Raw genomic sequence first — 69,677 nt, forward strand, 5'->3', positions numbered from 1 at the left:
GAAATGAAGTTTTGTGCTGATAAGACTGAAGGAAAAGCTCGCTGTTTTTGGAATAAAAAAAGCTGCAACTGACAGCTACTCTAACAAAAAAAAATCTTCAATTTCCTTAGGCTCCTATGTATACGTAAGTGTTTTACGTGCGAGCATTCAGAAAAATTAAGAAATCTATCCTTAAACTGCTCAAAATTTTGAATCTATATTTCCATCCCCAATTTACTTTTTCCCAAGGTTGAGTGAGTCAACAGAGCATCTAACGCAAAATATTATTTTGTTGCAACAACGCAGTATATCACATGTGAAGAATCACGTTCGCGCTCGCTCTAATTCTAAAATGAATTTTTTGAAGAGCAATCTGCTATGTACCAGCTTTTTGCCCATTTTCTAACATGGCAGAATTTGTAGAAATTATTACATCGATATATATAGCTTGTTAAATATAAATTATGTTCACGTAATGAAAACTGCCTTTTAGCAAAGTCTTTCTAAAAGCCATTTCCGTCACGCAAGAGAATGCAAGTTTTAGCTATACTTCAGCTTGTGTACAAGAGTTTCGATAGGAACAAATTGGAAACATGCAAAAGTTTTGAAAAAAAGTCTGCTTAAGACATTTCTGGAGCTTTTGCAATGACTTGTCGATTAACACGAGGAATTGCATGAGGACAACCACGCTTTTGGAGATTTCACAAGTTCACGTGCGGTAGTCTAAGGCCCTTTAACCGTCATGTGGGTAGTCCCGTGATATGCAACTGCTCGAAGTTCGGGGGCCCCTAGAAAATCACCTGAGGCTCCAAACTCCGAAGTAAATCACCTTCAGTGCCAAGTAGACTTTATTAAAAAATAAACCGAATTTTTATGAGATTTCGGTGACATCAGTGGAAATGAGTTTCGTCATAGTATTCCTTTGGAATCTAGTAAGTGTCATCGGGGAGATACCCTCTTTCACTGAAAGCGGATATTACTGACCAGGGTCAACTAGCAAAGAAAATGGCGAAATTTCCTAGAAACTGACTCAAGGTTAATACCATCTTTATCACAATAGCAAATGATTCCTCAAAATGTCTTCCCCTTTATTGAGATTCTTATTTATTTACTTCCTTAGCGGTGTTCCACCTAAGAGGACCTCTCGTGGGTGCCTTGGCTTTTATTATTTGCTTGGACACTTTGCGTTCAATATTCCCAAACCAAATTTTCCCGAGGTGATGTAATATTACTTATTACCAAAAATAGGAATTTCTATAGTGTAGATGCAACGCTGTACACAAATTACAAGCTGTAATCCTGGTGTAAATAAATCATGCTTTCATCATTGAAATTATCAACTGTTCAAAACACGAAAAGATGCCTTTCTGTGCGACTGACTTTTGAAAAAACTGTAAAAATTTGGGGATTAAATCAATTTGAAGAACGTAGTGTTCGAGGAAGTTGAATAAGTGATGAGCTGTGGGAAGGTACTAGGGAACTTTGGCCACTAAATCAGGCGGAGGAAATTTGTCGCTTTTTACCGATCTAATTATAGTTTAAAGAACGAAGCCAGTGGTATGCTTAATCTACATAAAACAAGTTTCTTTCGGAAGAAGAACTGATCGCATCGCCGACATCTAAAACACGTTCTTCAATTCGCGTGGCAGATTTTGGCATCCCTTGTGAGTTCCTCTTTATTGTGTCACGTTCGATACCGGATATTTCTAGAAGCCTTTTTGATTGGCCTCAAAAACAATGAGATGGTATTTGAACCAATCAGAACACCGTTTTATGTTATGGTTTTTGTTATGGCGCGCCACAGATTGAACTTGTGATTAGGATGTTGCACTTAAACGATTACCTCACTTTTTTGTAGTCATATGCGTGTCACAAGCGAAGCCGTTCTTTGCTGGTCCGGGGAAAAGTACAACTGTCATTAAGTGAAGTCCTTCATTCGTTTGAGCAAGCAAGAAGGGAAGCATGTTAGACACATGCAGAGAAGGAAATTTTGAAGAAGTACGCCTCAGTGGAAAGCCATTTCAATGTAATCGTCGCGGTTGCGTCGCTTCAACGAACTTTTCGTGCAAAACTAACAAGTTCGAACTCCGCAGAAACACGAACGAAAGTGCAAGGTGGATGCACGTTCCAGAAAATATCGGTAAGGAAATGATTCCAAACACTGGCCGTCTCGTAGGATCGGGAGGTTTTGGAACTGTGTACGAGGCGTTTTTGGATGGTAAAAAACTGGCCGTTAAGAAAATGCATCGAAACATGAAAAACCCGCACGCACTGTATGAGAGTGTTCAAGCAGAGAAATTGGCTCTCCCCTTGAAACATCCTAACATTGTACGGACTCTGGCTGTTTTTGAGCTAGAAAATATGCAAGATGTGTGGATTCTCATGGAATTTGCTGGTAACAGGACATTACAGGCGATTATTGACGATGATCGAGAAGTTCTGGGTAGTTCTCGCCGATGGAATTATGTGCGTGACATTGCCTGCGCGCTAAAATTCGTCCACGAGAATAGTCTCGTACATTTGGACTTAAAACCTGCAAATGTTATCGTCGATCACCAAGATCTCTGCAAACTGGGTGATTTTGGATGTTGTCAGAGTATTGGATTAACTGCTAAGGACGAAACATTGCTTCCTCCGAGTCCCGCACCAAGCCCGAGAAGTTTACTGACTGGAACATTCGCGTACCGGGCACCGGAGTTGTTAAAAGGCGAACTTCCCAGCGAAAAAGCAGACATGTACTCACTTGGCATTTGCCTATGGCAGATGCTTTTCCGGGAACATCCCTATGGACTAGAAAGCCACTTTGTCGTTATTTTTGGAGTAGTTGCGCATCACTTAAGACCGTCGCTTGTTAATTTGCCGGCGTTGGCATCAACCGATTCAGACACGCCGGCTTATATTGAACTCATGAAGTTGATGTGGCATGCGAGCCCACTCTCCAGACCTACTGCCGAGGACGTTTTAAAAATTGTGGACGAAATGAAAACCATGTGACAATCTGGTTCAACACATGTCGAATTGTACGCTAGTGCACGTAGGACCTTGTTAGTTTGCACGTAGGCAAGCAACGAAGGTTGTAGAATTGTCACTTTGCATTTGCCACGACAGAATTAATTTTTTACGATTTTATTTCTTCAAAATTTCTCGGAATTGTTTCATTTCAACTAAAACGAAATTTTCACTTTTTTCTACCGGATGTTTTAAGAGAATCTAAAGGTCAAATTGTTGACCGGTTTCGTGTTGAAATTCCGTGTATGTATGTTGTTGTATTTTGTGGCTGCTGTCACGACGACGTATTTGCATAAATCTCATTTACGCTTCAATACAAAAGATCTACGCAGTTTCCATTCGTAGACGAAATTTGTGATTTTGTAGTCAATTCTCAAAGGAATCTAGGTTTTCTAAAGAAAGCTTACACAGATAAAAATGATAATTTATTACTGTATGTTTTAGTACTTTTGAGGCAAATTTCGACTTCCGTGACATGTAGCTGGAATTGGAAAATGGATCATTATTCGTAAAAGTGCTTTCTCATCCTGTAGAGTGAACTTTTTATAGATTGCACGTAAATTTAAGATAAATGTGTATTAGTTTCCAAGGAGATCCTATTTGTGAGATTTTGTAGTGAGCCGTAAAATTCATAACTATTATTTTCCCCTAGACATCATAATCCTTAGTAATTGTAAGGTTTTCCTGAATCTGAAAGTAATGTTTTTTTTAGGTTGCATAAGGTATTGTTGTCGTTTTTTTTCATGGTTTTGAACTTTCATAGTGCTTTTTCAAAAATTTCTATTCTTTGTATTAATCTTAACTTTATTTACAATTTTGGTACATTTTGTGAGCCAGACTGGTGCAAAAAATGTTTTTTAATTTTTTTATTTACATTTAGTGGAAACCAGTACTATAATCTTAATGCTTTAAAATAAAAATTGCACCGTGAAAAAAAATTTGAGCAATTTAGTGTCTACAATGTATCATGCAAGATGTAAATAGTATTGCAAATTCATGATTTGAAACCTAGATTGTTGAATAATTGTATATTGATACCAAACATGTATTATAAAATTTACAGATTTAGGAAAGTTTATTTATTAGTTAAAGGAAAAATTATTAATCAGATTATTATTCTAATAGAATCATCCACAATTTTCACAGCTTGATGAAAGCTAGTAGATAACTACAAAAAAGTCTGAGACTGAAATCAAAATATTGTTTGTACAGAGATCTGCATATTGTTGTAACTTAAGGTTGAACTGTACAAAATAAAACATATGCTAAAAGGAAACTTGAGATTTTGTGTACATATTACTGAACTTTACAGGTTTTACAATTCTGTTGTTCAGGGTTGTTTTGAAAAACAAGGTTGCTGGAAAATGCACCCTATATGAAGACCATTAATATCTTAAGATCTTGTCACTCTTGAAAGATGCAGAAAAATTGAATAATTTTGTGATGATTTCCAGACATGACCTGACAGACCTTTTGAAGGAAATGCTCTGTTGTCAGAAAAAAAAATAGAGCATTTATCAATTCCTTATCCATTCATCAATGAATAAATAGGTGAGTTGTAAGTAAAATATTTCCCTGAAAACATTCTCCTATTTTTCAATGTGTGTGATTTTATGCACAGTTTTGCTAATTTTTTTACTTGGGTTATAACCTACTTTCACGGTCCTATTTGAACAAAAATTTGGGGCTTTGAGGTCATGTTTATTGAAAATAAAAATAGTTGAACCTAAATCAGGGCAACACACTTTCTTCTGAAATATCATTGCTCTGGCTTATCCTTTCACAGACACGATTTTCACCAGAAAACGAACATGAACCAGTTGAGAGAATCAAACTGATTTGATAGAGTTTTGGTCATTTTCTTCTGTAATAGCTTTCATTGTTGCATGATGTGATCAGGATTAATTCTTTGCGATAAACTAATCGCAATATCAGCCTTGTCAATGATGTTCATTTTCTACATTAGCCCACATAGCATCAGGAAGTCTTTAGTATTCTGACCAAAAGCTGGAAAACTAGCAAAGAAGAAAAACCATTAAGCCAACACACAAGCTGAAAGTGGGAAGAATCAAGTGAGCAATTAGCTTTTGAAATTGGTACCGTAGAGTTTTCAAAAGGAAAGGGGTATTGTTTTGAATAAATTTGACTACATCCCTAACTTAAGAAAGCTGTCAATACCAGTCAACTTTTAGAAAATTTGTGACTGTTTTCCTTGTTTCTCAGATAACTGAACTCGTAAGTGCTTGATATGAATAGGAACTACATAAACATGTAAACGACCCTACGTGACCGCGAGTTCAGTTTTTAAATCAGGAAGAGAAAAATTAAAATAAGCCTAAACGAGTAGGGAATTACACGAAAGATCGGGAAAGTTACCCGTAGTTTCGGGCGAATACTCGCTCGTGCTCATTTGAAACTGGGACCTAACCTTACACTCAACAAACAAAATGGCGGAGGTAGAGGACGTCTCGGATGAGCAGCAACAAATCTCAGGTTCGCCTTGCGACGAAATCGATCCAGCAGAAATTTTTGAAAACCAGGGATGTTTGGGGGTTGAAATATTTCCTGCGGATGACAGAGGATCTGGCTCAGAGTTTGACTCTGAGCGCGAAGAGATTGTTGATTTGTCATCTGAGAATGAGCTTTCCGACAGTTTTCCATACGGGGTAACTCCGCCGAGAAATATAAGAAGGCGCAAAGAGAAGTCAAGAAGAGAAAAAGATAAAGTGATCTCTCTCCTTAAAAGTCCTGTAACTCGTCCATATGGATCTAATCCTTCGGAAAGAACAGAGCTGGACAGACGGAAAAAGCGGGGTTCTACTCAGCTGACAACTGAACGAGCCTTCCAGAGACAACTCAAGCGAGGCAGTGTTGATGTTGGGTTTGTCAGTGTTGAAAGTGGTGTCCATTCGTCAGACACTTCAAAGTCTTTAGATGTGCCCAGCATCAAGATCGAAACCTCAAGTCCATTCATGTCCTTGGACTGCGTTTGCGAAGATTCTTCCGATACTTCAGGCATATATATGCGTGCCAGCACTGTCACGGAATCTGGTGCCATTACTCGAAGAAACGCCGGAGGACACAAGAAAGCATCTCGCTCAGAATCTGATCCTCATAGTTCTTCTACATCTAAAAATTTTCTCAATCCCTATTGTCCAGAGGCGAGAATGGAGTTCTATAGAACATTTTCTCTTTTGATCAAACTATCATTGGCTCATAAACAGCAAGAAAGACAGTATGGAGTTGATAACAGTGCCCTTGAGAGGCAAAGTTCAGAAGAAAATAAAAAATGGCAAGTGGCATTGTCACAAGCACTTTGGCTTGAACTGCAGGCTTGGCATGCAAACCGAACCATGGCAGAACAAGATCAGTATTTAGTTCAAGCTCGTGCTAATGTGGAAGAGGTGCTAGATGAGATTATAAATTTTAAAGTTAAGAAACAAGATGGGGACAGTCTGACTTTGAATGAAGAAACTGAGAAAAACAATTGTGAAAAAAATCAAGATGCAAAAGAAGATTCTGGTGTTCTTGATACTGATGGAACTGCCTGTAGTACCAACGATGATTTGCCTACTTCAACACAGTCATCACATTCAGTTGATCCTTCAGTGCACAATTCTTATACAGCAGATCAAGAAAATTTTTTTCAGACTTTGGAGACATCTGACACAGAACATTGTGTAAATGAAAACAGTGAGCTTTCTTCTACTGAGACAGATAGCTTTAAAAATGACCTTGACAGAGATGCGCCAGATTACAAAGCTTTACGAAGCAGACTTTCACTAGATTTTAATCATAGAAACCAGAAACAGTGTCTCAGTGAAGCAAGAGAGGATTGTTTCTCAGATAAAACATACTGTCAGCTAAAAGCCGCCATAGATCAAGTTACAGAACTCTTTGACAAATTGGAAATGATTGAGCATCTTTATCCCACTCGTAAGAACCTTGGAGAGCAAAATGAAAAGTACACAAGCAAAGATTTCACAAGGAACTTTGAAACATTGTGCTTGTGGTTGAATGTAACCAGAGAATTATATCACAAGCTACATTCGATTGCTAAGTTTGTTGGTGTGAATCCAGAAGAGACAAAAGTTTGGCAAGATTGGTTAGATGTTGGTCTTGGAAGATTGGGTATGTATATATGTATGGTAGCTAAATTTTGTGCATGGGTTTCAGCTTTATTTTCCTTTGTTTTGGGTGTGTTAACCTCTTAACCTCCCAGTAGTGATTAACATATAATTTCTAAGTATAATATCCATACATTGTCAAGCAAGCACATAAAAAGAATAGCAGGTAATTTAGTGTAAACAACTGGGTTGAAAACGTAAATTAGCCACTGTAAAGGGTAAAAAAGCTGACGTTTTGAGCGTTAGCCCTTCGTCAGAGCGATTAGAGGAATTGTGGGTTGTGTGTGGATTTATATGTAGGAAGTGGAGCTACGCCATTGGTGGGAATGTGGTGACGAGAAAACAGGAATAAATTAGTTGAATGAAAAGCGCTCGTTGATTCCGTGGAGATTAAGGGTGCCGATTTGGAATATAAATTTTTGTTCTAGTGTTTTACGGCTTTCCGAACTGCCTAGATGTAAGGAAAGGTCTTCCATCAGTATCAAGAACACCAGAATCTCCTTTTGCATCTTGATTGTTTTCACAATTGTTTTTCTCAGTTTCTTCATTCAAAGTCTGACTGTCCCCATCTTGTTTCTTAACTTTAAAATTTATAACCTCATCTAGCACCTCTTCCACATTAGCACGAGCTTGAACTAAATACTGATCTTGTTCAAGCTTATCAGGTAGAAGCTGTTATCTTGATCTAACACAAATTTCTTTTACTAATTCAAGGCATTATGTAGAGGCTAGAAGGGAGAATTAACAATCAGATCTTGGGAGTTAAAGGGTTAATGGGAAATTTTGGGTTTGAAACACAAGAAATTACAATTTAGTCCAAAGTTAAAAAATTCAGCCACAACATGAATGTGTGTAATCCTTATTATCATAATTGCTCCAGTGCTTACAGAGATGCTCAAACTCTGATTGGTTGAGGATTGCATTTCATCTTACCATCATCACCTTGCACGAGGTGTTTATAGTACTGAGGCGCTAAATTTTAAAAAGGCTACCTTGCATTTTTTTTCATTGTTACAGAGGAAGTGATGTACACAATAGAGAAAATTCAATTCTTAAGAATGCAAAAGATGCTATAAGGTTTGGAGTAATACTTTTCAAAAGAAAGACATCATGGACTTTTTTATCAATTGAATCAAACAAACCTTTCAAATTCTAGTAGAAACTGGCTCTTTATCTTGCTCTGAGAAATCAAAACAATTAATGCCAAATGGTTTTAACATCAAAAAGAATTCACAACAGAATTTGAAAGCACCAATTAAGTAAATGTACTAACTTTTGTTTGGGGATTATTCAGCAATATCCACTTTGCCTTTAGCAAATAATTATTAAATGATGGCAAAACAAGTTAACCTTCCATTCACTAACATCAGTATCCTTATTCTCCCTACTCTTCTCTATACATTTCTCTGTAATTAGAAGGAGAATTTGTTTAAAAATCAAAGCTTCTAAGGTTGGCAATCATTTCCTTGATTCTCGTAACCACAAGAATGATTCAGTTAGTAGTATTACATTGCCTGCTGAGGTGTGAATAGTATTAGCTTACATGTATTAGTTTGTTAGTTTTTTAAATTCAGTGGAGTTTACTTTTGTATTTTTATTTATTTATTTATCTGGAAGTAATTTTTTGCAGATGATATGTGCCCAGCCTCTGACTTGCATCTTGATGACAATGAAACTTATTTTTCATTATCTGACGATGATAATGATGATGAGGAAGAGGAGGTTGAGAGCAATGAAGATGATGATGATGATGCTGATGATACTGAACAGAAAAATGGTACTGTTCCTTCGTCTCCAATGAGAACAATGTCATATGAGAGTCAGACAAGCACACCTTCACGGCCATCAAGAGCAAGTAGCAACTTGTCCAACTTCAAGTGGAGTTCAACATCAAGGTACAGACCATTTGTTGACCACAGTATCAAGAAGATGGGGTTGATAAAACTTGGGAAGAGATTAGGAGACATTCTGGACACTAGTATGATGAAGGCTAGACAAGCCCTGGTGCTTCCAAGCAACAAATGCCAGGACAATGAATGCCAGTGTTGTAACCCTGTTAAATTGGAGCACAGGAAGTGGTCTGTAAATCATTTGGATGCACTCATGAATGGAAAAGAAGAACCAATTCAACTGTTCAGCTGTAGCTGTCATCCTCATAGAAGAGCAATGCGCTGTGGGAATGAGAATTTTGATCATGGGATTTGGGTGGAGGAGTTCATTAAAGAAACTGGTCTGCCCTCCTTTCGATTATTGTACTTGTTTCTGGCACGAGTTCCATTAGACATCATCCATGAATGTTTGCGTCTGAGGCTGCAGCATCGGCCCAAGGGGGAGCCATCATCATTGAGTGTGAGACAGGTCAGACACAAGATTAGATATTTGGTTAAGTCATATTCTCTAAACATTAATCTATACACTGTTCTCTACATATTTCTTATGATAATGACAAGGAGAGTATGGGTAGCAATCAAGAACTTCTTTAGCTGGTGGTCATTTCCTTTTGTCTCATTTCTTTAATGTGTGATTCAGTGGGGATACTATAAAGAGAAATTAGATGAAAGTCATGTAAAAATAATTAATAATCGCTGATTTTTTCTTATAACTAGCTAAAATACAAAGGATAGGGATAGGAAAGCTGTGTATGTACTCATTTTTATATTTAAGGAGGGGTGGGGTTCTTGGTACTGGTTAGATTTTAACAAAATTTAATTTTGGTCTGACGTGTATTTGCTTGAAGGAACCAATACTTCTACAAACTTTGATTTGGTTTCTCGCCATAAAATTTTTTTTTAGCATGAAAAGATTCTGAATAATGCAACTTTTTTCATCCTTACCTCTTGTTTGTTTTTTGGTTGCTTTCACTGCATTTCCTCCTCCAGAATATTAACCATTCAGGGAAAAATATGATTTATGGAAAAAATTATTCTCAGCCACAGCACTCGGTGACTTTGTTATACACTCAGTCACTTTTTTTAAAAATTTTTTTTTGATACACAGCTTCTGCGAGAGTGTAAAGATGTGCTGTTAGGTGGTGTTCTTGTGAAAGACTATTACCTTGATCTTGTGGGTGGAATTTCAAACTCAGAAGACTTAAACAAGGAAAACACAGAAAGTGACATTGAAGGCTTTGAGCAGGATCTTCAGAGTTTGCTGCTGGTAATTTTTGGTTACTACCTTATCTCAACATGAAATTGAATCTGGGTTCATTATGAAACATGTATTATTATGTAAAGTCCATGGTTGTCTGCAGGCTAAGGGAATATAATTGACATAATTGGATCTTCTGTCCTATAAAAAATAAGGACAGGAAATTTTTCTAAACAAACATTTTGTATCACTTATCAGAATAAAGCGTGGAAGATTACACCTTGTTTTTCTCCATCACTGAGCTGAACACTGAAATTTCCATAAGTAATATTGACTGAGCTGAAATTTGAACAAGAGGTGGACATTTTTTTTTTCTTGGTAGCCTAGCAAGTCCAGTTACCAGGCTCACATAAAGAGTCTATTGATAAAGTCTACCAAATAGTTAACCATTTCCTCCTGAAAAACATCTATAAAATTGTTTACTGAGGGGTAAACACTGAGAGTCAGCACAAGCCCAGAAAATGCACAGCCTCTGCTTCATGTATAAACAAGGACATACTAATGAGTATCCACTTTATTGTGGGTGCAACCATCTTAATTTTAATAACATATGATCACTAAGTATGATAGATAAAATGTCAGTGAGAAAGAGAGGTATGCCACAGATGTTTTTCCACTTTTGTTAAGCTGTTCTTTATATCTTTTTCAATTAGGTTTATTTTGAGTATTTGCACAATGTCATCCACTTGGTCCAGAGGCTTCCTCAGGCATCCAAAGGACTAAAAAACATTCTTGAAGAAGAGTGGAGCTTTGTGAAGAAACATTGCCGCCATATTAGAGGAGGGGAAGTGGAAGGAGGAACAAGATTTTGGTATTGAAATAATTGCTGTGACAAGTCGACATAGCACCATAATTAATAATTGCACTGCAACACTAAAATTAAAAAAACTGTTTATATACATGTTGGAGAAAGATGCAAAAACCTATCAAGAGTGTGGGTGGGCCAAAGGAAATAATATATCTTCATGATGATTTGAGCCCTAGTCAGTTAAGTTGTTGAGTTTTTCTACTCTACCATTGTGGTCATGTAATTGGTTTACAGTGTTCTCCATTGCAGGTGATCAGAGGTTAAACTTACCACCTAAACTTGCTTGAAATTCTTGAAAATTCAACAAGTAAAAGGGTTGTTCTATTGGCTTGAAAATTTCTCTTACCTGGCATGCTTGAAATAACAGAATACAATGGGTTTAAGATCCTGAATATGGCAAGGATCGGTAATGTTGAAAGCATCAGCAGAGATACAGAATGAGTGCAACCAGCATTTTATGAACACTATTACACAGTATAAGTGCTCTTTGAGAAATCATTGTGATTTTGGGAATTATGAATGATCATTACTTTTAATTCTGTTGATTATTTTTTCCTCTTTTCAGTGTCATGGCTTCAGGACTGCTTGAGTCAACTGGTGACTTTCTAGAGTCTGAGTTGGATCAGAGTTGCTCAGATCTTCACAACAACACTGATCATGGTGAAGATCTCAGGTACAGTTTATAGTGTTGGATTACAGATGGCTTAAAATCAATGATGAAATTTAACAAAACAACTGGAATTGTGCCAACCACTGCAATTGTAAATATTACAAAAATTGCTAGGCACCCAAGGTAAATCAGTGGCAAAATGCAACTTAGTGTCAGTGAGACTTGGCTGTGAAATAGCTGGAACTTGAAAATATTACAGATTAAAATTAGCAAAAACTGTCTGTTAAAATATTTTTCAAGTCCTATCATGATCATCATGCCATTTTAGTAAGATGCTGTGTATAAGCAGTGATGGCTAGGCTTTTAATGCAGGGGAAACAGTGATACTTTTTATCATAAGCTACTGGTATTTTGCTGCTGAGACTGTAGTAAGCTCTGACAATGTGATACACTTAGCCTGTGTGTCAGAGTTTTTTTATAATCATGTTATGTTCTGTCTCTACAGGAGGAAAGTGCTTGAAGCTTGCAGAGGTTTTAAACTTTTGTTTAATGAAGCGAGAGAAAGGGCCTCTAAAGCCCTTGGTTTCACCAAGAAACTCCAGAATGACCTTGAAAATGCTGCAAAGTTCAGCATTGACGTACCCATGAATGAGCTTTTGATGAGGCTAGAAGCTAGTGGACATGTTCAGGTAATGAAGAAATAACCTTTACAATTTCAATGTGCGAACTAATTTCTCATTACTGGGATACCTGTGATAGCTCAGTCATAAAATGCCTTTGTTTTTTTGTCATCGTTTTTTTTTTTTTTTTTTTTTTTTTTTCCTCCGCCACAAAATGGAAAAATTGCGCAATAGTACCCAGTGGTCATTGGGCCCTCAACACCATGACAACTGACTGTGATCCAATGAGGGTGAAGGTGTTCACATGCTGATCACGTGTTATCTTGATGATGATTGACGTTGTCATGCACGGACAGGTCCGGGTCACATGACGAGCACAAGATTTTTGCTTAGGAAACTCTTTTGTCGGTCGTTTTATATTTCAACGTGTTTGGATTATGATCACCTGAAGCATTATAGTGCAAATGCTCGAAATACTTACAGACGCATACAAAAGTCGTATTGTTCGCGGCCAATCCACACTAAAAGATGTTATTGAGCGGTAATTTTGGACTGGATTGAGTCGCGAACTGTGTATCCGTTGTAGTTTCTGGTGATTTCTGCCGTTTTAAGCTTGCTTTACCATCACTGTTATTCACATCATCTACTTTTATTACGTTGGTAAAATCTGTACAGACATCAAACAAACCAACTCGCGCACAAAGTAAGAAGACTATATTGAAGGCTTGAAATTATTTTACGATCGGTTTTCATCAAGAAATGGGCCAGGAATTTTCCACAATAGTGCAAATAATCGTGAAGACTGATCGAGGAAAAGCGATTGCGTGACACTCGGTAAGCTGTGAGATGACATGTTATTATTTACCAGACGTAAAAACTCTTCAGATTCTCAGTCTGCATTTTGTACCCACTCTGCAGTCTATATTTTGTATCCGATCTGCTGTCTGCATTTTGTACTAATAGGTATCTGTGGCACCAATACAGTGTATTTTTGGTTACATTTATTCGCACAACACACATAATCTACCACAAAATACCTGTGTGTGAGGTAATTCGACGTTTTCGTTCTTTTCCACGTTAATACTCTTCTTTCCTTTTGTAAGAATGTAGAACACAAGTAATCCACCCACCCTACAAAAAATATTTCAGTATACTAATCCGACACCTGTAGTATCACTACACTTGATTCCAAGGATCCAGTACCATCCAGGTATCCCAGTTACCCTGCTCACAGGGTCTAGTTACAATCAAATTTAAATGTAAGTGTACTACATAATATATAATATACTTTTCAGGTCATAGTTAGACACACAGCTGGACTTTTTATGTTTGTGCCAAAAACAATGGTGAAGAAAAAATGGTTAGTTCAGTCAAATATTAATTTTTAGACCCCTAAGAGTGATTAGCTTCTAATTTGTCTCTACAACATCACCCCTGCATCCCGCATTAAAGTTATGAGAAAAAAGAAAAAGGTTACCAACTAAAAGCAGCTCTTTCTTGTTAAGCAAATTCTCCTTGTCAGTGTCATGAGAAATGTAAAAAGAACCGTATGGAGAATATGCATACTGATGTTATGGTGCAAAGCATTGCCTAAAGATGAGTGGTTACTGTGTTGTTGTTCTGATTGATGAGCCTTTAAGCAGGGATAGTCTAAAAGGAATACCTCCTAGGGCAGTTCACAAATAGATGGGCCTATGAAAGGGTTGGGGAGGGTTGATGTGTCAAATTTAAACTCTAGTTTGACGTCATCCTTTTGTTTCAATGTTACTACAGTCAAATTATCCACCTGTTGAATTCTTGCTGTGTTCATGAAGAACATGGTGATCAAGTTGTTTCGGATGGTTCTGGATATCTCCTCATTTTGCCACCGTGTGCCTTAGAGAATGGAAATGATGTGCCTGTAACATGGAATGGCAAGACGGTTGTGGTGAGCCCAACCATGGATACTGCTATTAGTTTAGCAGACATACAGGTACGTTGTCATCCTCTGTTCTTCAGCTATCCCTCAGCACTTCAGGCTGCAATGGTTTGGGTCACTGTTGCACACAGAAAATAATTTAACCACAAAGTTTTTGTGCAAGTTTCTAAGTAGGTAATCATGTAGAAAGCTGTCACAAGTTTACTATTTACATTGTAACCATTCAACTCTCATGAGTGACCAAGACAGAATTTCTCCTTACAACATCAAAACAAAATCAAACAGGCAAGTTATGGGAATAAAGAAAAATATGAATTAGGGAGATTATTAGTTGAACTAATGCTAAATTCTCTAAACTCACATCATATGATTTGCTTAACAGACAGTAAGGAGAATTACTAATGAGATCATGGGAGTGAAAGGGTTCATGGACAGTTATTGTAGTCTCAGTACTAACAAAATAATATAAAACCTGTTATCCTGCTATGGAATTGCTTTTCGTGAAAATATCCTGTATATCCACGGGTGGTATTTACTTGCATCCACCAGTAGATGTCATGCCTGACATTAAAGCCAATTTAACCATCTTTACAACATACATGTACTAAAAACAGCACTTTTCCTTAACTTTTTTTTTTTTCAGGTTGGAGGTATGATTTTGGTGGTACAGAATTCCAAAGACTTGGATGAGCAGCGTGAAGTATTTCTTGACAGCATGAGTTATTCTGTCAGCATTGTAAAGCAAAGGACATCCAGTCATCAAGCTATTGCAGAAGCACTTGATGAATTGCAGGTAGGACATAATGGCAATCTACAATTATAATATACATGTAACTGATCCAACGGTGGTACCTGTGGTTACCACAAGTGACATGAAATATCACCAAGAAAGAAAACTAACACACCTTAGAGAACTGTTTTTTCTCTTTTTGGTGTTAGTTCTAACAGAAATCTTTATAAGGATCAGGATTTATCAGTTCTGTTGAATTAACCCTGAAACTCGCAGAAGTAATTAAAATGTAACTTCTTCCCATAATATCCAAACATTATCCAGCAAAAAAGTAATGAGAAGCTCAAAGAAGTTATTACCTTGATCTAAAACCACATTGTTTATAACTAGTTTACAGGGAAATGTGTTACAGCTAGAGGGGAAAATTAACTCCCAGATCTTGGAAGCTAAAGAGTTATGGTTATATCCCTTTCAGGAAGCCTGTCTGAGTCTCCGTGAGAAAATTGTTAGTGCTGTTGAAAGAGTTGATGAGAACTTGGATCTTGATAGCATGTTTGAAATGGAAGAGACAGAGAAGGCCATGGTTTATCACACCTACACAGAAACTATGCACCTGTGTTACAATGTTGGTTTTGAGGTACATATAACTTGCTTATCATGTCAACACCTGAATTTGCCTTTTGCAGTTACATACTCCTGAAGTGTTTGGTATTTGTACATTTGTTTTGCAATTATTAGCTTTGATGCTCGAATGATAGACAAGTCACCTTACTCCAAGTTTATACCGTAATTACATAACTTTGAAATAAACACGAGTTTTGAAATTGCATTTCAAGTATCAAAAAGAGGTGGCACGTTTAGTATTTGGAGAGAGAAAGGACACTCTTGGGCAAAAAATGCTGAATTTTTCCAAGCAATGGATGAAGTTTGTAATGTCAAAGTGTGAGAGAGGAAGAGGCACAAGACCAAGGTATGGTAGTTAAAAAAAAGAATAAAAAAAAGGTAAACAATTCTTAAGTCTACCCTTTTGGACAGAGTGGATTATCTTGCGTTTTAAATTTCAGCTGTGTCGTTCAGTTCATTTATTTTTTAATATAAATTTAAATGTTTCTTTATAGATGGGCAAACCAAGGTCTTGACTTTCTTACAGTAGCATGTGATCCCAAGACATTGAACACTTTATCAGAGTCTGCATTCCAGGTATGAATTGAAAATACATACTTCTCGTTCATGGGATATCTTGTAAACTTTGCGAAGATCAATTAGGCTTCTTCCAGATTTGTTGTCTCTGCTATGATCGTATTAAATCTTTTTTGAACTGACATTTTCTTTACAATTTGCTCTTGAAGGAATTGAAGAAAACGATCAACGGTTGTATTTGTCACGTGATTGGAAGTGCAGAGAGCTGCAGTGGGGTCGCAAGTCCAGGTACACATTTCTAAAATATGGATTGCTTTTGACTAATAATTAAAAAAAGAGAGAGATTATTTTATAATTATCCGCTGAAGGCTTCTGTTAATTACTAGCTTCTTAGCCAGCAGTGTAGACGTCTTATTTGGACGAGTTAACGGTACAAGCTCACGATCGTTTATACGACCGGCCATGTTTGATTTAGAGTAAGATTGGACGGTGGGGGAATGGGGTAGGGAAAGGCAAAAAGAAGTAATTTCTATTGCCCCACCCCCTCCCCTCTCCTTCCCTTTGATCGTGGCACAGCCCATTGAGAAAAATTTCATTCTTTCCCCTTGCCTTCCACCGTTGTAAAGATCAAAGATGGCAGCTATAACTTTCATCAAGAAAATATTGTGCACTCGCTCACCAAAACTACTAGCTTCTGTGACTGTGGCAGCGACTATATTTTCATCCAACACATAAAATGCAGCCTGTGCGACCAAGTGCCCCCCCCCTCCCCCCACCCTACAGAACTTTTTAGCTCTCTAACTCCAAGTTGTACTCCTCAGCTGCGCTACGCAAATAGCCGACTTATGTTCCTCCTAGCTCTTGAGATTTTTAACCACTTAATTTTTATTTGGAATATCATGCCCTTCTTTGTGCATTGCACCGAAAAGATTACCTTTACTCAATCCTGTAAGTGGAACTCCAAATGCGAATTTATTGTTGTATCCCAAGTTGAACGAGGTATCTTTTATACCAAACGTAATACTTGCTATGTTGCTCTCTCCCCCCCCCCCCAGCATACAGATCTCAGAGTCCAGCTTGCCCATCCCCAGTGTTTGGCAGAAGTGGTTCCACAGGAGGACTTCTGAGACCTCTGTCATGGCCGGCAGGAAAGCCTTCCAAATCCCCAGGAGACCCGGCGGATTCTGATGAAAATCAGTCCACGCGACGGCAGCTGTCAGATCCTCTGGCCAAGCCACAGTTCCAGAGTCTAGCAACAGACGTTAATGGTTAGAAACTTTTACAATTATTGAGTCATGTCTTAAACCCTCAACTCCCATAATTCTGCCTTCTAGGTTCTAAAAGAATTCGGTTCTGTATCTGGATAATACTCCCGAGCTGATATTTTTGTCTTTTGTTTTCACCTTTGTACTGGAGAATATATTTATTGGGTAATTTTTGATTGAATGTCAAGAGTAATCTGGGATTGCTGTGATTTTCTTTTACTTAGCTCTGTAATTGGTCCGGAAAACTCGCGCCACCGTTATAGCCAATCAGATTTAAAACTTATGGAACTTGTATTTTCCCGCACTTCAGGCAGTTTGATTGGTTTTTATTTGAGTTCTCATTGGCTCCTTGTGCTATTTTCCACTCTTTTGATTGGCCGTTGTCATTACTATTGTTTTTCTTAAACAACACTCAGTCGAAATACTCTCTATTGGCAGATGTTACATGTTAATACTTACTGGGAGTTAAAGAAGGAGACCTGTCAATGCAATTCGTACATGAAGGTCTCAATGGGATTGACCGTTAGCCGTAAACAGCCAAAAGCTTTAGCCAGTAGGAGTGAAAATTTACAAATTTTTAGTCGTAAAAAAAAGGTTAACGGTAAACAGTTTTCCTTCCGCAATGTGTCAATTTGGGCTAACTCCTAACTGTAAATTGGCCAAAATTTCAACCGTTAGTTGTAAAAACCATCATCTCATTGAGACCCTCTTACGCGCTGCTACAAGATTTCCTGAAAATTTCTTTTTCTTTAGGGAACGATGGTGAAGGCGAAAATGAAGAAGAAGGTGAAAAGGATGGCATTAAACATAAGGATAGCTTTGTGGCAGAGCCAGGCGCACCCCGGTTAGAAAAAGTTCGTCACTCCTTGAATAAACTGGAAAGGAAGAGAAACGATTATCTATATGAAAAGCATGTGATTGGGCGAGTGAGCAACAGACGCCGTGATATAGTCAAGGAACTGGCTTGCATTTCCAGCAGAAAAGTGCCATTTAAGTGGCAGCGAGGAAATAAAATAGGTACAGTTATGATTAAAAACTCTCAGGCTTTCTTGTGTTGTTAAAGTCCAGTTTCAGCTGTTTACAGTAGCAAGACTTATTTTCGTGGGAAAGAAACTCAAAGAAATATATTGAGTCACCTACTATCAGTAAAGAACCCCTCCTCTCCACTCTTGTTTCGTGGAAATAGCTGAATGAACGGAAATGGAACTGCCACAAAATCTATGTACCATTTGGTTCTCCTTTGCAAGGAGCCAGTGGCAAAATTTACTGTGTTAACCTCCTGAAGCGCGGGAAAACGTTAGTGCCCAAGTGCCAGGTCGGAATCTGATTGGTTGGGACTAATCACGGAGCGTTAATGAAATATTACTTTGCAGGATTAGTTTCGAGATTCACTTTAAATCGCTCCACTCTGTGGAATTGAAGACTTACAAGCTATGTTTGTATCACGTTTTGCCTCGTAGGTGAAGGTCAGTTTGGAAAAGTGTACGCTTGTGTTAATCTGGATACAGGTGAAATGATGGCTGTGAAGCAGGTTAGAGATCAATGCTAAGAATGTTTAAGCGTGCCATACTTTTATTGATAAAATTTCATGGTTAGGAGGAAAGTGAAGATGGTAAATTTTTAGCGTAGTCGTCGAAAAAAGAAAATCGTTTTTTGTTAGGCCTTGAGCGTTCTACACTTGCGACAAAACGAATGATAACTCTCTTAATTTCTTTGTGGTTAAGATCAAACCTTTTTCTCTAAGGTTAAGTGTGATCTCCTTCTTATTGTGTCTTCGATGAATTTTTTTTGAAACTTGTAGAAGAAACCGTTAATTTTATTTTTTTTCTACAGATCAAATTTCAGCCGAACGATCATGGTGAAATACGGGATTTAGCGGATGAAATTAAGAACTTTGAAGGAATACGACATGAAAGTCTGGTGAAGTACTATGGTGTTGAACTTCATCGGGTGAGCTTACACACAATTTTCGTTTAAACTAAATCAAGATTCGACGCGACAACACAGCGGTCATACGTTTACGCATGTGCTAGCTTTGTAATCACGAAGTCACTAGGTAGAGTGTTTTCCGTCTGTAAGAACTAACTTGTCCCAGACGAGTCATATTACAAACAGTCACACAAGCCAGTAAGTCACGGTGTTTTAGAAGCGTATAACTTTCTTGGTAAAGTTCAAAACAGAATAGTATCGATAGGCTACCTGTCCTTAAATAAGCTTTCTGTTCGAAAAGTCTTGGGTTTCCTTTTCCCTACTTATGTTTCCTTCTACAGATTTTTATGAACGTTTCAATTTTCTTTCGCCTGTTTTGCGAGGCAGCGTTGTTTCTTATGTTATCCTTTAAAAATGTGCGCGAGAAATTGGCGCGCGGCCGGCCAAAATTGATCTTCCCGCGCGTGCCAGACATTTTACCGCTGTGTTGTTCCCGACTGGTTTGTAGGACTTTTCCTGAAGCTTACCTTCATAATTTTACATATACCAGGTTGCTCTTTGGCTAAGTTAGTGTAGTTTTATCATTTCCGTCTCATAATTTACAGCATGGAGCTCTCAAGCTGTTCATGGCGTGAACGAAAAGCGAAAGGAAACGGATTAAACGCAGTGAACTCACAATAAGGAAAAAGAGAGAAAACAAATTTTACGGTCGAAAAATGAAAGAAAATTAGTAGTTATGGGTAGTGTCGTTAAATGTTTGTGGTGCCAGCTGCATGAGCTACTTAGGTGGAACAGTACCTGGAAAGTAAGAGCTATACGTTTGCTTGGAATTGTGCTTTTCAGGACGAGATGTTCATCTTTATGGAATACTGTGCGGACGGCACTATATCAGACGTTGCCAAACTTGGCCTCCCAGAAACAATGATCAGAGTGTATGCTTACCAGATTCTTGTTGCCGTCAGCGTGCTTCACGAAAAGGGTATTGTGCACAGAGATGTCAAAGGTAGGTTTCACTGCATCTTGGAAATTAACTGATACGTTTTGGTAGGCAATATAGGAAGACAACCCATTGCTACAGTACTACAGTGTTGCTGCTCCTCTTGGAAGGAATACTGGCGTATGCAGGTTACATTTCTGAGCGGAGAAAAACTGTACGAGACAAATGCTATGAACAACTAAAATTAGGAATGTGGCTGAGTTTTTGGTAATTGTTTAGGCTTGTTAGATTATCTTGAAATCCTTGTGCGAGTCTTGTGAGCCTTGGTTTATCATGTGCTCCAAGACTACACATTTATTTTTACCTTTTGAGAGACTGTTGTAATAGTGCTTAATTCTTTTACGATAATCATCATCGCTGGTCGTTTTTGTCCTTGCTTAGAGTCCTCAACGGGAATGTTTTTTAGGTTTTAGTTCTCGAAGATTGGTTGTTTTGTAAGTACTTTGTTGTTCATTTCGAATGTCTCGTGAAATTGTATTGGGTTAGTGTTCCAAAAATATGTTTACTCTGCCAAGGTCAGTTGTCCTGTAAGCTCGAACATGCCTACCGATAGGATACGCAATAGCATGTTCTTGGGGCTGAAAACTGCCTGGACGATGAGCTGCCACTCCAAACAGCGCTGAAAGTATACACTCAAAGCACACGCAAGAACGCCTCAAATGAAGGGCACATGGAATTACGAAGCATGCGCATATGCAAAACCGCTGACTACCAGAGAACGCTGATGTTCTTTGTTGTTAACTCCCTTAAATCGCATTAATAAAGAGAGAGTCTCAGAAAGTGAGTAAAAGTTCCTGATCAGACTCCTGGTGCCTCCGTTTGCGCGAGTGACTCAAGCTAGTTAACGCCAATAATCCAACACAAGGATGGCAAGGCTGACAGTATTTTTGAAGGTAGAACGCAAATAAGGAATAGAGTGTCGCGTCTCCTGCGATCATTTTCTCGCGCTGCCTTGCGTAAATTGTATCTAAGGGTATTGCGTTTCAATAATTTATGCTACAACTTACTGCATATGCCATACCAATTTTTTTTCCGTTAATCATTTTAGGTGCCAACATATTTGTCTCGTCTGATGGTGTTCTCAAGTTGGGGGACTTTGGTTCCTCTATTAAGTTAAAGAATCCTCTGCAGACAATCTATGGGGAGATAAGCAACATACGAGGAACAGTGGGTGAGTTAGAAGTCATTTACCTCACATAAAGCATTCTATTTTACTTGGTTTGCTTTTTATTGTAATCGTTTGAGATATGCTAAAGCCATCAGTGACAAATGTGTTCGCGTTGCTATGGGCATTTTCGAAAATAAAACAATACATTTGTTTCAGCTTACATGGCACCTGAGGTGATAACACTGGATAAAGGAGCAGGGTACGGAAGAGCGGCAGACATCTGGAGCATCGGATGTGTAGTGGTTGAGATGGCAACAGGAAAGGTTGGTATTGAGAGAGGGTGATGGGATGATGGCCTTTACGGCAAATGGTGAAAATTTTGGTTATTTTACGACCAACGGTTAACCCAAAATGACGCAAAATGACACATTGCGGAAAGAAAAAATTCTCACGGTTAACTTTTTTAACGACTAACGGTTAAAACTTGTCAATTTTTACGACCACCGGCGAAATTGTTTGGCTGTTTTACGACCAACGGTGAACCCACTGAGACCTCTTATTGATCTAAAACAGCACTTTCACTCCAGGAGGTTACTAACAAGCGACTTCTCCCTACAAACTCCATACGTTGTACAGCAAACAGGTTATGAGAAGAGACACACGTATCTCCCATTGAGTGTTAGCCTAATATAAAACCGAATTGTCTTCATTTATTACCAGGGATTTAGTCAGCAGCTACAAAGACAAATACAAATCATACACTATACCTCTCAACTAAGTTATTTGCTGAATCTTGTCCTCAGATTATTATTATTTTTTTTAATGTATAGCCTCCATGGCCCGATTGCGATAACAACTTTGTGATCATGTTCAAAGTTGGCGAAGGAGCCACGCCTGCTATCCCTGAGAGTTTAAGTGAAGAGGGACAGGATTTTCTGCTCTGTTGTTTTCTGCATGATCCTTATGAACGGCACACGGCCAGTCAGTTAATGGACCATTCGTTTGTCAAGGTAGATCTCTAAAGGTATCGCGTACAAGTTGTATTTCAAGCAATAGATATCTGACCCCTTGATGATAGATGATTAATTGATCCGCACGTGTAAATGGCAATTTTAGTAATTGCAGAAAGTAAAACTTGGCCCGAAAAAGAATGAAGACTTCGAGTCTCCGGTTACTCGGATCCCACCGTATCTTGGACTTCTTGGTTTCTCGAACCATCTGTTCTCTCGACTTCCACAGTACACCGAACTCTCGGTTTTTCTAGCCCCACGGTATCTCGGACCCTCTGTTATCTCGAGCTCCATAGTACTCCGAACACTCGGTTTTTTTAACCCTACGCTATCTCGTACCCTCTGTTATCTCGAGCTCCACAGTACTCCAAACACTCGGTTTTTCTACCCCACGGTATCTCGAACCCTCTGTTATCTCGAGCTCCACAGTACTCCGAACACTCGATTTTTTTAGCCCTACGGTATCTCGAACCCTCTGATATCTCGAGCCCCACAGTACTCCGAACACTCGGTTTTTCTAGCCATACGGTAGCTCAAACCCTCTGTTATCTGGAGCCCCTTCATATCCCAGATTCACGGTATCTCGATCCTCTGATCATTCCAAACCTATCAGTATCTGAACCAGGCTAATCCCTAGCCTTAGGGTATCTCAAACTATTTGAAGCCCTTCTTTATCGCAAACCCGTTCCGGATCAATATCAGTATCTGGGCATCCCCCGTTCGAATCTAGAACCGCTTGTTATTCCGTGCCTGGGTAGTTCGAACCCCTCGGTGTCACGAACTTCTGGTTTATGAAACCACTCTTTTTGTATGTCCTCTCCGTATTCATCTCCTTTCCCATCAAGACCAGTATTGTTTGATTCATTAGAGTTGTGGAACCAGTATTTGGAAATTAGTTAGTACTAAGATTCAAGTCTCGTACCTTTTCAGTTACGTACCATTCGAATAGCGGTTTACTCAAAGCACACACTTTCATAATTGTTACTGTTTTTTCTCCGCAGTGCTGTTAAAGTTTCGCACAGATTGGAGCTACTGAAGTGCTAGTGGAAACGTTCTGAACGAATTTGTTCAAGTACTACCGACTTGGCAGTAATTTAATTCGTGGCTAAAGAATCATCGGAGGACTGATACTCGATCCGCAAAGATCAGAGTTTGTCAAAGCTTGCGGGTCTCGCCCTTATAGTTGCTAAGCAACTGTGAACTATAGCGTTAAACCTATCAGACAACGATCGGAGAACTCGTCAGTACTTATACTAGAGTTTGATTGGTTTGTTAGAATTGGATATTCTCCGTGAACATAAAGAAGGCTAGGAAAAACGAGGCTAATTGTCCCGAGTGAAGAGTTAAAAAATAAACTAAATTATCACTTAAGTTAATTAAAATTATATCCATTTAGATTTGTATTAAAACAATGACTTTGTCCAGGCTAATCCGGATAAATTTGAAAACGAAGATTTTCCCTCGTAAACAAAGACATATTTTCCTGTCATCCTATTGTTTTTGTACCATTTTGTGTACTGAGCGCCTTAATGGAGAAAACTGAACCCGGTTTTAAATTTATCTGGACTAGTACAGACAGGGTTGAACAGTGTGTGAAAATATGGCAATGGATGTACGTTGCTATGAAGTATATTTGAAGAAAATCGCGCATGTTGTTTCGATGTAAACTCTGGAAGTAATTGTTTTCGCTGTTAATAATTTTTTGATTGCAAGAATGAAAATATGATACTTTTAAGCGGTGCAAGTGTTCAAATAGATTGGTAAAACCTCACCTGTCGTTTCAAATATCTAAACAAACTGCTCTTGAATTTATTCAATTTTCACTGCATGGAATACTGAAGAATTTACATTAGAATTTATTGTGAAGTGTGGACTGAGAATAATAAACCATTAAAATGGTGAATTACAGTGTTAGTAGATATCACACAAACTGAATAACCAGCGCATCAAAAGATAACTTTATCGCTGACAGTATTGGATGTATTATAGTTTAGTTGGTATGTGCGTTATGATTGGTCAATTTAGCGGGCCGTACTTTATTGTACCGCCCGCTAAATTCAAATGTTTGTTGATTAAAATCTTCCCCTGAATTTGAACCCAGAGTTAAAATAGTCTTACTGACATCATTTTCTCGATTCGTACTGTAAGTTATGGAACCTTGTTTTTTTCCGGTCGGGGAAAAGCTCGGTCTTTAACTTACAGGGACTGTGAATTCTCGCTCTAGGGTATGTGATGGAAATTAGGGATAACTTTCTTCGAAGAGGGAAATAAACAAAATTACGCCAACTGGTGTAGGTTTTAGAGGCATATTGAAGGTTGAATAAATTCTCCGCTTCGGACGCATATCAAACTGCAAGAATTTTTGAATTGTGCACTGACGTTCAGTCGCCCATTACGTTCTGCTGGTTATAAGGACTAAATTATCAAAAGTATTTAATTTTGCTGCCCCGCCTTTCCCCTCCCCCCTCTCCTCCCGCTCACACCCCTTACTCGTTCAACCCATTTGGCATCGAGCATACCGTTTTCCTACATTTGCTGTATACCGAGACTATTGATAGATAGGGTTGACTAAACAAAGTAAATTCGGTACTGAAATCCTGTTTCTTGTAGCAATATTTTATTCAATGAAAAATTTTAACATTTACATTTTTTCACTCTCCCCACTGACCAATCAATGTACGCCTATTATGTAAACAAAATTTGATGATTGATAATTTTCATGATTATAGCTTTCTCTCTTCTGCTTTTCCTTCACTGAATGGGTGATATCCAAAAAGGTTTTTAAAGATAGACCTAGCATCAGAGGGTTTCTTGCACGTTAAACACAAGCCCAGCATTAAAAATTTATTTTTCTGCAGCCAAACCCTATCATGACAAAAATGCTTGCAAAGGGATGGAGTGTGCTTTGAAATGGCAAATGCTGTTAACCCCTTCACACTCAAGATCTTATTAGTAATTCTCCTTACTGTCTGCTAAACAATTCTTATAACGTTAGTTTAGAGAAGTAGGTACTGAATCAACTAACCCTAATTGATAGTTTTCTCTAATCTCATCACTTTTTGTGATGATATTGTAGAAAGAAATTCTGGGGGGGGGGGGGGGGGAAGGGAGGGGGGGTTTGAGGAATTTAAAACTTGCCTGGCTGCAGTGTTATATCTCTAAATATGGAGGTGTGTTAGGATAAAGAGTTCACTTTTGCAATTGAATGGCTCAGGAAGAAAGGTCTACAAGGTCTAGTTTTTAAAGCTTGATGAATGAACAGAAAGTCATGGTTGCTGATTTTTCCAAATTCACAAAATCATTGAGCAGGGCATTTGGACATAATTTTGGCCCTGTAGAGTGAGAATTTGAACAAACCAATCCTCAAAAGTTCAAATGCCCAAGGAAGTGAAGGGATGTTAAAGCTTCCAATTGATCAGTGCATCAAGGGTTAACTTATTTTTAGCTACATGTTAGTCATCCAGTATAATGATTCTTGGCTCTAACGGAATAGGTTTTCTTGTGGTCTGGCATTTAGTAACACTGCCCTGTGGCTGTTCAACTTGAGTGTTCCCACCTCCATGAGGTATAAGAGTAGTAAGCATTACCCTTCTAGGTTGTGGAGGTTGGTTGATTGTGCTGTTTTCCTTATCTGTAAGAGAAGTTATGGATGGTGTCTGGGTTGTGATTGGAACAGGTGTCAGTGCTATTCTCCTAAATGCAGAGTGGTCAGTTTTACTAGTTTTTTCACCTCTTGCTAGCACTGACTGTTTCAAAGTGGGCTCTGTAGATTTGTTTGTGACATTTTCATTAACCACAGTTTTATGGTCTGACGTAGAAGATGTTCCAGGTAGTTGGGATGCTTGTGATGATCCCTTTGTGCAGGCTTTCTCAAGATCAGTTGCCAACGTCACAAGGGGTATTCTTCTAAGTGCAGATGTAGTTTGAGATGGAGAGGATGACTGTGCTAGACTGGTTTCCCTGGTTCTAACATCACCTGGGGGCATGTTCCCCTTGGCAGAGCTGGACCCCAGTGTACTGCATTTTGGTACTCGTTCTGGAACTTGCTTTGCTTCCTTTGTTTCTGTCACTTTTATGTCTTCAGGCTTGGATGTACTTTCCATAGGTGTCAGAGCAACACGTCTCGGTATTACCTGAGCTGTTTGTTTGATCTCAGCAGAGCTCTTGTTGGGTTGGTTACTTGCTGCTGGCAATAGCGCAACACGCCTTGGTGTCATCTGACCACCTGAATTATTTCCATTTAATTGCCCTTTTGCTGGCATCAATGTCACCCTTTTGGGACCAGCAGAAGACTGCTGAAGTCCTGCAGTGTTTGTAGCAGGTGGGGAAAATTGAACCACACTGGTGGACGCTGCTGAACTCAACTCTTCAGAAACTTGATTTGCAGCCCTTGGCTTTGAAGGGGCTGGTGACAGAGTGATTCTCTTTGGATCCACCTTTCTGGCAGGTTTGGTTGGTGTAATTTTCATAGGTATTGTAAACTTTTTTATCTTGCCTAATTGCTCCTTCTTGGTAGACAAGGGTGTTTTGTCACACTTTTCCTCATTCTTATCCTTCTCTGAGGGTGAGGATGCTCGCATGTTCTTGCTCACTTTACCTGGAATAGCAATTACAATTGTAACATTTCTATACACACTAGTTTTGGCCAGATTCATGACCTCTATTTTATTACTATTTAAGTCTCATGTTAAGCCATTTTAGTTGTGAAAAATAATGCTATAATAAATGATGTTCACTAAAGCGACAGTTAGTTTAGCAGAATGATTTCTGTACCAGTAGCACTTATTAATGCATTTTAATTTGCTATAGCCAAGCTCAATGTATATGGTGCACATAAAGAAATTAGATGCTGGTCTCTCTTCAAGTTTTAATGTCAAAGGTTACCTGAAGTATCAGAAGTTTGCAGTAATGGGGAGTTGCTTCTCTCTAAGGCTTGTTTGACTGACAGAGAGTAAGGCACACCAAGCTCTCCTTCTTTAAAGTGGACAATGGTACAGTAGCCATCAGAAGAGGAAGCCACAAGCATACTTCCATCAATGGACCTGAAAGAAGGATGTATTGTCATGAAAATAAGAAGTTGCTATGTAATAATACCATTATAAGATAAATAAAGGCAACATACATGTGGTATACTTGTAAACCTTAGTGATCGAAAAATAACAAAAATTAATCATGTTTGTAACAAAAGTTCATTGTTTGTTTAGTCATGTTCCTCCTCATCCTTTGACTTCTAAGAGTGACTTATATCTATTTCTCCTCACAACATCATCCCCTAGGTTGGTCAGATCACTTGACCATTACCAGAATAACTGAAATGATCACTGACTAGGGCTCTTGACTGTTAAAAGAATTCTCCTCACCAGCATCTTGGAAAATGTATAGAGAACAGTATAGAGAATATGCATACTAATCTTAGGGTTTAAAGGGTTAAATACTTCCTCATGAGGGCATAGACATCAAATGTAGAGATCAAAGCTGAAGTTTTGCTTGGAGTCAAAGCATGGTTTTCTTTAACCCTTAAACTCCCAAGATCTGATTGTTAGTCCTCCCCTCTAGCTGTTACACATTTCCTTGTAAATTAGTTATGAGAACTTTGTGCTAATTAACAAACAGATTCCAAGTTGCCTTGTATCTGTTCAGTAATAGATCACAGATGACGTCAAAATGTGGTAAGAACAAAAAAGTGGCACACGAGGCGCAGCCAAGTGTGTCACTGATGTTCTTACCACATTTTGATGTCATCTGTGATCTATTACTGAACAGACACAAGGCAACTTGGAATCTATTTGTTTTATATAATAAAGAATTAAAAAAGTGTTAATGATAACGTCATCTATACGTCTGTCCTGATCATAAGTGAGAACCAATCAGAATGCGTGTATAACTGAGCTTATTATATAAATCAAGATAGTAGCTTCTACCTGATAAGTTTGAATATTCTCATTACCTGTTTGCTGAATAATGAATGGATATTATAGGGAGAAGTTTCATGTTTTAATCACTTCTGGGAGTTAAAGGGTGAACAAGTCACCCTCATTGTGCCCCCCTCCTTTATAGTATGGATGGAAAGCAAGCCATCAAAACCTTCTGAAATGCTGAAGATAAAATTGTTATGGACCAGCACCCCATGTAGGGTTAGCATCAACACCCCTTAGCCACTAACTGCTACAGAAACTGTGAATGGCATCAGCAGCCTTGTGAATGAAACTTGGTCACTGTTACCAAAAGTATATCAACCTTGTACATACCAAGTAAGATCAGTGAGAGCAGCATAATGAATATTGCTTATGTAACCAAAAGGTACTGCTTGTTGAGTGTCATACAACAGAATAGAGTCAATTGTTGCTACAGAGAAGACCATCCGGTAAGGCAACCTGTAATGCAAACAAATGATATATCAGAAAAAGATGTCTTAGACCTTCAAATTCTGCACTCCTATGCTCTACCACTGTGCCAAAAAAAGACTCTCTTAGTTCCCACACTTGTGACAAGATGTAAAACATCTTTCTCTATTTCTTTAACAAGCTTAAAATTTACCATCTTTCTTATTCTATCTAATTATTATTAATATTATTATTATTATTATTAATATTAATAATTATTATTAATAATTATTATTAATAATTATTATTAATAATTATTATTAATAATTATTCTATCTAAATTCTCAGGTTAAGTGTCCACCACTTTGCAAGGAGAGGATTTTAACATAAAATTAATCAAAGCACAGTGTAAAAAAACAGGAAACCTACTTGAAGATACTCTTTGCAGATTTGCCATCACCTTTCACTAGGAGACAAATATTATCTATCAGTACTATCAGTCATAGCTGGGGTTTGGTTTCCAACAAAAATATACAAAATGAATTGCTGAGTGTAATCTGCCAAAAATTATCCTTGGATCTAAGTTTGGTTAAACCACATTATTTGAAACACATATAAGTAAAAGAGATTTGTAATTTCTTGCACATGTTTAGTTTGTTCATGTGTCAACTGTCAGGAAACAATGTCTACTGTCGAGAAGCAGTCTACTGCTGTTATTAAATAACTAAGATACTACAAGTGCCCCTGTGGATCAAATTGGATTTGGAATTGGATCAACCAATAATCCACTAATTGATATTTTTCTTTATTCTCACTAATTGTCTGTTTGATATCATACCGATAGTGTAAGGAGAAATTCTGTTTCGGTCACTAGTGGGACTCAAAAGGGTTAATGCACCAGTGAACCCATAGATAATTGAAGGTCATAAATTGTTTGCCTATGGCTTGTGATTTACAAACTTTTTTAGTGTTTTCCCCACATCCCAAGAAATTTTATTTCTAGTAAACTGATAGAAAGTGTGGTCTATTGCTTAAATAAATATGAGATAATAATGATAATCATCATCACCATTTTTATGTAAGCTTAAGTGAGCTGTTAAGTTTCAAATTTAAATTAAGTCTTAAAACACAGTTTAAAATACACAAACTTATTCTTGACATGCAAGAAAAGAAAACAAATGTTTTTCTAAACTGTACCTTGTCTTAATTCAAACAGGATGGGGCAACATCGCACTGCCACTGTGGCCTTTTGAGGACTTGGAAGATAAAGTACTGGTCTGAAACAAAATTAATAAGAATTCCTACATGTAAATACAGGAAAAATTTTCCAAAGCAGTCAAGATTTCCCCAATAAATTACTTCTCCAAATGAAAGAGGAAAACTGTGTTAACATATGTAAGGTGTCCTTTGTTTGTTACATGGATGGTAAAGGTACTTACTTGTTTGGAGATCCTCTAGTAAAAACATATGTTGTGTTGACAATCTGATCACCAACTTCAAGCCGGCCAGCTGAAAATTAAATGGAAATTGAGGAAATTAAACAAATTTTGTAAAAGGGGAAAATGCAAATGACATAGTGTTCGGGAACCTCACTTTTATGATTGGAGATTAGCTCATGTCTCAGTGAAAAAAAGTAAACCTAATTGAGAGAAACATTATCTGGACCAAGAACCAACATGTGAAAAGACATAACAGTAACCATGTTTTGAGGGCAATGCTTACCAGGGACTAGAAGCAATGATCCCTCTGGTGAAAAACTTGGCCGGCGAAAGAAAGAGGGCATGGTTTCATCGTGAAACATTTTCCCATGCTTAAATGCCTAAGGAAAAACAGGAACAGAAAGTGTTTATGTTTGGTGTTATTAAATATCATTATTCTATATATTGGGTAGTGAGATAAAAATGCTTAATCCTTTAACTCCTAAGAATGCCTAGCATTCAATTTCTCCCTAGAATATCGCCCCTGAATCACTCATTAAGGTGACAAGAATAAAGGAAATGATCACCAACTGAACGAGTTGTTGATTGTTAAACAAACTCTCCTTATCAGCACCTTGGGAAGAGTATAAAGAACAGCAAAGAGAATATGCATACTGATGTTGGGGTGTAAAGGTTTAACCAAAAGAGAGAATAGTACTACCTCTCCATTTTCTGTTGGCTTTAGAGATCCATTTACCAACAGTTTTGTTATGTTATAACAACAGCGGTGAGAGTTGGGATTGTAAAGCCTGCAACTTCTACAAGAAGGAATAAAGGTAAAGATAGAAATAAGTTATATGAAGCTCAGCTTGTTGCTTTGAGTATTAAGTTCTGGTTTGCCAAGTTTTGTTTTGTTTCAAATATGACAGAAAAAATTTATCATGGCTACTTTACAAAATGCAATTTCTGAACCAAACTAAAAACCTCCGTAGCAAATGGACAAGGCATGTTAACACAACAGCTGCTACTTGATAACATTATAACTTGGTTTTGATATTTGCCTTCCAAACTTGAGAAAATGTAACAAGTAACTATGACATAAGGAGCAAATAGAGTAAATAAGAGTACTGCAAGTGTATGTATCCTAAATAATTTTTAATATAAGTTAACCCTTTGACCCCTAAGAGTGCCTAGCATCTAATTCTCCTTATAATATTCCTCCTGCATCACATTGTAAGGTCACGAGAATATGGGAAATGATCACCAACAAAAGCTCTTGATTGTTAAACAAATTCTCCTTGTCAGCTCCCTATGAAATGTTTCAAGAACAGTATGGAGAATATGCATACTGATGTTTGGGTGTCAGGGGTTAAAAGGGTCTTACCTGTCACTTGAATTTGTCACAACATATTGGCCAAGGGGATCCCAGCAAACTCCTTGAACATAATGTTTATGGTCCTTCAAGATTACAAGTTTCTGACCTGTAGATCATGTTTAACATGATAAAGTTGAGAATTTTTTGGTTCTCGGAAAACAACCACACTCACCTCAGGGACAGTGGTTTGAAATTAAAAGGGGAATGACGAAGTACAGATCAAAGCTGGAATTTCCATAGGGGTAAAATGAGGAAAGGACAAGGATATTTTGCTTTTATTTGATATTATGCTTTGCATAGTATGAGGTGACTAGGAGAATTAGTATTCCTCCCTAGATGAGTTGCCAGTTCATCGCAAGGTTAATCCCTAGCATCTTATTAGACTCCCTGACAATTCAACAGTACCCATCTATGCTTCTGGATAGAGAAGGGCACTGGAAGAAACATGTTTTACCCAAGAATACAACACAGTGATCCAGCCAGGTCTCAAAACTGAACCTGACCTCTAAGACACTGTGTTTCTTACATTGGTACTGATGCTAGTTCATAGTTAATTAAGGTGATTAAAGTTTCTCATTAGAACTGTCAAAGCCATACACATACCTTTAACTACATCCCAAATTATAGCGCTATTGTCAACAGATCCTGAAATAAGATTGTTTCCATCTGGTGACCATTGAAGATCATAAATGTCCTCAATGTGCCCCCTACATTTCAAAACATAAATATCCATAACATTAAATATTTTGCAAATCACCATGAAGCTCTTCATGAAAAACGTGAAGAAAAACAACCCAGTTGGTAATTCATACACATACCTCAGTGCCTTGTGAAAAGTCCAAGATTCCTTGTTTGGTATTTCATCTGCATCCATTAATGTGTCACAGGTGTTCCTCTCCCCTGAGTTATTGAGCTTCCATAGAATAATCATGGAGTCTGTCAAGAAACAAAATAATTAAGTAGACTTTAAAGAAGAAGGGAGGACACCATTAATACCATGAGAAAAGCTTAAAGATGCTATTTGTGTAAAAGAAATCATGATCATCCATATTTAAAACTACCTTTATTCTGCTTGAGAAAATTCATTGCTATATCTGATCAAGACTTCTTCTAAATGATTATTCATCACTTCAGACTTTCTCCTTCAAGAGATTACATTTTAGTCCTCCATGGGGAAGGTACCAGTATTTATTGGCAAAAGAACCCTTGTTTTTTTGTTTTTTAACAGTTTTCTTCTTTTCAAACTTACCATCTCCTCCTGATGCAAGAATCTCATCTGCGTGTAGAAATATAACAAAAAGAATTAATGATAAGCAACATGCAAGTTATGTGTTGCAGGTTTGCATAACTTTTTCGATTCCCATCGTGTTTCGATGCGACAATGTCGATGCGGAAAAAGTCCTCTATTGCTTGAAAACAAATTGGTGATTAACATATGATCTCTCCTTAATCATCAGTCGAGACAGAGAGGTCAGTTACAAGTGCAAAGACCCATGAATTAAGATATGAGATGCTTAGTAGTTGTGAAAGTAAGGCCTGAAAAAAATCAGGCCCGGGATTTGAACCCATGACCTCTGCGTTACCGGCGCAGCGCTTTATCAACTAAGCTAACAAGCCAACTAGGAGCTGGTTATTATGTTGGTTCCAAATAAACCCTCCAAGTGGTGAAGAAATGACTGTAAATATATGAAAATCATATATGTGAACTGCGGTAGAAAAAACGTGGGATGCTCTCACTAGATGCTCGTAAATCGGTGCCCAGAACGCTTCGAGGGAACCAAACAGCAGATCGAAGTTGTAGCTACGCGAAATTTAAGCTTACCTTTGGGAGAGAACTTCACCACGTTTACAGCTTTTGTGTGGCGACTCAAGTTTGCTAAAAAGTCGATAGCTGTCTTTTGACCATCACTACAAACGATAGACCAGATCTGCATTTGAAGGTAAAAGAAATGAATGAAATAGCTAACTTAGGATAAACTTGGAAAGAAACAGGATGAAGGTCAGGAATAGTTTCACTGCAACAATTTTTGATCATAAATCCACGCTGAGCTTACCTTTACATCGTTATCTGCGCCCGCGGATGCAAGTCGCCATTTTGATCCCACTTTGCTAAAATCAACACTCAGAATTGGTTCTTTTCCATGCCAGGCGATTTCTGGAGTATCGAATTTCATCGTGGGTTGAATACTTGGGCTCAGAAACACAGAAAAAGCTCAAATGTGAAACAAACAAAACTGTGGAAGAGAACGAGTGATCAACATTCACAACTTGTCTCCTGCGCGCAAATATGACTTTCTCTTTCCCGCCACAAATCTCAAATCCATATTTGGGTATTGCCGTAGATACACATGTGTTCGGTATGTCCTAATTTGGAAGTTGTCGGAGGTGACGATCAAAACATGTGTTTTGATGGTTTGTGGCCTTACAACCGGAACGGAAAATCTAAGGATACTTTTTCTTAATTATTTTCCTCGCTTCTATTATGCAGCGTACACCGACTTGCAAGAATTGCTGCAAAAGTTACGGCTTTAAAGGTAGCTATTACACATTCTATATACGTCTTTTTTGTGATAATTTACAAACAGTTTCACATGTAGACAATGAGCTTTGTGATGAATTTCCAAGCGTGCATCAGCTGTGATCAACCTTAAGAAACATCCTGATATCCAGTCAGTTAATGGGTCACAAGCTGAAATTACATGGATACCCATTTGAAAGCCGAAAATGTTGTTATTTCGACAAATATAAATTCTGTTGTGTCTGCTGTAGTACAAGATACACGTAAGCTTGATATTTTCTTCAGCTCATCCTTTGCAGCATGTCAGACTTTCACTTAGACAATGCAAAAGCGTAAAACCATTTTCATTAGTGTTATTTGTCAGTTGATTTTTTTAAAAATGCGGACTTGTTTAACTGTGGTTTGATCGCCTCTATAGAGTAAAATGTGTTGCTTCGCGTGCAAGTTGGAATTGAAGGGGAGAGGGGTGAATTTGGAGTCCAAGGGGGAGGGGTGGAACTGGGATCACTGTTTGGTGCTGTCACTTTGTGGGTACCAGCTGACTTACATAATAGGCGATCATTGATGTCAATACCTTTTTTGTAAAAGTTTTAAGAGGATACACAGAGACAATCTGTAATCTGTGGCAAAAATGAAAGCTCTCTCTTTTTGTTTTGTAAACAATACATTTTTTTAGACAAATGATCAGTACATGATTAAAAATTTTCTTGAATGATTAACATAAAGATAATGTTACAAATTCATTCTTCAGATGTGACCAAGCCAATTGGAAATCGCATCCCCTTACTTTTGGAATGTGGCCACACCTTTTGCGAGGGGTGTGTGACTAAATGGGCCAGGCTACAAAAGACTGAGGTGTCATGTTCAGATTGTCATCACCCCACCCCACTTACAATTGAAGGAGAGAAGGGGGTAATGGCCATTCCCCCCAACATCTTCCTGTTAGGAGTGATGACCAACTCCAAAAGAGCTTCTTACCGCACGTAAGTGTATACACTAGCAGTGCTTTCTGGTCATATAAAGTCCATGCATGTTGTCTAACTTTTTATTTACTACCAACTCTTGGTTACACACTGATCAGCAGAATTCCATACTTTTTCCTTTTGCAAATTTATTTAGAGTACAATTTGAGCTGTAATTTTGGGTAAACAATTTTTTTTGTTCAAACTTGAATTATGTTTCAAAACCTGTGAACACACATATGAGATGTGCAGACTTGACAAGTTTAGAGAGGTTTTAGTTGAAATGTTTCAATGCATAGTTAGATGTGATTGTGAAACTGTCGTTCAATTTCTGGTCTTAATTTGTTTTTTTTTGTTTGTTTGTTTGTTTGTTTTTTTTTTGCTGTAGTGATGTTCAAAAGCCAGGTCGCTCAAAGCTTGGGACAAAAGCTGGTTTGCAAAGAGCAATTAATCAGTTTACCCGCGAAAAGAAAGCTGAACTGATGAAAATTGACACTGGTGAGTAGTGCACCTATGTTTCCCAACTTCAAGGGTCTTGAACCAAGTTTCCAAAGCCTTGATACTCAACTCAAATGTCTTAAAACTCAACTTGAGTCTCAATCTTCAAAGTTATCAAGTATTGAGGGTCAAGAATCCAGGATCAAGGTTTGAGGGACTGTCAACTTACTTTTGAGTGGTACTGTAAAATGAATAAGACTGAAATTCCAGAAGGGTCTTGCAAAGGAAAGATATATTGTACAGTATGTACAATTGTATTGAACAAGGGAATTACACTAGTCTGTAAACCTGTCATGACTGTGCAGGAGTTAAAACATTTTATTGAACGAAGGCTATCATATACTTTTTACAATCCTGTTTTGCACCATAGAATGTATGTATATACTTTAGTATATATGATGGAGAATGTCAATATTTCTTGTGGAATTAAATTGGCACAGATTTGGAAGAATGTATAGCAAAGTTTTATGGGGGGGTGGGGGGGCTTGAATTGAAGGAGAAGTAGTGTAATTTTAGCCCCCCCTCTAGGTCAGTTTTCTGGATTTGTCCCTTGTTTGTATCATTGTCTTTTTTTCTTTCTTTCCTAGGTGTACAATGTGAAGAGTGCACCAGAGCAACAGCCACTAGCAGTTGCAGCAAGTGTGAAACAGTTTACTGTCGTGCTTGTTTTGAGAGAGTATGTATGTTGTTCTTGTCTTCATCTGAGCACACATCCTCCACTCCCTAGCTTAGCTTAAGAAAGTCATTAAATGAGAAAGCATTAAGTGGGATTTCACTTGGAAGATCATTGAGAAAGCAAAGGATACGTCAAAAGCTACTGCTAAACGGCTTTCTCCTCGATGGTATCATAGCAGGGTCTGATTCACAGGGTTAAATCACTTCATAGAGCAAGCATGATTTGACAAATACATGATTGGTTCAGATCTTTTAAAATGTCAGGCACACCCAGGCATAATCTGAAGTTGTAAACTTCTTACTTTTGCTTGAACAGCTCAATGACCCTTCAAACCTTGAGAGTGACCAGTATCTGATTTCTCCTTACAATAATACTGCTGAATCATTCATTAAGATCATGAGAATAACAGGAAATGATCACTGACTAGAGAAGCTTTGATTGTTATACAAATTCTCCTTGTCAGTACCAAAGGCAATGTATAGAGATACGTTTAGAGAATATGGATATTGATGTTAGGGAAAGCATAAACATACAGTTCAACAGGTCACTGACCTATTGGGAAAACTCAGTACACCTTGAGCCATAACTTGAACCCCTGAATAACTGAAATGTACTCCTTTCTATTTCCCTTGTAGGTGCATTCATATTCAGTTGCTTTGAGGAAACATGTTCCCTTACCTGTTGCAAAAAAAAAGTAAGGAGTTGCTCGTTATTTTTTTATAAAACAGTGATTGTGAATGCTAGGGGCCTTGATTTGTTCATATTGACAGTTTTGTTTGTGATACTTCTCAGCACTGAAACAGCTGTTGGGTGCCCTGATCACAATAACAGACCTCTGGAGTTTTACGACAAGGATGATTGTCAGCCTGTCTGTTCACACTGTGTTGTTACTGGAGAGAGACAAACACATGCTATTGCACCCATAGATGAAATTGTGAGTAAATCTTTTTTTTTTCAATCTGTGAGTTTGGTTAAACTGATGTAATTTTTACATAGTTTTGAGTTTCAAAAAAGACCTTTGTTTGGTATAGTTAACTTAGTTTTGAATCCGTGAAATGAAACATTTTTTGTTTGATTAAAGGCTAAAGAAGTTGAAGATCAATTCAAGACATCAGTTGATGAAGTATCTCCAGTAATCAAATGTCTAGACAAGTCCGTTCAGGTTTGTTATGCGTGAAAAGTAACAAATAAAATAACCAGCAAAGACACTGACTTTTAGGATAAAGTTTTCCAGTCTTGGAATGTTATGAAATCTTTTGATTACCCTGTCATTTTTCAGTCCTGGAAATCCATAAATTTCACAGGTTTGTTTTACAGGCCTGGAAAATCTTTTTATTTCATCACATTATTTCTGGGCCTGGAATGTTGTATAATTTTGCGATATCATTTTCAAGACTTGGAATTCCTTGGAATATGGAAAGTAACGGAAAATGATCCACAATTTTTTGTTTGATAAAAGAATAAGAAATACTTCACTGATTTATTGTTTGAGGTTATTTGAAAGCAAATTATTGATCTATGGTCCTGAAAAGTTCAAAAATTTCCTGGAAAAGGTCTTGGAAGTAAAACAGTGTGAACTCTGACAATCTATAATATTTTATGGAGTTTAATAAACGAATTAGGTATAATCCAGTTTTATGTTGTTATTCCTTTGCTTACAGGTAATTTGTAAAGCACTTCCAGGAGTTAAGGCTGAAAAGAATGAAATTGTGAATGATATCAGGGAGCACTTTCAGATGTTATATTCTGCTTTACAGACCAGGTACACCGTCTAGCATTATCTCTACAGGTTACAAAGTGTTGTCTGTTGTGAAGTCAAATGCACCCATTTTGTAAATGGCTGAGTTGTTGCTTAGAGTTGTCAGGAAACTTTGGCACAACTGTCTAACCTTTTAACCCACAAGAGTGATAAGCATCTAACTTCTCCCAACAGTATCACCTCTGAATCAAACATTGAGGTCATGAGAATAAAGGATATGATCATAAAGCTCTTGATTGTCGGGCAAATTCTCCTTTAAGTACCATAGGAAGTGATAGACAACATTATGGAGAACTTGCATAATGATGATAGGGCGTAAAGAGCTTGCTTATAAAGGGGAAGATTGACACAGCTTGTAGAGTAGAACAAACTTGCAAAAATAGGGTCAAATTTTAAGAGTTGAGTTAGCACCCTGCTTTTTATGTCTCCTAACACCAAGCATGTGTTCTTTTGCAGAGAGCAATCTCTGATCAAAGAAGTTGAACTAAATCACAATGGGGAAAAGATTTTAGAGAAAATGGTATAATAGTTATTTAGTGTTGTAGTCACTAGTATTTTTGTCATATTTAAAGCTTCCTTGGCTTAGGTGGGCTCTCTCTTGCTGCTTAGGTTTTCACTCACCCAACCATCCCCTCTCTCCAGTGAAAAGTAAGAAGTGTGCTTTTTTAAGCATAATTAAATTTTTAATGTGCTGTGCAAATTTTTTTGGGTATTGTATAAACTTACGAGTTAAGTAGAACCATGTTTCAAGTCAACAACAAAATTTAGTTTGCAGTATTTATCTCATAGGAGAGCAACTCTTATTGAATTTATCAAACTTTATGACTTTTTTTTTAACTATTATTCTAAAACAGCGAGAAGAGGTTGCTGACAATTTGCGGAAAGCAAAAGATTATGTTCATGGTAAGAGATAGTCTGTTGTGTTTATCTTCAGTTGGTTTTGTGTTTGTAAAACTCAATGAAAAGCAATCTTATCAAGAATTTAGTGAGGTTTTTAACCTCAAGAATGTTAGCTTGTGATATCCAGCTGCACCATAGACCAAAGTGAGATAATATTTTTGACTAACACAAGCTACATTGCAGTAAACAGGTGAGTTCTCTGCTATTTTTAAATATTGCTATTTATATTTATTATGTTTTCAGAAGTGGAAAGTATGATTGGACAACCACAGACATTAATTGACAATGCTAAAAAGGTGAGTATTATGCACTCTGGCACATGATTCAATTTTGATAAAATATATATATTTTTAGTTGTAGTTATTATTTATTTAATGCATGTACATCACTTTTGTCTACTTGTTACCTGTTAAAGTTACTACAGGGCGTGAAATTAATTTTTTTTCTGATAGCCACTTGGCTCCTAAATTCTTCAAAGTGGTAGCCAATTAAAAAAAGGTTTTTCGCCATTTTCAAAGACAAACAAACCCTTTTTTTATGTTGTCAGTGTTCTAGATAGACCCTCCGAAATTAAGTGAGGGAAAAGATCTTTAACAAGCCACAAAGAGATATACAGCATTCAAGCTCACTTAAATCCAAGATGGCATCTAGTTATCAATCGTGAGGCATGTGCTGCATTTTGGAAACAAACCTAACAAGGAAGTTTGCTGCCGATTTATCTTTTCAAATCTTTGTAATTCACTAATATCTCTTGGTAAGGTTATGATGAAGCATTCTAGTTGCCAATTTTGTGACTAATTTTCAGGATTTGGTCATCAAAGTGAAAAATTTAGTCACATTGGCACCTGTATTAGGCACAATTTCACGCCCTGTACTAATGTACCTCTTTGTGTTGAAGCATTACAGGATGTGAATTATCAGTCTATCTCTCAACCAAAAAATATATTTTGTCATATTTAGTTAAGAAGAGAGTTGGAATGTGTTAAAGAGATGCAGTGCTGTGCAGTAAAAGTGATATCCCATGAAGATCAAATAAGGTAAGCTGCATTATAGTGTTAAGTTAACTATACAACAGTTGTGTCTACAGTTATTACATTTGTTTAATGATACAGTGCTCCATAGGGCATCTGTCATGGAAGGCTTAATGGAGTTTATTTGTGTTTAGGTTTGAAACTAGAGGAGAGATGAGGGAGACAATTACTGAATATGGTTCTGTTTCCACAGATGGTTGTGCAAGGTGAGAATATTAATCATTTGCTTTTGGTTATTTCAATAAACAAGACCATTTTTATATTCCCTTTAACCCTTTAACTCCCAAGATCTCATTGGCAATTCTCCCTACTGTCTGTCATACAGTTTATGTGACGTTAGTTTGGAGAATTTGGTATTGGATCCACTCACAATCCCCTAATTGATATTTTTCTTTATTCTCATCACTTGTCTGGTTGATACTGTATTGATATTGTAAGGAGAAGTTCTGTCTTGGTCACTCATGGGAGTTAACCCTTTAACTCTATGAACTAACATTATAAGAATTGTATGGTCAACAGTAAGGAGAGGAACAAATTTGATCTGGGAGTTAAAGGGTTAAATGGTGTGTACACCAACCAATAGGAAACTTTTAGAGGTAGAAATTTAAAAACTCTCAAAAATGATGTGATTTACCTGAAAAACACCAAGTTAACACATCATCAAATTGTTTCAGACAATCTCTCCATATATGATTTATTTCATATTTTTACCTGCTCTGTCAAACATTGATTATCAGATTTGAGATGAAAAAATTGAGTGAAATGAATGAGGAATACTTGGGAGTAGAGAGTGATGACTCAGAACAGGAGCTTGCTAATGCTCAAGAAGAACAAGAAGACACTGCAGATAATCAGCTGTCTGATCAAAGAATGCAGCATCAGAGAACACCAGGATCAATCACAGTGTCCAGGATACTTAAATCAAATCTTGCATGTAAGGGCAGCTTCTAGTGTTGGTGTTATAACCTTTTACGTCCTAACAGTAGTATGAATATTTCCATACTGCTCTCTATGCATTTCCCAAGGTGCTGAATAGGAAAATTAGTTTAACAATTAAGAGCTTTGTTAATTGGTGATCATTTCCTTTGTTCTCATGACCTTAATGTGTGATTCAGGGGTGATATTGTAAGGAGAAATTAGATTGCTCTTTCCTGAGAGTTTCTTTGCTCTTTGTAACTGGTGACTTTAGACTGGTGTGTACAATTTAGGAATGGAATGATGCGGTAAAGTTACAATTGTCAATTTTAATACAACCACATAACTATCTGAAAAATGGTGTTGTTGTTTAGATCGTCATGAACTTGTTCTTGTGACGCATATCAGAGATCCTTGTCAGTTTATGATTCAAAGAGTTGCTGACCTTGAACAACTCCAGATCATGATGAATGTCATCAACATCTATTGCGACAGCACAGAGAATGTTCATGATCTTCTATATGATGTCAAGTTTGGTATGTTGGTATTTTTTGCTCCTTTAATAACAAACATCAGTGCAGAAAGCTGCTGCTGCTGCTGCTGCTTTGAAAATTTTTTATATACTTCAAAATTGTTCCTTTCCATACTGAAGTTTTTGTTTTTGCTGTTGTCAGGTGACATGTGTTGTGCTCAGTTTACAACTGATAATCAGTGGTACAGAGCTCGCATCAAGACGGCATATTCTCCTGCGCATCCCAACACTGTTCCAACTCTGGAGAATAATCTTTGTGTTGAGGTGCAGTACATAGATTATGGAAACAGTGAGTGGCTGCCTTTAAGCAGGTAAGTATGGAAGGCAAATGCAGAATTTTTTGGTGGTATCTCAAGTGCTCTTATCACTGGTAAACAATCTTATGAAAAGTAGAAAAGTAAAAATTGAAATCAAAATGTGATAATAAGTACTGGTGCCCTTAGAAGTTGGTTGCTATGCATTGATCTATTCCAGGTTGAGAAAGATGAAAGCAGAATTTCTAAATGTTCCTGAACTTGGAGAATGTTGTTGCTTGGCAGACATTGTACCTCCATTCCAGGTTTGTTTTCATTTTTACTCGGTAGGGTATTTCAAAGTTCAATCATTCAATAAATTTTCCTTCTTTCCTTCACTTTTGTTTCATTACAAGGAACTATATAGCAGCCAGAAAGTAGGCTTTTTTTTTATTAGATCTTTATTAAGTGGGTTTCAACACTGAATAGGAGAAAGTGTGTCTTAGTGTATCAATTCAAATTGTGTTTGATATTATTTTAAGGAGGAAAAGTGGCCTGCCAAAGCAATAAAGGCGTTTGGAAGTCTGACTGGAGATAAACCTTTGTTGATGACAGTAAGTTCAAAGAAGCTAAATGAATTATTTTGTACAACTAAGCTTTAGTGACTTGAAATGTAATCCTTTCAAGGGAATGGTTTGTTCTCTTAAGGATGTACATGTGTGTGTGATGAAGTGACCACTGTGGTAAATGGTTGATGCAAATTTCGTTAATATTGATGAGAAAATCTCCAGGGACTAAATAAACAACAAACATACAGGCGTTCACAGACCAATTCTTTGTCAACTAAACTCATTGGGCCGGTTATTTAGACACAGTTTAGCCGTTGTCTAACAAAACCGCGTTCTAAACTATCTTGAATTTAGCTGAATCTTTAATCTTAGCTTTCATTTTTGTGAACAGTTTCTAGAGGGCGGAAAGCTGACAGTAGAAGGACATTTATTTAGTAAAAACAACCCTTTTAAAGAAGATACGTTTGGCCTACTACTTGCGTAAAACCGCGGTTTGGGTTAGATCTCGTGTTAAACCGGCCCGTTATATGTGCATATATGTAATGGAGGTTTAATTATTCTCTTAATTTTTTGTGGTTACTGTTTTTAAGATGTCAACAGAAGTAAAATACAGTTTGGGCTGCAAGGGAAGGAAGGGCCTCGAAAGATGTACTATTTGTTGGCCAAGGAGGGCTTTGAGAACAAATCCATGCTTAGAGTTATTTATATTTAACCCTTTGTCTTCCAAGAGAGACTAGCTTCTAATTTCTCCTCACAATATCACCCTTGAATCACACATTAAGGTCATGAGAATGAAAGAAATGATCACTGACTAAAGAAGCTCCTGATTGTTAAACAAATTCTCCTTGTCAGCACCTTAGGAAATGTATAGAGAACAGTATGGAGAATATGCACACGGATTTCATGGTGTAATTGTCTGTATGTTTTATTAGGTGATTGGAAGAAAGGGAAATAAGCTGGTGATTGACTTGCGTCGTCCTGAAGATGATGAACCAACTCAAGATGATGACAGACCTGTGTCTGTCCGTGATGCCCTTGTTTTCTTGGAAGTGGCTCGTTTCTCTTCTCCTGCCTCAAAACCTGAAGGTTGGTAAATAACCTGGTTTAAAGCGCCCTTTGATTAAGTGTCAAAAAACAAAACCAAAGTAATCACAACTACCAATCAGAAGAAACGGAAATACTTTGAGAGCCAATGAGAGCTCGAAGCAAAACCAACCAAACTGCGTAAAGCGCGGGAAGACGCGGACGGCCAAGTCGTGATTGATTTTAATTTCGCATCTGATTGGATGAAAAAAAAAAACAAAGTAACGCCGAATTACTTTCGACACACAATCTAAAATTACTCTAATGAAAATAAATCAATGAGTGAATGAATGAGTGACTTAATAAGTACAGAGGAAGAAATTAAGTTAGACTTATGTTGAGGTAGTTTTGAAGTATGGCCTTCCTGTAGTTTTAGATGTTCCGTTGAATCATTTCAGGGCTTTTCTTCCCTAAGAAGACTTACAAAGAAGCTGTTCATATCGGTGAAGGAGCATTTGTTGATGTGCTTGTAACACATGTTGCTGCCCCTGATGAAATTTATGTGCAAAAGGTTTGAAACATTGTCTCGATGAAGTGGCTTTTAATTGAGTGACAAAGTAGTCGCTTGGGGAAAAAAAGGGTGAGGTGTGGGGAGGGGGTAGGGACGGAACATAAAGAACAGTGCAACAGTGCGTTACGTTTACGGTGAATATCTATCTTACCCCAATGACAGACCGCTGAAACACTGAATGATAAAAAAAGATTACAACTAGCTATGTGGCCGTCGGTTTTGGTGACTTGCATTGCAAACATGCTGGGTAGAATTTTTCTCCACTGGTCATGGTGACCTAAACAGTGCCAGCTTGGAGCGTTGGTTTAAGCTTTTGAACAACTTTTCGATTTGGTGAAAACTTTCACGAGGATGACTTTGGAAGATCAATATAAAACGATTGCTTGTTGACTATCAGTGTTATTTCTGAGCTGTACTCGATGCGTTTAACTACATCAAAATAAGAGGGAGTTTACTCTCAGGGTTTCGTCATAAATTTTTTTCATTATGGTATTTCTTTTGGTCCTCCATGTTGGCAGCTGCGCAGTGAAGAGACAACGGAGCTACAGCATATTATGGAGGAGATGAGCAAGATGTTTGGAGGGAGGAGGCGTGGAACCGAATGGAGTGTTCCGTGGCCTTACAAGGGTAGGTTTGTTTACGATTTACTTTACGCTCAAGCAAGTGGTGTTTAATTTCGAGAAGAGATATAAAAAGTCTCCCTTCCCTTTCCATAAAGTTCACTGTAGATTGGAAAATTTACTGGCTAAATTACCCTAAGCAAAACATTCTCCAGTTACTTTACGCTACTTTCATGCTACCATTTCTTAATTAAAACTTTACCTTACTCTCAGTTCCCCTAGGTATAGAAAGCAAAGACGTTATGCTACCGTAAAAAGTGGAATTGTTTCCACTTGTTTAGAGCGCTTTTCGACTGAGTGTCGTAAACTAAATCCATAGGAAATTACAACGGCAAATCAGAGGAAAGAAAGAAGAGTCAATGAGAACTCGAGTAAAAACAAGCCAACCGCCTAAAGCGCGGGAAAACGCGAGCGACCAAATTGTGACTGGTTTTAGTTTGCATCTGATTGGTTTGAGAAAATGGTGCGAGTTTTCTGGACCAATCACAAAGCGAAGGAAAGCAAAAGTAATACAATCCCGGATTATTTTCGAGACTTCATTAAATTTACTATATTGAAGTTCAAGATTATAATGTTGCACTACTGCAGGTTCTAGGGAGATAGAAGAACGTTCTTAAGTAAATGTATTTGGAGTTAAACGAGTTTGTCATGGTCTACTTTCGTCCTCATGCAGGTCTTGTTTGTGCGGCGAGATTCACAGAAGACAAGATTTGGTACAGAGCTCTCGTTACGGGTAAGGGTACTATAAAGTATCAAGCTTATACGTAATACGTTTTTTACTGTAGTGTACATGTGATAGTGTGTATTGCGACACGTGATAGTTTGAATTGTGTATGTGAAGTGTACTTGCGATAAACAGCTGTTGAATGTTGTTAGCTCGTGTGCCTGGATGTGGCACATGTAACTTGAATTAGAACCAGTTTCTCCTTTCAAACATCAAGGCCGCCCTGAGCTGCGATCTAAGTGCGAGGTCTGTTACAATCTTTGCGTATCTTCTTCTTAACTCTTATTTTTACAGCCGTAAACAGCGATGAAACCGTAGACGTGACGTATGTAGACTTTGGAAACTCTGAAAAATTGACATTTTCCGAGATCAGGAAACTTCCCGACATGTTTCTGAGACTTCCAAAGCAGGTATGGGTTTGAAAAGGACGTTAAATGTATGGGTTTGAAAAGGACGTTAAATGTATTTGTCATCAGTGTGGGTTAAGCTTGAGTTTGCATACGAGACTGACTTGCAAAAACTGCTGGAGATGATCTCGATTTCTGGAGCGTGGACTCCATCGCCGGCCACATAGTGGTCAAACGTCGGGCATGCGCGAGGGGATCCATTCTGGCCCGCCGCGCGCCACTTTCTCGCGTAAAATTTCAAAGGAACAACCGCTTTCTCGCAAATTAAGCGAAAGAAAATTGAAGCGATCTAGACCAGAGTTCTAAACCAGACCTTTCACTTACAATTACATCACCTCGTCCTGTTCCCTGTTCCCTTCCCCCCCCCCCCCCCAACATATGTGTAGGGCAAAGAAAAATGATGTGAATCCAGTTGGCGGCTCAGACCCTCTGAAACTGGGCGACATGAAACCTTTTCCATACACATTTATCACATGCTTTATGCACACACCTCGAAATAAGTGTTGTTATGTAGCAATTTTACATCAAGTAGAAAGACAAGTAGAATGACAAGAACGTTGATTTTTCGTCCCGAAAGGCATTACCTGTTTGTCTCGTGGATATCAAACCAAATGAAGAAGAATGGCAGGGACAGGTGTGTGGGGAAAGATCCTTGGCATTGTAGAACTTTCTTTACTTTACCATATCAATAATACGTTCATTAATAAAGCTAGGTAACGTGATTTTCTGCGTCATGTAAAAGTACCTAAAACATGTATGAAGTCCCAAAATATTAGTTTGCAAACGCTTGAACAATTTTACCAACCCAAAAGCCTGCATGCAGGCTAAAGAGGCGGTGGTAAGAGGTCTTACCGACGGTGGTAGACGGTGGTAAACGGTTTTTATCGAAGCCCTGCTATTTACGTCTAGTCTTCTAAACACGCGAACCATTGGGACAACATTTGAATAGAAAGAGCCAACTCAGTTTGTAAACCGCCGCCCGTGACTTTAGTTTTCCATAGTTAGGATTCTTTTCACATCAATATGCATTTTATTAACCCTGGAATTCCTAGGATTTGTTTCGTAAAGTGTTCTGCAAAGGCCAAACGAGTTTTATTGACATTGCGTGTGTTTTTCGAACAGGATCAACAGAATGTTTCGAGCCTGTTGCTGAATAGGTCGTTGGTGTTTGAAGTGAAAGGTAAACGTTCAAAAAGGTTTCACACCAAAGATCACGATCACGATCACGATCACGACTACTTTTCGTGCGCCTCACTCTCAGAGTTCCGCGAGGCGCGCTAACATAATTTTGTTTTTTTCGCTGTTTCTTTTTTTACTTTCGTGGCGTAAAAGGAGGGATTACTCGCAGTCTATTATGTAGGCAGTGTACTTTATCGAGTCGTTGTGCTGCCTTTCTTCATCTTGTGTTGAGCTACCATTATTTGCTTCTCGTATTTATGCGGGTTGTTTTATAATTTCAGGAGTTGTTGATAACAAGATGTCGGTTTTGCTGTATGACACCACGGGCGCTCAGGACGTTTGTATTAATCAGTTTCTTGTGCAGCATGGTTATTGTCAGACGGCTGGACTCGGGTAAGATCAGAACATAGCACGCTTTTTTTGACAAGATCAATTTCAGTGAAGTGTCGAAAGTGTTCAGGGATCGCTTTAGTTTTGCTTTACTTCGCTCTGTGATTAGTAAAGAAGAATCAAGCCATTTCCTCAACCAATCAGATTCACAAGCAAAACCAGTCGCGACTTGGTCGCTCATATTTTCACGTGCTTTAGGCAGTTTGCTTGTTTTTACTTTGTGTTCTCATTGGCACAGCGCTGTGATCACAGATCATGTCTCTGCTAAATCTAATTTGTTTGTTTTTGTTTTGTTTTTATTTTTTTATTGTTTGTTTCATTTAATGTTTATCTGATTATTCCTTATGTCTTTTATACGGAATTGTTTTAGAAAGCACGCTATTGTCAGTGTTATATAGACCAAGATTTTACACATTTCGCTGTTGTGTGTATAGTTCAATTTTGTGTTTCAGTCATTTAAAGCAAAAGGAAGCAGAAAAGACAGAATATTTAGAAACAGGAAAAATGCGCAGGAGAAACAGCTTGTGTCGCATTCTTGCATGCTCATTCAAGCATTCTTGCAGCATTGTAAAGACCCGGGATGAACTAGCCACTGAAAGTGAGAACGCAAGAGATAAGAAGGAAAATGAGATCCAGACTGAACAGAATGTAGAAGAAACAGAAACTGGGCAGGAAACTGCAAACGAACCTGACATTCAAACGGAGAAGGAGAGCCAGGCTAGTTCATTCAGGGAAGAGGAGAGGGCTGTGTCTGAAGATAGAACGGAGCCTCAAGCCAGTGAAACATCTAGCGCCTCCTGTGATTACAAGGAGTTGAAGTACAAGGCAGCAACAATACCGGAAGGAAAGAAATTCCAAGCCGGAGTCACGTTTGTGGATTCACAAGGATATGTGTATGCTCAAGAAGTAAAGGAAGGTGAGAAAATTTGTTGCGACAATATTTTGAAAAAGCTTCAACAGAAGAATTGACTTTTATCCCCATTAAGTATTAATACCACGTAATCACGCAATAAAGACAACAATCATACGTATGTGGGCCGTCGATGGGCAGCTACATATATTTTCCATTTGGGACAAATACAACTGCCAAGGGAGGGAAAAGATGGGGAATACAATAATTCACAGAGCGAGCGAACCGAACGATTCGACTCACGAGGTTATAATGAAATGCGATTCCTAGCTATGTACAATACATGCCCACCATTAACTTGTATTAACTATAAATACCATTTAATCACGCAATAAAGACAACAATCGAACGTATGTGGGCCGTCGATGGGCAGCTACATATATTTTCCATTTGGAACAAATACAACTGCCCAGAGAAATACCCAAATGGTAAGGTTTGCGGTTAATGGTAAAGTTTGCGGTAAGAGAAACGAAGGGAAAAACTAGCTGTCCACAAGGAATCTTGAGTGTTTTGGTAGTAGGGATTAGCTTATTGATAAGTGATTGACGCAGTCTTTGCTATTCGCTGAGGGAACTGGGGAAGGACATCGAGCGGGGAACGAACATAAGTCTTGTAACAGGCTGATTTCCAGCGACCTAACATTTGAATTTCGTAGTCAGCAAGAAGTAAAGGAAAGTGAGAAAGTTTGTTGTGATAATATTTTGGACAAGCTTCAACAAACTTCAACGATTTGACTTTTATCCCCATAAAACTTGAGTCTAAGTCTTAGGTAGAGGGTTGCATTTTGCTGCCGGAGTTTACTATCGTTTTTGTAGCGTAGAGCTGTTTTTAATTGAGAGTCAAAAGTTATCCCAGAGTGTACTGGTTTTGGTTTACTTCTTTCTGTGATTGGTCTAGAAAACACGCGTCACTCTCTCTACCAATCAGATGCAAAGCTAAAACCAATCATGACTTGGTTGCCTGCGTTTTCCTGCGCTTTAGGCGGTTTGTCTGTTTTTATTATGAGTTCCCATTGGCTTTTAAAGGCATTTTCGTTTCTTCTGACCGGCCGTTGTGATTAATTTCGTTTTTGTTTTACGACATTCAATCGAAAAGTGCTTTTAAATAAACTTGCTTATGACGTAAGTTACGAGTACCATGCTTTCAAATGTACTTTGGCGGTTTCAGGTGACCGTACTTTGATAAACATCATGGGAACCTTGTTAGAGAGATACGGCAAAAGCGAGGATCAATCAGGAGCACCTTCCGATGTAACGTCATTGTTCCCAGGCCTCCCGTGCGTTGCTCAGTTCGTAGAGGATGGTATGTGGTACCGTGCCTCAGTGATAAAAATATTAGAGGAGGATAAAGTAGAGGTAGGTAATAAAGGACCGCCTTGTCTTGCACTATGTAAGAAAAGTGCTTCCATATGTACTCAAGAATGATAATGAACTTGGTTGTATTTCCTCAGGTGAGCTATGTTGACTTTGGAAATTCGGAAGTTGTGTCCCTGTCTGCCATAAGGCAAGAGATGCCATTCATGGAGGTTCCTAACCAATGTCTTCAGCTGGTTTTGCGCGGAATTGAACCTGTGAGTAGTTCTCTGGTTGTCACATTGACTTTGATCAGAAGCATGTGATCTACGCAAAGTTATATGCCTTGGCTTTGATGCATAGCTACTTGAAAGAAAAGAACTCCCAAATTTTTGACGAAAGTGGCCGTTAAATTGAAATATAACTGTAGAAAACCATTAATGAAGTGTATGTAAGCTGAAATGGAAACTGTTACAAATTTAGAGGGATTATTGTACACCCAGCGTAGCCTGTAGGGTAGGTGTCATTTTGGCGAGCGAGTGCTCAGTATTTTCTTGGTGAAAATTATAGCTAATTTTAAAGCAGTAGAAGGCTGGGGAGAGAAAGAAATTTGTACCAAGGGGGTGGGCGATGCTCCAAGGGAAATACCAGGAAAGGAATGGGGCGATATAAATTACATCTCGCCTTTCCCTACCCCCTACCCCACGGTCTTCTCGAAGTCGAAATCAAATATGGCCGGTCGAATAAACGATCGCGAGCTTGTAACGTTAACTCGTCCGTACTGCAGGCTACACCAAGCCGGTAGAAATATAGCTTGTCTGATAAGTGATCTTCGCCCAGTACTCCAGAGATAATTATCAATTTACTTCATCACAACTGCTTTTGTTTTCTTTTCCATCTTTTACAGAAAACTAGTGACGGGCATTGGCCACCAGAAGCCATCCTGGCATTGTCTCAGGCTGTCGTGGGGCAGGACTGTATGGCTACAATCAGGGTGAGAACTTTCTGTTGTAGTAACCCTTTAACAGCCCGAGGTGATTGATATGTAACTTCTCAGGGGTGGAGGGAGGCACAGAGAGTTATGCTTCTTGTCCGAGAAACGCGAATAACTTTAGGTGCGCGTTATTTTTGTAGTTATTTACTTTTAGTCTCGTTTCTAGGGTGACAAACTGCCTGGCTACCCTCTGGTGGTAAACCTGTCTCTTCCCGATGGTTGTGATGTGGCGCAGAGCCTGCTGAGCAGGGGTCTGGTTCAGAGATCTCCCGCGCCAGGCGATGAAGAACAGTCGTCCCAGTTCCACCCGAGAAAGCCAGGGCCTCGGAAAGCCAAGCCTTTCATATCAAAGCGATCAGTTACTGAAACCAGGTCAGTTCGTTTGAATCAACACTTGTTGAAACTTCATCCGCAAACTTGGAATTTCCATTCTTATGCAGAATGTGATTTACTACCTCTCACAAGATCACTGGTACTTTTTCACTTCTGAAGATGCTTTGGGTGCAGCTGCGGGATGCTTGTTACATATCAACTTAGTTTGAGGCCAAGCTCGCAAGCGTGTTCTACGCTCAAGAGCTCACTTGGTAGAATACTTTTCAATTGATTGTCGAAATACCAAGAAACAGTGTTATCATAAGTGCCAATCAGAGCGAAGGCTACAATAGGCCATTTTACAGTTGTGTACTTAGTTGCCAAGCCTTTGATTTGGAGTGAGGCTGAAGGTGACCTTGTTGTGTTAGAGACCTGAATCTAGTTAGCATGATAACAAATTGATTTGCATTTCAAAAGCAGCAAGGTTTGTATCATAACATGGTCACCCTTAGCCTCACTCCTGTTCAAAGGCTTGGCAACCAAGCACACAACTGTAAAATGGACTATTACACTAGCTAATAAGAGATCAAAGTTAAAAATAGGCAAACTGGAAGAAGCGCGAGGAAAACGCAGGTGACAAGTCACGAGTGGTTTAGTTTCACATCTGATTGGTTGAGGAAGATGGTGTAAGGCGGCTAGACCAAAAATAAAAGCAAGATAAGACAAAACCAGTACTCGATTAAAAATTTCTTTTAAGCATCCGAGTACAAACTTGGAACTGGCTGAGCATGGAATCCTCTAAACGTTTAGTCCTCGTGACAAATGTTTGTCTGGCATATTTGTCTAAACCTATTGAGTGAGTTAACTTTGTCATGATAAACTACTTTACGTTTTGTTCTCACCAAAGAGCGCATGCTCAAATGATCAGTTCCCGAGAGGCTGAATGTGTGTTGGTGCAGTCGGAACTCCCTGGGGATGGAATACGGTTTGACGTCACTATCACACATATAGAGAGACCTGACTGTCTGTTTATCCAGCGAGTTCCACCCACTGAGATAGACAAGGGCTACGCTGACGATCTTGACCCTACCCTGGACGTTGCAACCGAAGAGCTTCGTATGCTGGAGGAGATTATGGCTAAGATAAACAGTCCAGATTATTTTAAGAAGTACACTCCATTGGCGACCGCCAAAGAAGGTGAGATCATATCTCATTTTGGTCCGAAGCTTCGTCGCTTTTTGAAACTAATTGGAGCGTAAAGGAAATTGAAAGGAGAAAAAGGTTGACCGTAGCATAGCTGCCTTTTTCTGTTTCCCAGATCCACGGTCGCCAAGGAAAATGTAGAAAGAAGTTGTTCAGAGCGTATATGCTTTCTTTGATTTTCCAATCCACCTTCCTCAGTGTCGTTTCATCCATTATCTGAGTCAAAAGAAATTAGAGTCGTCCTCAATTCCCGAACAGATTTTTTGTGTTTCCTCTTTTTTTACTCGTCAATGACTCGGCCAAAGAAAGACTTACTGTATTAAAATATCCTCAAACCACTTACAGTCTACAGTGTCTTGTAACCTCTGAAAATTTCCTAGCTAGACAAATGTCCTTATCAAGTTATCCTAACCAGCAAAGCTTCTTGTTCGACAGTGATTGGCAAAATTACACGCCTACTCTTAGAAGAGAACCCTCCACTCTGCAGAATAAATAGAAATCCTGTTATCTCTCTCTTATAAGTTACTTGAAAGTGCCACCTTTCTCCCAAATAATGTTGCAAGAAATTAGGGACCATAAATGGGGAAATAAAAGAGAGTTAAAGAAAAGTTTAAAATGTCGTAGAACTTGCAACGTTTTGCCATTCATTGAAGTTTGTTGGCATAGTGGACCAATTTTGTCTTAGTTATTCGTCTACATCTCTGAGAAAATTGCTACAGAATTGTAAAAAAAACCTCTACTGAAATAGGAGAGGAACCAAAGGGGATAGAGACTAACTAGGAAATTTCTAACTGCAGGAATGTTGTGCTGTGCACGCTACACTGAAGATGACATGTGGTACAGAGCTCAGATTCAATCAGTTGAACATCAGAGACCTCTAGAGGTCAAAGCACTATACGTGGATTATGGCACAACTGAAGTACTTAAGGCGGACAGGTTAGAGTACTTAGTTTGTTTCATAGATTTTAAATGACCAGCAGTCGGCATTGAAAGACGGGAGCCAATTCTAACACGTGTAAATTGCATTTTAAGAGTTAGTGAGCCCGCAATTTAAGGCATGGCTGTTTCTTAGTAACGTGACTTTGGTAAGTGGCGATGAAATGACATTGGGGATGGAATTTCTCCCACCCCTCCCCTCAAAAATTTGTTCCCTCAGAAGTGCTAAAGTACACTCTTGAGTGGGCAGAGGCATGGTAGGCGGAAATATTCAAGGAGATACCCGTGTTCGAACCACGATCTCTAGATCCAGAATCCAAGGCGCTGGCCGTTAAGGGAACTTGTCTTCCAACCCTCCTTCCCCCCACCCCTCCCCTCCCCCTTTCTCCAAGTGAAAACAGGTGGAAGAACCCATATCGTACATAATGTAACCGCGGAGTCAATGTCCTTTCCTATTCTTGTTCTGTTCCAGGTTGCGAGGCTTTCCATCAGAGTTACTAGATTTACCAGTTCAAGCCACACGATGTTTTCTTGCCGATATCAGGCCACCAGACACAACAGATGGACCAATGATGGATGATACCTGCTGGCCAGTGAGCTCTATGGAGACCCTCATTCAGTTGGTGGCCGGCAAGAAACTTGTCGCGAAAGTTCTAGTGAGTAGGGTAGTAGAGTCGTTTTCTGCGACCGATTAACTTTCACATGAATGAAACGACAAAGTATTTTCTCCGTGAGCGAAAAGTGCCAAAAAGTGGAGAGTGATCTCTAATGTTTTGACCTCATTTTTATATGTTGTCGTTAGGAGATCATGAGCAATTAAAATTTGGGCCAGCTCTTTTTCAATGAATCAACCAGCGGCTAATACGTAGAGCACCCAACCACAAACTCGGAAATGGTTGTGGTTAAAATCCTAACGGATGACGACGAGTTTTCATTTTCTTAAGCTCTTGACTAAAGTTGAAGTTCCCTCGCTTTTTCCTCTAGTTCAATGGACCACCGGCCAGTGTGATGTTATACGAACATACAGAGAGACATGACGGATGCGTCGAAGAAGTTTCGATAGGGTTTCTCTTGGCGCAAAGAGGTTTAGCGAAGTGTGTGGATTATGAGGTACCCGTATATGCAGAATCAGACACTCATACCGACGAAAGCTATGAATCAGAGGAGAGAACTTTGGAGTTTCAAGAATCCGAGTTAAAATTCACATCGAAGGATAGATTAGAGATTAGTACTGAGACGAAAGCAGATTCTTCGTCGACTAAATTGTTGGAAAAAATTCCCACTCCTGCACGTAACCTTCCTCCCGCAAAACAACTGTTAAAACCAGCAGAGCTAACATCGAAGGTTACGGATACAGTTTCTAGAAACTGTGAGTCGGAAGTTAAGAAAACAGAACCCAGTCTAGATGGGGTCGAAAGTTCTCAACAAACAACAGAAGGAGTTCAATCACGTGATGAAAAAGAGACAGCATCACCGCCTTTGACGTCAGCCCCAGTGGCGAAAGTGACGTCAACAAATAAAAACACGAATTCGGCTGAAGTGAATAAGGATTCCTTGGAATCTGCTGTATGATGAGTAAAAAGAGAAAAAGAGGAAGAAATTATTGTGAATTGCTTTAAAATATGAAGATTATGGGAAAGGACTCTTTTTGACAAAGAAATGTTTAATTTAGTTTTTGTTTTGCAGTTTTGCATCGCAGGTTTTATTATAAAGCTTACCATTGGGTGGAAAATGTTTTCTACTGAGGATAAAATATTACGTTTGTTTGTACAGTTGCTTTGTATAGTAATCCTGTCTATAGGCATATTAAAACTTACTTATATCAACTCGTTTGATGCTGTCCTTATATCAATTTTAAAAAAAAGTTGGCGTACCAACCAACACGAGGGTCTGTCATTATTTGATACATCAAAAGGTTTATTTGGTTTTGGTGTGCGTCTGTTGGCAATAAAAGAAGGCCAGTTGTAAATTTAACATGAGATAAACCTCGTTTTGAGAGTAAAGTGTGAGAGACGTGGGGGCCTGATAGTTAGTGTGCCGAACTCCGGGTTTAGAGGTCTGGGTTCGATACTTGGCCGGGCGTCTAGCCGGGTCCTTGTAAACCTGGGACGGATTTGTTAACGTAGGATCAGAAGAGCAATTAAGTTTGTGAGCTAATTGAGAAGCAAGCTTAACATTGACTAACTTAACTATATGAGTAGACGAAAGGTTATCAGCTCGAATGAACCACGTCAAAGCTGAGTTTGTAACACTTTAAGCAGGTAGAAGACAACCTGTGTAATAAACCACGCGGGATGTTGGGATAGCACGAGAGATGTTTGTAAATCACGAGCCAGAGGCGTGTAATTTACAAACTTTCTGAGTCCGTCTATTGCTTGACAATTCTAAGAAATTCGAATTGGGCATGAACTCTCTTAGGAACTGCCAAAAAACATCCACCTCAAAGGATGAGGTTTGTCTGTAAGTTTAGTCATAATTAGCCCTAGTTGTATAATTTCTGATGCACGTGCAAATGATAATCACGTCTACCAGCGAGAATGCCCATAGGGCGATTCCCGATTATGTAGTAGCAAGAACGCAAAATAAGGCAAACCCTTACTTAGCAATACGCAATATAGTTGGTCTGAAAGTATTCTTCTTTGTGATATAATTTAGTGAACAGTGCTCATGGTTTAACATGTGGTCACGGATGGGTTCATTTTTCATTAATGGCGAACAAAGGAAGCCACATTGAAAGGAAAACTCATAACTTTCTTTTAGTCCAACTCCATTCAAACAAACTTCACTATAGAAGAAAGCTAAGAGCTTTATTTCAGATCAATTCATGAAATATTTTATAGTAATAAGGTACATTTCAAAGAGTGTTCATTTTGTGCGATCTTGACAAATCTACCAGCATCGCTATTTTTATATATTCTAAAAGTACAATATAAAAAACCTCTCCTGGGAGAGTTATTCGCTCCCAAAAAAGCATCTACTTTAAAGGATTAATTCTTAATAAACTCTAGTTATAAATAGTAGCATTGAAAGCTTTTTAAACTTAACGAAATAAGCATTTACTTGTCTGCTCCAAACTGTTACAAATACTAAGCTATCCTGTAATTCTCTTTAAAAGTTTTTTTTCATATTTATATTTGTGCGAGAGTAAGTTAAACAGAAAAACATTAGGGGAGTCACGATACTGTGGTGCTGATGGACATGATAATTATCATTGATAGTTAAACAATTTATAATCCTATACATAGTAACCGTCAGGATTGTAATTACGAAATGTAGGCTTAGATAAAGGATAGTTTGAGTGTGGCAGATACTGGACAGATGCTAGAACATTGCGATCGAATAAACCCATAGATATTTGAAGAAAATTGTGGGAATAAAGGAAGGAAACAGTTCGAATCGCGCGTGATTGTTGATATTCCCAAAACGCTTAACGTTTAATTCAGCAAAGATAGTGTTGGGAAAATTGGCTTGCTTCCTCGTGGTGTTAAACTTATTGACTCGACAGAACTGATTACAGATAGAGAGACAAAAAAATTTTCCTCTTAATGATTTCTGCTTAGATGAATCATCGCAACCTTTAGCCATTGGTCGCTTTCCGAAACATTTTATGGAGCACATTTAACGATAGGGAAGAACCTATCATCACGTTTTCAGCATTTCAATATCCATCAAGTCCATTAATTAAAGATCTGGGAAATATGAAAATTTCCTAACCTTGTTCCTTTTTACATTTCAATTTGCTTGTACAAATATCATAATAGTCTACTGCCTTCTGCTTTCATGTCTTACTTCAAAATTGTTCAACGTTTTGATAGTTATGATACAAACTAAGCCAGAATTAACTACGGAATTGTTAATATCCAATATAAAGGACCAAAAGTATGGAATACCCTTCATAAATATTTTCAAGGATTCTTCTCTCTCTATTTCAAAATTGAAACTTAAACATAATTTTATACATAATTATTAAGTATAAGATTTGAGATAATCATCCTGCTTTTTTGCAATTTCTACTCAATAATACTTTGTTTGTATGCGTGTGTGTATTTATGTATAAATGCAAAATGGCACTCAGATTCTTAAACCCCGTGGTTTTTTGGGTACCGGTGCTCCTTACACGTTTAGTATGGAATAAAAAAAATATATATATATATAGCGTTGTATTAACATTTTATGTGGTGAGGTGAGTAAAGTTTGATGAAAAATCATCAATTTGTCTCTTATATTTATTATGAAAATAAGATAATTTCTCCGTTTTCGTTCAAAAGCGACACGATCAAAGAATATGAAGTCAATGATGTTTCTAAGCATATTTACGAAGTTTCCCAAATTTCGTAAACTGCACGCCCCTTTAACTTTTCACATTCTGTTGCACGTGTGTACAATACGTTATATAATGAAGTTATTTATATTAACTCTGAGACGTTTAATTTAGACATAACCCTCAAGGGAGCTCCTAAAAAAGGCACCAGTCAATTCCAGTAATAAAAATAGCCATGGTTATTACGTGATGATACCCAGCATCTTCAATATACAGTAAGAGAGGGGGAGGGGAGCCCTATAATGACGTTTCTCATGTTGAAAAGAAAGCGTCTTTTTTTAAAGTTTCCGACTTAACAAGTGTAAAAAGGAAAGGAAACATACACTCGCACAAACGTGAAGAAGTTATGTTGGAGATTATTTACCAAAATCATGCTCTAAGATCTGTTGGCTGGGGATCTGAGGTGATCTTTGGCGCACGCCTGGCAAAAACCTTGCCTGTCCGACCCCTCCCTTCCACAGATCTCTGTCCGGTCGGAGGCTCCCCCGTCTTTTCTTGCTTTCGAAATTACTGAAGAGTTAATTCTAATTATTATTTCATAGAGTAATAAAAAGCGATTTGTCTGCCCTTCGTTTAGTGCGTAAAATCGAGGTAGATGTTTCAGTGGATAAGATCGAATCAAAGTGAGCGCCAGGTTTCGTAATTTGAAGTTTCCTTTCTGATATTGGCTTTCTAGGCATCTTTCGACAGACCATTGGAATTAAACTAATCTGCCTTTAATTTGCAGGTAGGATTATTGGCCGGTAGTGTTTTATAGTTTTCTCTTATGTTCAGATGAAAAAAAGTGCCCGAGTTGATTTCATTTTTTCACGGGAATATAAAGAAATCGGACAAAAATGTTTTCCAATTTACCAAAGTTCTTTTTCCCATCAAGTACGTTTTTAATAATAAAGCTTTTGTTCTACATTTTCGCGGCTTATTCTAATCCGCTTCATCGGCAAAAATCTTTTCATCTTTTGTTCAAAAAGTTGTCGGTCACGTCCAATATTTATAATATATCATGCAGTTCTCGGCTGGGGGGTAGATCAATATTTGTGCTATTTACACAGACCCTACCCGATAAACCTGGAATTTAGCACTTGATCTCGTTAATTGCAATTAATATTCATTTTCATTTTCTCTGCGAGCGCTAATTAATGGTGATAATATAGAAAACAAGCAAAGATCTTCGTGTTATACAACAAGTTTTATTTCTGTTTGTTTAAATGATTTTTCATTAAAGATAAAGTAATGTATAGATACTTATATATATATCGGCAATTTACAGCTTGTATACAATGAAAATCTTTTTCAATCGAACGATATCACGAAGCAGAGGATCTTAAATTATCAGCAATTTGTCTGTAGTTTCTGTATTTATGGCGTTATTTCTATTAGGTTTTGATTTCACATTATCACCCAAATTTTATATACAACCTGCAAAACAAGAAACGATCAAAGCCTAGTTTCGGATGAAGAAACACATCTCTTTCCTGGCAAGACACTAAGTCTTTCCAAAAACCGATACCGCACTTTCTCTATAACCACTTTTTATATACTGAAAGTTTAATTTGCGACTTCAGACCTTTTGCCGTTAAGAAGTCTAATCTTCTGTCTTTCTGTGTATACTTGGGTAAAAGCAAACGATAAAGTTGTTTTTACTTCACTTCTCTTCTTCCACGGGAAAACTTTCCAGTCCTGAACATTGCGACAAATCTTTTTCAATACATCTTATCTCTAAATCTTTTTCGGCATCACTTGACTTTTGTTGTTGTTTCTCCTCTTTCTCTTTTCGGAATTCTTGCAAAAGTTCTTCTATGTCAATCCTTGGTTCCTCTTCCGGTTCATCCACCCATTCAAGGAAAAACTTATCCATCTTTTCTTTCAGTGTGGCTTTTGGGATGAAGCTAAGCTCTTGTTCACATGAAAGTGGTTCATCTGGGCCAGGTTCATTTGCCTCTGCAAGCGATGGCCGGTCCAACGATAAGCTTTCATCGTCTTCATCACTTTGTTCATTTTCAGATTTTCCTTCATCAGATTTTTCAGTGACAGGCGTTGGGTTCTTCTTGAACTTTCTCCCAAAAATGGACGATTTAGTCGGTGATGTAACATTTCTGCTAACTGCACTCCTTGGTTTTGGCTTAGTGTGCATCAGTTTAGCTGTTAAACGCTCTTTACAAGCCATTGAATCTCTATTCGGGGGTAAAATGTGGAAGTTTGGTAGAGAATTTCTCCTTCTTCTGCTAAAGTTTGCTAATTTCATATCCATATGACTCATCATTTTGCTCTCTTTTTCATTCTCCAATTTGCTGCTTCGCTCAGGTTGAAATTTCATATTTTTTATTTTAGGCAAATCCATGGAGTGGTCCCTTTCGTACGTCATAGCGGGGGGAAGGCTTCCTCTTCTTTGCCGCAAACGAGGATGATCGATTTTAACGTCTGCTCCTGTCATGAGCGCTCCAGACGCACCTTTTTTGATGGGCGAACTGCTGGTATTTGTCTGTGCGCAAATTTTACTCAGAAGTGTATCATTCAAATTGATCTCTGCTATGGAGTGGCGACGACCGCCCCGAATCGACGGAGTTGAACACGATGGTGGTAGCATTCCCAAATCAGACATTTTTCTCCTGAAATTATTATTTCCATCTTTTTCAGTGGCCCTCATTCTACTTGGAGTGGGTCTAGGTTCCTGTTGCTCAATAGCTCTTTGACGCGAGCGTTCTTGAAAAGTTTTAAAACCATTGCGGTCTATAGCATCGGGTTTCTGGAATCCCGCAAAGGTTGGCTCCACAATTTTAACCTTCTGACCTTCCTCATCTCCGTTTTTCTCGTCGCGTTTTTTGATATCGCTTCGAGTACCGAGAATTTTACGATCATCGAGTAACTGCTTACGCAGTGTCATCATCTCTTGATCAATTTTATCCAGTTGCACTCTCTTGGCGCTATTTATCCTGTTAATCTGTAGCTTGAGTTTTTTCTCTTCTTTAGCATTCGTCTGCATTATCTGCCCAATCTCGGAAGTCCATCGGGGTTCCATTTTAAAATTGAACATAGCCCGCACTTTTTGTGAGCTGATCATGGTCGGACAAACTCACTCTCTTATACAATATCTGCATGACTTTTGCTCGTCTGCAACAAGCGGTGAGGTAATGCGAGGTCATCCCATGAGGAAAGAGATAATAGAACGACAACAAAGAAGCTTCTCATGATAGCCTACTTGATGACTTTATTGTAAACAGAACAATAAAAGTTCATTTGATGTGTTGAGCTATCTTAGTCAAGAGAAGATTAATGTCAGATCACTGAATTTTAGGAGACTATTGTGATAAAGAGCGTGAATACGGTAAACGCCTTTTGACTTGACTTGGTACGTTTACCATCAAACCGGTCTAACTTTGTCGTAAGAAAAAAATTGTTGACTTCATTTGTCAAGTTTGATACGTAGGCGAGGTCTCATAAGAAAATCAGTATAGTTTGAGACAGACAATTGAAGTAATAACACATTTGAAAATCACTCTTGTGTCTTTAGTGACCATTGAAATCAAAGAGACAATGTCACTCGAGTGTGTACTCTCAAATACGTCTAAAAGTCCGAGCCGTTATAAGTAATTAAATGCTGTTTGAAAAAATAAGTAAAACATTAGTTACAAACGTAAATTTCGCAGGTTACACGTGAAGGTAATCCTTCCAAAGCTGTAAGAGAACAAAGCTTGTTGCATAAGCCGTGTAATTATCAAATTTTCTTTGTGTCGCAAATTTGCAGCACTACACGTTCGGCACGTAACGGAATCATGGGTAGCTTTTTGAAAGTTGCAAGAACTTTCCGTTCATGCGCGACGTAATAATCTGCTTTCCTATGAAAACTGAATTGAACAATGCAAGTCAAAGAAAGACACTTCCTCTGTAATTGTTTTTTGATACCAACTGGATGTCAAATAAAACGTGTACTTGCTCGCTTTTGGTTTCACAACTTATTAATGGTAATAATAAGATCAGGTTGAGTAATATTTGTCCGTGGCGAGCCTGTGGCGAGACTCGAGAAATTAAACGATCTGCTCGTCTCTGACAAATCACGACGATATTGTGTGCTAACCAAGTTCAGTGATTATTTTATCAATAGATCACCAGGTAAAATTGTCATTTCTTTTTCGGACGTACTCTATGACTCTATGTACTCTGGGAAGCTATCTCTAAATTATCTACCGACTTTTCAACTGAACATGCATTATCGATCATATGACCCGTCCGGCACCGCACACGCAATCTTAGAATGGAGGGCTGGACTGGTCGACTTGAGTCTGACGTGAGCCGCGCCAGTCCGTAGAAAGCCGTCTGGTTTCGCACTACGACGGCTTTGTTGCAAAGAAAAAAATTAAATCAAATGCGAAATGGGGAAATATTTCGCGTTTTTCGATGAATTGTGAGGTTTTTGTTCTGACTAGAAAAAACAATGGAAAAGTTTTAATTGTGGGATCTTTTTAGTGTTTGTCCCTTGGGTCCGGCTATTGCGTCCTATTTGAGGTTGATGACCTCCGTGGCCCAAGGTCATGATGTACAGACCGAGCGCGCTCGGTCTGTACTTCATGACATCAGGGCCAAACACTTTCCATTCCTTCTCGACCAACCTCAGCAACTAAATACATATTAGTTGCTGCAGAACAAGCTTAAATGCATTACGCATGCGCATACCATGTATCTTTCCGGTAGTTATTTATAGTTATTGGAGGTCATTTGTTGAGTTCTTTACCGAGTGAAAATGAAGGAAACATCATCGAATGATTTTCACGGAATGGAAAAATTTTATATGAATATCTAAATATTTGGATTTTATTCTGTAAATTAATCGATGACTCTAATTAGTTAAGAAGACGTCAATAAATGAAAGAGCAAAGTTGAAAAGTGCGGTTGCTCACGGAATTCAGTAATTATGTCCACTGACCACCATGTATTTAAAGAGGTCAACTTTTAAGTCCTAACGAACGATCCATGCATTAACGTTTATTTCAAACGGATCTCAACGCAGACGGCCATGTTCGAGCAATCGACAAGGGTCAGTAAATGTTCACAATTAAAACTCTATGTCCTTTGTTGTTAGGGGTCACGGAACTTAATCAACATTCAGCACCGTGCGTTATTGTTTCTCGGTTATTGATGTATATATATATATATATATATATATATTTTTTTTTTTTAACCCAAAAGTTAGAATTGTGGTTCGTATTTGATATATGCTACAAAAAGCACTCTCGAAAAATGAAGGTGAAGAAGTACCATGCGTAAGAGGAATGAAAATTATAATTTTAGTTTTTTCTTTCCATTTTATTTTCGACTGTATAATAGTGAAAACTACTAGTTTTGAACATTCAGTCGATAGGCCCTTATACATGGTGCTAGCATAACTTTTGGCATAATTTGGAAAAAAACGAGCATAAATTTTGCCCTTTTTATAAAAGAAGCATCGCTAGCTAAGATAATGAGCATATTTTAAGTATTTTTTTAAAGGGAACATTACTAGATTCATTACTTGTTTGGTGTTTAACACTGATTATTTCCAAGTTTAGTCCATGGCTCGGTCTATTTTCAATTGTGTAATGTCTTGGAGGAAGAAGGTTATCGCTCTACTAAGTTGTTCGTGGGCACTCCGGACTAGGCACAGCGGAATTAGAAGAAAAGATTGCGTCGATTTCTTAGGCAACAAAATGGCGTCGAAAAGAAACATGACATGAACATCATATATTCAGACAAATTAATTCACCTCTTCTAGTCTGGAATTAAGTGCAGTAGTTACTTGGCTACCTCCTTTCATACATAGGCGGCGATGCCACTATGTTACGGGAATGAGTGAGTGATGGTAAGTAGCAACAGAATTCCGCTCTTGATCCAATTTGACCCTATGTTTCCCGGTGCTTCTTATTATCTTTTTTTCGGATTATCTTCTTAGTGCGACATTCGTGCCCAGTACACACTCAATCAACTTCGAAGAGAGAGCATTCATTATCGTTTGACGTATGCCCAAGAATGCCGCCAAATTTGGGAAACAAGCAAGGTTCGAAGTATACCAGGGTGGGAATGAATTTTGATTTTAGACATCTCCGATTTCGGACATTAGTGTCTGATTTTTTTTATTCGAAACATTAGTGTCCGATTTTTTATTTCGGACACCAGTGAACACTTCTGGACTCTTTTCATCCTTATCCGAGAAGATTAGAGTGTCTTACCATTTGCAGATGTCGTAGCGAAGGCAGCACATTCCCCAGTTACTTTAAGACCCTGAGTGTTGGTGCGGTCAAGGTCTTAAATCCACGACCTCCCGCACGGCATTCTGGCGCTCTACAACATGAGCTAACCAGGCAGCAGTTGTGTGGAATATGTGGGACGCGACAGGTTTTCTGTTTTGCATATGGAAAAAAAAGAGTCTTCTGCAGCGCTGCCTTCTAGCATCATCATACAACCTTTAGTTCTTTTCAATGCTATAAAAATCAAAATTGTGCTACATCAGTAGCCACATGCACTGCATACAGTCATAAACTGCTTATTTTTATTTAATGAGGCTGGGACCATATAAAGAAAATATCTAAGAAACAATTTCCTCACTGCGCGCACCCCCTTCCCCCGCCTCAATCATCCCGTTCTTTGATATTTGAATACCTTCATTGACTTCTGGCGTTCTGGGACTCTCCTGCACGGGACAGCTCTGGAACTGCGTATGTTTCGATTCCAGACCTCTCTCTAAAAAGCTATCCAAAATGGCGGCTTCACCGGCCACCGGAGTAGTGTAAGACAATTCGTTTTTGCTTGCTGTGTTCCTGAATGTCCACCCTTATCTTTTGGAGATTTGATACATAGGAATTATTTCAGTCTGAGAAACACTTTATTTTGTTCCTGATGTTCAACAGGCGTCCGAAAACACAACGTGGAAGGCGGGCAGTCGAACAACGTGCGCCGAAGATTGTTGAAAACACTAAAACTGCTTTGTTCTTGCGTGGTGGCAGGACAAGTGAGATTGTGACTCAAGCCATGAAAGATTTGGTGAGTCAGTGGAAGCATGGGTTCAGAGTGATCTGACAAAAGTGTTAATTAGTAAGGCTGTGTGTGGTGAGCTGGATTGGGATGAAGGAAATTTTTTTCTAAATTTGTCACGTGGGAATGTGTATTTATCTAATACGGAAGATCTGATCACCAACTCTCCCTGCTTTACATTTCGTTGTAAATTGCATAACAGAGTTTGGTGTCATATCAACGTAACGCACGATACTCTCGAGCTGGTATTACTTTTTCTATTCTCAAAACCTGTTGGCCAGATGATTTTTTAAATATAATTTTGCAACAGAAACTGTATATTTGTGACTTCTGGGACTCTTAAATCCATGGTACTTTCAAATTAATTTAATGAGACGCGTCATCGACTTTTGGACTAACTGGTTACTACGTTGTGTGTTTATTACATGTGTCGGGTGTCGGGAGGCTTAGAAGATCGAGGCATGAATAAGTGGCAGGGTATTCTGCAGCTTAGCCCAGACGTACGTAATTCTATTACTGATGATGAACCCTCTATTTTTCTCTTTCTTTTCAGTGTTTACTGAAAAAACCCAACTCAGTCATGTTTCAGAGGTAAAATATTTCTTGATCAATCTCCTTCTTATGATGTTTTGTGACTGTAAATTTCCTGTGAAATTTCACTTTGTTTGGTTTGTTTGTAGTAACTTATGTAGTATTTCCTTTGTGTTTGGGAAACCATGTAAATCACCAGGCACATGGGCCAGTCCTGGCTTATTTGTTATTTGTTTTTATTAACAATTATTGTGCAATATCAATTTCTTTCAACTTTTATTGTTACAGGAAAAATATCATGCGACCATTTGAAGATCACACTTCACTTGTAAGTGCAATGCAGAAAGAATTTCTTTTCTGATATGTTATATACTTAGGCATTCTATATGTTTGAGGGAAGATTAAGAAAAGTGAAAGAGCTCAATATTTCAGACAAAATTTACTCATTTTGCCTTAAAAATCTGTATTTTACATTGAAATGGGTGAATGGAAAAAATCACAACCATGAAACATTATTTTGACTCGGATATATATCTGTAAGATTATACTTAAACCATAGTGGGATTTGAAAATCTTATACACAGGGTCACTCATAAATCAAAGGGATGTGGTATGGTGATTGCTAATAGTCCAAGATCCTATGATTTAAAATTTTCACCATTCCAAGTTAAATTACAGATATTTTGTGTAGCATATTCAAGTATTGTTAATATTCATGGTTAAACAAAATATTATTTTGATTACAATAACTTTGATATAGGTATGTTTGATATGTTGTCAATAAGATCCAAGCTTCTGCCTCAGCTTGGTGGCGGGTTGATAAAGGGCAAGATGTTTTCTCTTGCAAAGGTTCACTAAGGATACTTAACTTATCTTTTAGGAATTCTTTAGTGTTAAGAATGATGCAGCCTTATTTCTCTTTGGGTCTCATTCCAAGAAGAGGCCTCACAATCTGGTCATAGGTAGGTTTCATTATTTAATCAGATTTCAAGCTAATTATCTTAACCCTTCCACTCTCAAGATCTCTTAGTAATTCTCCTTACTTTCTACCAAAGATTGATTAATTTTAATTCTGAGAATTTAGTAGTGGATCAAGTTATAATCCCCTAATTGATATTTTGCTATATTCTGCTTGGCGTTGTATTAATATTTTAAGGAGAATGTATGTCTTGGTCACTACTGGGAGTAAAATGATTATGTCAACTCATTGTACTGATCTACCATAATTCAAATGTTAAAAAAAATAACTACCACAAGATAAGTCCTTGATGTGTTTATTCACAATGATTTCGATTTAACAAAGGATTTGTCACCTTTCAGGTCGCTGTTTTGATGGCCATATCTTGGACATGATTGAGTTAGGAATTGACAAGTTTGTGTCACTAAGTCAATTTAAGGTAAGATTGATGTTATTTGTTGCCTACAAGATTCAGTATGCATGTTGAGTCTATCATTGAAATGTGAAAATATAAGGGAGTTATTAAAATGAACTGTTGATATCAAGCGCATGAGTCAGATACCTTATTACCCAAAACTTTCTTGTAGGGGGGGCACCAAACAAAATATCTGGGATTGTATCATGTTAACACAAGACTTCTGTTCTGAATTTAAACTTGCTTTTCAGATTCAAAAGTGTTCAGTTGGTACCAAGCCTTGTTTGCTATTTTCTGGACAAGAATTTGAAAATGATGTTGTTTACAAACGCCTGAAAAGTATTCTCATAGGTTTGTTTCCCCCTTTTTTCACTGAACTGCAAAGCTGATAGTGAAGCATGTTGTTTGTGAGTCAGAGGCCATATTGAATGGCCAAAATTTAGGTGACAGGCTATGCTCTCATAATTTACAAACATTGTTTATTTTAATTTTAGTTGTAACCGTATGGCATTCAGATTAGTAACCCCAAGTTAAAAAGTGTTTTGTCTTCACAATTTTTTTTTTGTAAGAGTAAAATATCACCCTTTGTCTTTTTAGCAGGCTAAACTTCAGTTCTTTTCCTTAACCCTTTAACTCCCAAGATCTGATTGTTAATTCTCCCCTCTAGCTGCTACACATTTCCTTGTAAATTAATTATGAGAATTTGGTGTTAGGTCAAGGTTACAACTTCTATGTACTAAATTTGAGTATTCTCATTATCTGTTTCCTGGATAACTTATGTATACTATGGGGAGAAATTACATGTTAATCACTTTTTGGCGTTGAAGGTTCCTTTTTTTTTTTTTCTTTTCTTTTTCTTTTCTTTTTCTTTTCTTTTTCTTTTCATTTCTTTTCTTTTTCTTTTCTTTTTCATTTCTTTTTTTTTTTTTTTTTTTCGGGGAAGGAGGTAAGAGATACTCTAGACTAGAAAATGTGACTTAACAGTCAAGTTATGGAATGTCCAAACATTCAGATCAAAACCTTTTGCCTGACAGAAATGAATTGGAAATAGTAATTCATTCCAATGTCAGTTACTTTGGGTATTGACTCAAGAGAAGCTGCAATAAACATGTGACACTGCAAACAGTGTATGTGGACATTTCATTCATTTGTCAGCTGCCTTTCATCTTCAGATTTCTACAGAGGACCAGTAATAGAGAAAGTCAGATTACAGGGACTTGAGCATGTGTTACAATTTACAGCAGTGGATGGGAAAATTTATCTGAGAAGCTACAGGTATAAAAAAATATTTAAACAATTGCATATTTTAAGTTGTGTTTGAGATATTTAAGGATGCTTCTCTGGTGATAATATTAATAATATCTAATGAAAAAGTAATTCAAGGTGTGAAAATGGTTTTGTTGTAATGGAGACTGATTTCATCTACATCTGTACTGAAACTGACAGATATAATTTTGTTCCAGATCTGATGATCTTAGTGGACTTGATGAATTGGTGGGATTGCTGAAATATATATTATGCAGTGACATTTTTATTGAAAATTTATTAGTGTAATATTATAAAATTACCCTCTGGTTACATGCTGGCAGCCAAACAATTTTCACAGAATTTCCATCAAAAATTATTTTTAATTTTTTGACAGTATCAGATCTTGTTCAGAAATTTCAAGCAATCCTAAGAACTAAAAAAAAATTATATGCTGATGTGGTATTGTTCTTCAATATACTAATCAGTTCATAGTTTTCCATTTTTCTATGTCAAGGTGACTTCAATAAGATGTAAATATTTTGTTTTTCAGAGTATTGCTGAAGAAATCAGGAAGTCGCACTCCACGTATTGAGGTGGAAGAGATGGGTCCTTCTCTTGATCTGGTTCTTAGAAGAACACACTTAGCATCAGATGACTTAATGAAGGCTGCAACGAAAGTACCTAAAGTAGTTAAGGTCAGTGTTACTTTTACAGTGGTAAGGTCACTCTTTTTAAGTGAGGCAATCAAAGAACATTTTTGTTTGAAATTTTTGGAAATGACTGATTTTCTTTGTGAGCCAGGCAACATTTTTGCTAGTAATGTTTTGGTGATGGTGATTCACACGTGCACATGCACAATACTAGCAATTCATTTTTCAGGAATGTGTCTTTTTATACAATCAAGAATGAATTTCTGATATTCAGAGTGCACTGTAAAAAATTACTGGTATATTAGTAGACATGTCAAAACTTCAGTGTTAACTGCCTTGTAGAGCAATTAGTGTGGGATACACATCAGTGCACTGGACTTTGGGTCCTGAGGTTCAGGCTCCAGACTTGGCCAGGTCAATGTGTTGTGTTCTTGTGCAAAATGCTTTACCTTTACAATGTCTCTCTTCACCCAGGAGTATAAATGCGGGGGTTTCAAAACAAACTGGCAACTGTTGGAATTCCACTGGCTACTTGATAATATTTTGCTGGTCAATGTGGTTTAAATAATTAACATTTGGCCCTTAATAATCTTTTCACAGTCACCTACTTTTACAGAGTCTAATGTCCACTACAAAACATTTTGAAACCCCTGAAACAGGTTCTGACAAATTGTCAGGAAAGTTTGTTAACATTTCTGTTTCCTTTCCAGCCCAAGAAAGTAAAGAATGTCTCATATGATGCATTTGGTACCAAGGAAGGAAAAGTACGCATGCAAAGGCAAGATTACTCCAAATTACAAACCAGGAAAATGAAAGGACTCAAAAGACAATTGAATACAAAAGGAAAACCACAGGATAAAATTAAAAGGAAAAAAACAGGCTGACAATGTGAATTAAATTTATTTCAACTCGACTTTACCATTATTCTCAAGGTAAACATTTTAATCACTATTTGTGGATCAATTTAATTATCAACAAGATTCACAGTAGGTATTGGACTCAAATAATATCAGTAAAGCCCAGTTTATAATACAAAATTCAATGTTAAACAACAGACCTCTGCATAAGGCACTGGGGAATAAAATGTAGGGTTTGTGAGTTTATTCCCCAGAACCTGGCAGTGACATGTTTTGTTTTATATCGAATGGTAAAATATAAAAGTTAAGTCTTACTGTTGTCTGTAAATCATCATGTTTGTAAGTTCTTGTCTTGTTTCTGAAACCATCTATGTTCAGTAAAAAGGAGTGGAGTTGCATTTTGACAGGACATAAATACTCATTGTAGACAAAAATTATTACGGGAATGAAAAGAACTTGGATGATCTTTAGTGCACTTCCATCAAATGCTCAAATCCAACACTTGAACATAAAACTCCACAGAAGGTGCTGCAGTTTTTTTGGTCTATTTTCTTCTCTGCCCTCCCTCACCCAACCCCCTGATTGTGAAAAAGTTTTTTTTATGTGCAGGTGAATCACAGAATCCTAACTTTGTTTGATAATAGTTTCTTTGTCAGAGTTGTGTGTGTGAACCACATTTACCGCCATTTATGAATTATTACAAGGAAGCACCCCTAAGCTTTGTTTGCATTACATTTTTCTTCAAGCCCAGCCACTTTCTTATCAATTCATGTAATCTAGGGAGGGCTACAAGTCTGTAAGTTAATGACTGTAGAGTGTTCACCCTCATTAAATAAAGTTATTTATACATTTATTGTTGATTTCTGGTGGTTACTCTTTTGATCCAAGTGCTGTGGGATACGTTCCTGGTTAAAAAACTTTCCAGTCAGTATCTTTACATGAGCTTTTCTCAGCCATTCTTAAGGAAAAGGCATAAGGGCTATAATTTAGTTCTTAAATCTGATCTATGCAGAGTGCACAAACATGATCTT

General features: G+C 37.9%; 6 protein-coding genes and 1 long non-coding RNA gene across 8 annotated transcripts in view; 4 read left to right on the forward strand and 3 right to left on the reverse strand.

The window, feature by feature from the left end:
- The first annotated feature begins 1,822 nt into the window (after positions 1-1,822).
- LOC131777073 (serine/threonine-protein kinase mos-like) lies at positions 1,823-4,269 on the forward strand. Its single transcript, XM_059093290.2, has one exon. The coding sequence runs from the start codon at positions 1,942-1,944 to the stop codon at positions 2,971-2,973; it is 1,032 nt and encodes a 343-aa protein (XP_058949273.2). The 5' UTR covers positions 1,823-1,941; the 3' UTR covers positions 2,974-4,269.
- Positions 4,270-5,438: 1,169 nt separating this feature from the next.
- Positions 5,439-24,732, forward strand: LOC131777037 (mitogen-activated protein kinase kinase kinase 4). 2 transcript variants are annotated; one of them, XM_059093251.2, is made up of 22 exons: positions 5,439-7,119; positions 8,746-9,473; positions 10,113-10,271; positions 10,916-11,073; positions 11,636-11,743; positions 12,186-12,369; positions 13,596-13,660; positions 14,074-14,272; positions 14,862-15,011; positions 15,424-15,585; positions 15,785-15,918; positions 16,067-16,148; positions 16,298-16,376; positions 17,144-17,356; positions 18,107-18,370; positions 18,814-18,884; positions 19,187-19,303; positions 20,126-20,285; positions 21,328-21,450; positions 21,604-21,710; positions 22,218-22,411; positions 23,399-24,732. In XM_059093251.2, exons 1-21 carry the CDS (start codon positions 5,961-5,963, stop codon positions 22,407-22,409), a joined length of 4,614 nt encoding a protein of 1,537 aa, XP_058949234.2. In that variant the 5' UTR covers positions 5,439-5,960; the 3' UTR covers positions 22,410-22,411; positions 23,399-24,732. The 2 variants fall into 2 exon arrangements, with proteins under 2 accessions (XP_058949234.2, XP_058949232.2); XM_059093249.2 differs by having other exon boundaries at positions 22,218-22,397.
- LOC136283270 (uncharacterized) lies at positions 14,965-20,631 on the reverse strand. Its single transcript, XR_010718682.1, has 4 exons — positions 20,225-20,631; positions 17,023-17,337; positions 16,170-16,408; positions 14,965-15,029 (listed from the first exon to the last, which is right to left on the reverse strand). It is a non-coding gene; the product is annotated as an uncharacterized lncRNA (long non-coding RNA).
- Positions 24,733-24,999: 267 nt separating the features above from the next.
- LOC131777064 (chromatin assembly factor 1 subunit B) lies at positions 25,000-33,781 on the reverse strand. Its single transcript, XM_059093275.2, has 14 exons — positions 33,568-33,781; positions 33,336-33,441; positions 32,763-32,789; positions 32,332-32,449; positions 32,117-32,220; positions 31,523-31,619; positions 30,860-30,956; positions 30,443-30,539; positions 30,160-30,229; positions 29,918-29,997; positions 29,150-29,186; positions 28,646-28,771; positions 27,282-27,439; positions 25,000-26,994 (listed from the first exon to the last, which is right to left on the reverse strand). Exons 1-14 carry the CDS (start codon positions 33,685-33,687, stop codon positions 25,850-25,852), a joined length of 2,382 nt encoding a protein of 793 aa, XP_058949258.2. The 5' UTR covers positions 33,688-33,781; the 3' UTR covers positions 25,000-25,849.
- A 123-nt stretch (positions 33,782-33,904) lies between these two features.
- On the forward strand, positions 33,905-54,493 carry LOC131777103 (tudor domain-containing protein 1-like). The gene is made up of 35 exons (XM_066172292.1): positions 33,905-34,047; positions 34,783-35,014; positions 35,382-35,491; positions 36,079-36,167; positions 36,803-36,861; positions 36,960-37,101; positions 37,249-37,329; positions 37,829-37,929; positions 38,383-38,446; positions 38,781-38,829; positions 39,070-39,122; positions 39,787-39,863; positions 39,992-40,063; positions 40,595-40,791; positions 41,147-41,308; positions 41,447-41,615; positions 41,779-41,863; positions 42,080-42,151; positions 43,039-43,192; positions 43,588-43,700; positions 44,219-44,327; positions 44,994-45,053; positions 45,339-45,454; positions 46,029-46,085; positions 46,574-46,631; positions 46,912-47,023; positions 47,584-47,936; positions 49,098-49,285; positions 49,381-49,500; positions 50,130-50,216; positions 50,383-50,588; positions 51,436-51,725; positions 52,529-52,667; positions 53,140-53,323; positions 53,652-54,493. Exons 1-35 carry the CDS (start codon positions 33,996-33,998, stop codon positions 54,237-54,239), a joined length of 4,800 nt encoding a protein of 1,599 aa, XP_066028389.1. The 5' UTR covers positions 33,905-33,995; the 3' UTR covers positions 54,240-54,493.
- Positions 54,494-63,704: 9,211 nt separating this feature from the next.
- LOC131777102 (ribosome production factor 2 homolog) lies at positions 63,705-68,960 on the forward strand. The gene is made up of 10 exons (XM_059093325.2): positions 63,705-63,742; positions 63,864-63,996; positions 64,541-64,578; positions 64,807-64,846; positions 65,399-65,480; positions 65,839-65,915; positions 66,143-66,242; positions 67,064-67,166; positions 67,690-67,834; positions 68,500-68,960. Exons 1-10 carry the CDS (start codon positions 63,714-63,716, stop codon positions 68,671-68,673), a joined length of 921 nt encoding a protein of 306 aa, XP_058949308.2. The 5' UTR covers positions 63,705-63,713; the 3' UTR covers positions 68,674-68,960.
- Positions 68,961-69,355: 395 nt separating this feature from the next.
- The window catches only part of LOC131777101 (spindle and kinetochore-associated protein 3-like), a 4,090-nt gene continuing 3,768 nt past the window's right edge, over positions 69,356-69,677 (reverse strand). The window contains exon 7 of the mRNA XM_059093324.2: positions 69,356-69,677. This exon is cut by the window's right edge and continues 119 nt beyond it. Within this exon, the coding sequence (XP_058949307.2) occupies positions 69,651-69,677 (27 nt within the window). The 3' untranslated portion in view covers positions 69,356-69,650.

This window comes from Pocillopora verrucosa, chromosome 9, assembly GCF_036669915.1.
Source record: "Pocillopora verrucosa isolate sample1 chromosome 9, ASM3666991v2, whole genome shotgun sequence".
Taxonomy (NCBI): domain Eukaryota; kingdom Metazoa; phylum Cnidaria; class Anthozoa; order Scleractinia; family Pocilloporidae; genus Pocillopora; species Pocillopora verrucosa.

Excerpts from the sequence above, each read along its gene's own strand:
- LOC131777073 (XM_059093290.2), top strand. The coding sequence starts at position 1,942 with ATGTTAGACACATGCAGAGAAGGAAATTTTGAAGAAGTACGCCTCAGT.
- LOC131777037 (XM_059093251.2), top strand. The coding sequence starts at position 5,961 with ATGTCCTTGGACTGCGTTTGCGAAGATTCTTCCGATACTTCAGGCATA. Across the intron at positions 15,919-16,066 it reads GGAAGAGGCACAAGACCAAG|ATGGGCAAACCAAGGTCTTG; the intron begins GTATGGTAGTTA and ends GTTTCTTTATAG. Across the intron at positions 21,711-22,217 it reads TTGAGATGGCAACAGGAAAG|CCTCCATGGCCCGATTGCGA; the intron begins GTTGGTATTGAG and ends TTTAATGTATAG.
- LOC131777103 (XM_066172292.1), top strand. The coding sequence starts at position 33,996 with ATGCAGCGTACACCGACTTGCAAGAATTGCTGCAAAAGTTACGGCTTT. Across the intron at positions 38,447-38,780 it reads AAAAGATTTTAGAGAAAATG|CGAGAAGAGGTTGCTGACAA; the intron begins GTATAATAGTTA and ends ATTCTAAAACAG. Across the intron at positions 41,616-41,778 it reads GAGTGGCTGCCTTTAAGCAG|GTTGAGAAAGATGAAAGCAG; the intron begins GTAAGTATGGAA and ends GATCTATTCCAG.
- LOC131777102 (XM_059093325.2), top strand. The coding sequence starts at position 63,714 with ATGGCGGCTTCACCGGCCACCGGAGTAGT. Across the intron at positions 65,916-66,142 it reads TGTCACTAAGTCAATTTAAG|ATTCAAAAGTGTTCAGTTGG; the intron begins GTAAGATTGATG and ends CTTGCTTTTCAG. Across the intron at positions 66,243-67,063 it reads CCTGAAAAGTATTCTCATAG|ATTTCTACAGAGGACCAGTA; the intron begins GTTTGTTTCCCC and ends TTTCATCTTCAG.
- LOC131777064 (XM_059093275.2), bottom strand. The coding sequence starts at position 33,687 with ATGAAATTCGATACTCCAGAAATCGCCTGGCATGGAAAAGAACCAATT. Across the intron at positions 32,221-32,331 it reads ACTTTTCACAAGGCACTGAG|GGGGCACATTGAGGACATTT; the intron begins GTATGTGTATGA and ends TTTGAAATGTAG. Across the intron at positions 26,995-27,281 it reads GCAAACTTCTGATACTTCAG|GTAAAGTGAGCAAGAACATG; the intron begins GTAACCTTTGAC and ends TTGCTATTCCAG.